The sequence below is a fragment of the Rhyacophila brunnea genome, unplaced genomic scaffold, assembly GCF_057557595.1.
Source record: "Rhyacophila brunnea isolate RB1 unplaced genomic scaffold, BYU_Rbru_1.0 scaffold_21, whole genome shotgun sequence".
NCBI classification, from domain to species: domain Eukaryota; kingdom Metazoa; phylum Arthropoda; class Insecta; order Trichoptera; family Rhyacophilidae; genus Rhyacophila; species Rhyacophila brunnea.
In genome coordinates this window covers 23,746,536-23,818,624 of record NW_028232871.1, presented here as the reverse complement: position 1 = coordinate 23,818,624, position 72,089 = coordinate 23,746,536, and the positions used below count along the sequence as shown (strand labels likewise).

Here is a 72,089-nt window from a genome sequence, read left to right as displayed (position 1 = left end):
AGGCTGCATCTTAGTTTCGGCTGCAGTCTATTTCGAAATTGTTTACCAATCAACCCAATTTTGGGTCGCGACCCATAGGTTAAGAAACGTTGTTGTAGATCGTAGACAGCTACAAACGTAACCACTTACTTACTTGAATGGTATACTTGTACGGGTCTAGGACGATTTGGCACCGGACAAATAGACGTTAGGTACTTATAGGTACTTTAAAAAAAATATTCAATATTATTATTTATACTTCAATGATTATATTATGATTTAATAGTTGGTAAGAATGTAAATATGCAGACGTAAACAATGATTTAATCGTGCATATGTTTAACTTCCAACGAAAAAAGAGTTTTTTATTTAATATAAAGCCTTAGGCATGGTAATTCTCAATCCGCGATAAAGAATACATTATCTTAAGAGTAAAATGAATTCAAACTACTAAGTAGTAGATATAAACTGATTAAAATACCTCGTCTACACGTGTCTACGACAGTGCGGCGTCCAATTGTCCGGAGGCCAGTCGTCCCATTCCCACTTGTACAGACCTACGAACTTATCTGACGAATGGATGGGGGAGCCACAGTCGAAAACTATCCGATCAAGACTCGCAACTGGACAGAATCTTACATTCGAATTACGTTTTCAAAATGGCGTCCATATGGTAGTTCGTAGTTCCATTTTTGACCGTTCTTTAGATAAGCTTGTAGGGCTGTACATTTTTTTTGCACAAGTACACGTGGATGATGATATTGACTGAACAAGTAATGTGAAAATGTCCGACACGACGAAGAACATGAAAAAAATACTAGTTCATTTCATCATAATTAGATAGGACGCACATAGCTTAGTTAGTAGACCACATTGGCGCGAATCCACTGGGCATCGTATATTTTTCAAAAAGTTTTTTCTAGTAGATATTTAACATAATATATTTATCAAATTATGTAAGATGATAATATATATTTAGATTTTAGTCTCACATTATGGATTTCCTGGTTGCGCCATATAGAACTTAGCTATGTTAAAAAAAAATATTCACTTGACAACTGATTTCCATATTATATTAAAAAATCGTTGTTATTATTTTCATTACAGTGGGCACTAGTTACCTATTTCACCCGAAACCTCACCAGTATCAAACTAGTAATTCTACAACGGCTGACTCTTATCAACGTTATCATTAAGACTCAGCTGAACAGGAACAAGGTCATTCATAGTTTAGTCAGAAATAAACCTCAGCGTTGAAAGGACGTCATTTTAATTCAGTCTAACCTCAAAAACCTCTAACCATCGGGGATTTATTTTAAGAAACGCAATAATTATTAATTACAATTCTCGGTCGAACGAACATCATTATTATTATTCCCTTCAAACATAACATGTATGCGACGTTACCTGAAACCGGCCGAACGAATACAGGGCTGTCAAAATAATATCAATCTAATTTTACGTTTTAAAGAGTTACAAATTTAAAGTTAAAAATAGCTTACTGTACAGATGGAATAATTACATACTTCCAAGCGTCAAACGGCATACAACATTCATCTAAAATAATTATGAAAAGACTAGCTGATTATGTTATGTTATTTTTGTATTGTTCTTATTTTTTTGCTTATCAAAATATTTCACATATTATCTGATGATGTGTATTTTGGATATATCGTAATATGTATCTGGTCTCATTAAAATTGCTATTAAGTTGATATAACATAGGAAAATCTGTAAATCATTAAAATGTTAATTTCGTTATAGTTTTTAATTAAACCGGTGCAATTACATATTAGATTTAAACACTGTTGTACTGTGTGACTTTTATAATATCAGATAAAACTGTAGGATGTCAGCAAAAGAGTAAACAAAACCCAGCTCATGGGATAACCGAATGGTAAGCAACTGTATATATTATATTTTCCCGCCAAATTGCACACAATTAAAAACAATTTATCATAAAAACAAGTAAGACGTCTTCGACAGCCCTGGGTGATTGATTCGATAAAGTCGGCAGTTTTTTTTGTCTTGCCTTGTCTTGTCTTTGTCTGCGATCGCTAGCTTTTAATAAAAAAAATCTATGGGTGACCACGTTAATAATCATTTTTATGAGTATAAATTATTTCTTGCATTGGCTTTTATTAATTAATAATTATTGTACCTACCAACTAAAAGTAAAGTTGCGTTACTTGTTTGTAAAAGTGTCAGACTAAATTAATTAAACTAATCGGGTAAGTAATAAAAAGTCATTAATTGAGTTAGCATTTACTTGGTAGAATTCCATTTTAAAAGGAATGAAAATATAATTAATTATATTTTCATTTCTTTTAATAAAAAGTCACTTTCTTTTATAATAAACAGACATCACTATATTATTTTTTTTTAAATATGCATTAGAATTAAACAATATGTACCTATTTTTTTTTAATAGTTATGTAATAGGTCTTACATATTCAAAATAAATACTATTCATTAATAATGTTTTTTGGATAGCACATGAAATAAAAATGTAGGTAGATATGTATTTCAACATCCTCTCGGACAATTTCAGGTTAAAACGGTATTAATATATTATTATTAAGTTTATATCGTGGCTATCCATCATATTGGTTGCAATGTTTTCCACCAAACACCTGATTAACAAATTGAATTTAGTAACATTTACGTATATTAGAAGATATCATTTTTTGGTCACCCCATATTTTATACACTTTGACAGTGTTATGATTTAAATTAAATAAGAGATCATTATTATTACTTTAGACCAAAGCATTGTCGGCGACCTTTGCATATTACCAGTAGAGCAACAATTCCGGACCACATGTAAAAAAATCATATTTTCAATTCTCAAGGGCAATTCTGTAGAGCGTCCCCTTAAGAGGACGCTCTACAGAATCGGCCTTGAGAATTGAAAATATGATTTTTTTACATGTGGTCCATAATAACTGGTCTACTAGTTAATATAAAAAGGTTGCCGCCAATGTTTGTCTCGATAAACTCCCTACAAGTGAAGCTTGTGAAGTGAAGCTATGGGGTGACCAAAAAATAGTACTTTCTAATAAAATTTATTTTCTAATAAATTTACTAATAACATTTAATGTTACTAAATTCAATATGTTTATCAGTTCTTTGGTGGGAAGTATTGCAACTGATATAATGGATATGATAACTTTTTTGATTATGTGTTGGCCACGATATAAACTTAATAATATATTAATAACTTTTTAACCTGAAATTGTCCGACAACTAAACATACGAAGGATGTTGACATACATATCAACCTACATTTTTATTTCATGTGCTATCCAAAAAACATTACTAATGAATAGTGCTTATTTGTAATGTTTAGGACCTACATATAAAAAATAATAGGTATTGTTTAATTCTAATGCATATTTTTTAAAACGTAGAATTTACTGTCTGCCTATAAAAAGAAAGTGACTTTGTATTGCCTGCGCAACTTCACTTTTATACTAGTGAAACAAGTGGTAGGTAAAGCCAATGGGCGAAATTATATATTATATTAAGAGTGCCTAAAAATAATTATTAACATACAGTCACTAGACACATTATTTTTTTATTAATCCATCGGACTGGCGGGCATATAAAAAATGACTATAAAAAATGACTGCCGCTAGAAAAAGTGTCTGACAGGGCTGCCGACGCAATTAATTATATTGTACTTTTTAAATTTAATTTATAATATATTTTATTTAAGTTTTGTGCATCTAATGCCGGGTCCACACTGGCGCAAAACAATGTCGCGCGACAACCTCGATAAATTTTACGATAATTATCATAATGGCTTAAAATTTTTTACGATAATTATCATACTTATCGTAAAATTTAACGAGGTTGCCGGCAACATGTTGCCAATTTGGACCCGGCATAATATCCACTGTAATTCACGTAGTGGCATGTACCTGTTTTTCTGGGGTCAACTAATTCAAAAAGTAAACACCCATAATAGAATTTTTCCAGTTTTGGTTGCATTATATTCCAACTCATTTCCGATATTATTAATGGAAATTTCTCGGTGTACATAGTAAACAAACCTACGAATAAAAAAAGACAGTAAGGAACACAGTGATTCATCGCAGTAAAAACTGGCAACCAAAATGGATTATATAATATATTCCATCGTATTATTTTCTCGAAATCATAAAGATACTATAATAGTATTTGAGTATCAACCTATGTTCAATTTGAATTGGGTTATAATAATAATATACCCGTAGATATATCAATAGTATGTTTACCACGATATCCACCCAAGTTATCAGTATGTACTTGCACAGGTTTGATTAAAAACTATGATGAAATTAACATTTTACAAATATTATATTATTTTGACAGCCCTGTTTTCTGATCAGCGGACACGTGCAGGTGGTGTTTATCAAATAATAATGTAAGATTGTCCACAATAATAATAATGTAGAATGTCGACAATAGTAATAATACTAATAATAATGTTTTTTTTTTAAATAAAATCTCCGATGATTAGTGATTTTTGCCAAAAGATCGATTTAAATTAACGTGCGTACAACGCCGAGGTCGATTTCATACTAAATTATATTTGAATACGGAGCTCTTCAGCTGCCCCTTAAAAGTTCGTCGACGCAATGTCTTGACTTGCAGCGGTCAAACTCTTGCATAATGGAGACATCTTGGCATGACCTCTAAGGCGGAACTGGAACTGCCGGCGTGCATATCATTATTGATTACATGTAACGTGTATTGTTTATTATAATATTGGTGTTACTTCCTAGAATCATAGACATGCATTGGTGCACTTGTGTAAAAGCCGCGTGTCAAATAAAACATCAAAATTCTTTTTGGCGCCACCTTTCTAACCTTTCTCCAATTATTTTTTTTATTCAAAACAAAATTATGAATCGTCTTACTATTGCTATTTTAATAATAATTATGGTTTTCATGATCTATAGGTAATCATTGCTCCTTCGTCTTAAACTGTCTCGTTTTGACCAGAATAGACATTCGTATGTAACTTATTGTATGTTGTCATTTTCGTTAGGTCTGCCCATATAATTATATTTAGAAATTCAAATTACAATTTCAAATACAGAACAATAATTATATCTATCTATATATATAAAAGTCGGGTTAGTTACACCATTTATAACTCAAGAACGGCTGGACCGATTTTTATAATCTTTGATTTGTTGGATTTGTCTCCGCCCGGAATAGCGGAATAACTATTAAAATATCGGATAAATCACGGGGAAAAAATTATGAAGACAATTCATTTTCTCATACATTTTGACATTTTAAATAATGAATCTCGCGCATTCGAAAATAAAAGAAAATCACAAAAAAATTAAATCCATATACAACGCCATCTCTGATACATGACAGAAAAAATAAACAAGAAACAAGCAAACAAATGAAAGGCGTTGTGTGCATTATCTATCCTTTGACAGTTGATTCAGTTCAGCCCATATATTAGTCTATGGTTCAGCCTCAGATCCCAAAAGACTTTGTTGTAGACTCCAGCGAATTTTGGAGGAAGTTGTCCTGTCTGAATCTTTTTTACTTCTTCGACAGTATAACAGACAACATTGACCAGTTTCTTTTCGATTTGCCAAAGCGATCCGTTTGCACGAACGTTGTTCTACTCTGAGATGCCACGTCATTACACTTGGAACGCTTCATCGAAGAAATGTCAGCGTCGGAAGCAAGGCGATGCGGTTCCTGATCATCCGGATATGCATTCTACTGATGCTCTTGGTCGTATTTACACAGTTCATCCGAAGAATGGCGAATGATTCAACTTGCGGTTGTTGCTGGTAAATGTTCGTGGGCCGACATCATTTGAATCACTTCGAACTGTGAAGTGTAGTGTGCCCAACATTTCGTGCTGCATGTCAAAAGCTCAATTTGATTGAAAATGATACTCATTGGGACATGACAATCGCTAAAGCATTTGTTTCTGCATCTCCAAGTCAGATACGTACATTATTTGTTATCATTATTTCGACATGCTTCCCATCGAATCCACCTGAACTGTAGAACAACTACAAGGATGACATGTCAGAAGACATTTTACATCGAATTCGTGTCATTTCAGGGAAACCCGATCTCGAGGTGAATAAGGAGATACATAACCAGGTTTTCCTTTTGATCGAAGACATGTGTTACCTCATGTGCGGCAGTTTGTTAGTCAAGTCAGGAATGCCAATGCCACATCGTGGAGTGAATTACGCTTCCAATCTAGAATTGGAACGTGAACGTGAATATGATCGAGATGCATTGAACTAATGTACCAATGTTGAACCCCCAACAGAAGGTAGTGGACGATACGTTAATGAAGGCAATTGTTGATGGAAATGGTGGCTTATTTTTCCTCGATGCGCCCAGTGGAACTGGGAAGACATTCCTCATGTCATTGATTTTGGCCACTGTTCGTGCGAGATCCGAAATTGCTGTAGCAGTTGCTTCTTCTGGGATAGCGGTCACGTTGCTAGAAGGATGCCGAACGGCTCATTCAGCGTTGAAATTGCCGGTAAACCTTCAAACGACTGAAAAACCGACATGCAATATTGCGAAACATTCAGCAATGGCCAAAGTTTTGGTAGCAAGTAAAATCATCACCTGGGATGAATGTAGAATGGCGCACAAACGCGCATTGTGAGAGATGTTTTGGAGGCGCAATGATTCTATCTGGCGATTTCCGCCAAACACTACCAGTCATTCCAAGATCCGACCGCTGCCGATGAAATAAACGCTTGCCTCAAATCATTGACTCTGTGGCGCTATGTGAAGAACCTTCAGCTGACGACAAACATGCGAGTTACATCGCTAAACGATCCATATGCCGAAGATTTCTCTAAGCAATTTCTGACTATCGGTAACGGCCGTGTTCCTGTCGACGAATCGAACGGATTGATTTCGTTTCCGCTAAATTTTTGCAATTTCGTGTCAACAATTGGTTGAGTGAACGAGCAATTCTTGTGGCAAAGAACAAAGATGTGGATCACTTAAACTTCACAATTCAAAATCAAATCGTTGGTCTACTGCATTCCTTCAAATCTATCGACTGTGTAAGTGCTCGGCCGTAGTAATTTGGCGGGCGCGGTGCGGCGGCGTCTTGCGAAACTCAAACGTATAACCGTGTGTATTATGCCCGAAAAAAGACACTGTCTACGAACATTTTACACATGGTTATACGTTTGAGTTTCGCAAGATGCCGGCGCGCCACCCCCGCGCGACCACTACGTTCTTGCACTAACAAACGAAGACGAAGCAACCAACTAGCCAACTGAATTTTTAAACTCATTGGATCTTCCTGGCTTGCCACCGCACAATTTACAACTGAAGGTTGGCTCGGTAGTCATCATGCTCCGAAATCTGAACCAACCAAAACTATGTAATCCATTTCATTTTTATTTGATTTTTGCACATTTATTGAACTTAATTCATTTTGAGTTTTCATTTTAACTTAATAAAAAAAATGAATTTAATTCAGCTAATAAGTTAACACAAGATTATTGATTCTGAGGCGGTACGAAGTTCGCCGGGTCAGCTAGTTACAATTAAATTACAATTACAATTTCAAATACAGAACATAATATTACAGTGAATGCGCCGCTTACCAAAGGTAGAGTATATGTACCTACGTTTTATAACTTTGCACTTTTTACTATACTAATTATACGCCTCTTTGCCTGATTACCTCACACAAAATTAGATCAAATGATATTCACTTGTATTGATATAATAGGTAGTAATAAGAAAATAAATAGACAATATATTATGTAAAAAATATATTTTTGGAATATATTACAATATTACATCATTTTTATCCTCCTAGAGCCTGAGTGCAAAGTTTTGAAGCATTATTAGCAACATTATTAAATTACACCGAAATCTTAGAGATGCGTTTATTTCTCAAACTGAGTACCTATAAAATATTTTCCCGAAGTACGTACATAATATTATAACAAAATTCAAAAATCAAAAATCAAAAGAGCACAATACTATTATTATGTATTATCTTCAATAATAATTATCTTTAATTGCAGTACTTATGTGATTTTAGGTAAGAGATACATTTGATATTTTTACTAGATACGTCAATCGTCAAAATCAGTCAGTGCCTATGGCTTCCACGTTCTTAAACCCGCTATTGAGAATGATGGCTATCATTAATTTGTTGACTTAATTCTTTCCGGAGCTGCTTTCTTCGTTTGTAAATATCTGGTTAAATGTTGTCACCGCACGTGATCTTCGTCTTATCGTACTATCCGCCAATGGAGATCGGCCGTCATCAGGATGATCTTCGCTTTATCATCTGCTACCCGGAACAGTTCGGTGGAGCTGTACTAGTGCCAATCACTGAGGTTCCTACACCACGGGACACGGCGTCGTCCTCTACTACGTTTACCATTGATCTTTCCTTGGATAACAAGTTGTGGGATGCTGCACTGTGGCCGAGGTACCTACCTGCTTTGGTATGTTTGTCGTATAGTGTGCCGGGGCTGTTGTCATTTAGCCCCATATCCCTTTCATCTTTACCTACTGTAGTTTTCCGGGATTTATACTACGCATGATTTCGCGACCCTTTTCCATTCGACTGAGAACGTCAACATTAAGAGGGCTCGCACATCAGAACTCGCCGCATGCGTCTTACGACGAATTCATCGATATGACGTCATCGTAAACCAAGAAACAAACGTTATCAAATGGAGCTTCGCAGATTGGCCGATGCAACTCGACGCTGCGACGATCCTGCATGCAACATGTCGCATTCTGCTACAGCCTGCATGTTGTATCTAAAAAAAGTCGACTCCGCGCAAGCGCACAGCCCGCGGCCATCGGCCATTTCTGTCTCTATCTCTGTCTACACTGTCATTGCTCGCTCATCGCTGGTCACCGCGTTTGACGTTTGTTCATACAATCAACACAATAAAAATGGCAGACGAGAGACTCTCCGATGCGGCGAATGTCGATATCGCTAGGCAGATGTGCGAGGTTTTATCAAGGAACACCGCCTGCCCGTTCTCGGAAGCTTTGATTTATGGCGGTTAGGCACACGAGGCGAGTTGTGATGTGCGAGCCGGCTAATAATCGTCACCCGGCCAGTCAGAGGAATTCTGAGGATGCGTTTATCTCGAAAGCCTCAACTCTCCGTGACATCTGGTTTAGTGTCCATACTTCCATACCATAGAAAACGGTTTAAAGAAAAATAACAGCGAACCATACACAGTCTCCTTGATCTCTCAATTCTTATTTGTACCTATTTCATGTTTTCCTTCATTAGATTGAAAGCATCTGCCTAGTGATGTCTCTTTTGGACTTTTGCCATGTGACTTTCATGTTTTTTTTATGACGACTTAAATCTCGATTGACACACCTTCTATTGTATAGCGAATTTTCTTCGAAAAATTCTTTGCTTATCTACGTTTTATTCATTAAATTGAACGTCGACTTTGGACAACGACGATCTTATCTTCATATTCAGTATGATTGTTTGAATAACAGTATAATGACAATGTGCATTATTTTTAAATATTCTTATGAAACAAATTAGGCTATATTATCGACTACATTATCATTTACTAAATTGTTTACATGTGTGACCAAATTTGTCACAGGAAAACCCTCGGAAAAATCCACCAAATGTGTATATAATGATGCACTTGTTTGTGTAGTTACTGATGAGATAATGTATCTTTGACTTTGATAAAATCAGGTGCAGACTGTAAGACGTGGGCACGTACGTATTCGATAATTATCTCGTTAGTTCGTCACACATACCTACATGCATGAAATTTTTGTAAAATTATAACGAGATAAGCATCTTTGATGGCAGAAGTTAATTGTAATCGTGATGCATATTGGTAGAATGTCTGATTCTGATGCCGTTAATCACGGCTTCGAATCCCGCGTCTGGAGATAAACTAAACTAAACAAAATAACCTATATAGAATAAAAGTAAAATACCATTCATTTTGTTCTGCAGCGTAAAAGGGAATCTACATAGTTTACCCTGCTTGGCCTGTCTGCACTTACCTATTGTGTAAAATTTCTAGATAATGACAGTTAAATAGTCTCATTATGACAATTCTTGACACATGGCACATGTCAAAATAAGTGTGGGACGAAAAATATTAAAAATCGATCGCGGTATAACGATTTCTTACTCGCCGGGGTCGCAGTGAACGGGGGGTTACCTGTATATAGATACATATTTTAAAAATACATTGAAATTGCGCAGCCTGCATTTTCTTATACTGCGCACGAGAAAATTTAATTATTGTTACCGTTATTATTTCCGCTTGCTTTTACATTGTTATAGCCATGCAGCTTTGAGCTTATCTTTGTATGCTTATCAAGTATTAAGCATGCATAATGAATGGCTGAGAATGCATTTGATAAATATTTTCTTTATCACACCATTGTTCTTATCAATCTAATCGACTGGAATACAATGTATCTTTATCGCTCATTGTTTCAAACTTCTTTCTAACGGATATTATACTTAATCAAACTGGCTTTCAAATTCAGTTTAAATTCAACTTTAAAGAACACGCATCGCATGGACTGCATTCAATTACTGTATCAAATCAGACTACTAACAAGTTATTGTCTAAAAAATAATCTGCTATAAAATATTACATAATATATTTATTAACTTCTAATAAAATCAGTTTAAATATAAAAGTGTTTACTTATATGAAAATGATCCCGCCGTTCCATAACAACATTAAGCCTATGCATCACTCGCTCGGCGTTGCTCTACTACGTCATGTTTTCTGTCAAAACTATCGAACTTCACGATTATGTGGTAGGTATGTTTATATATATCTACACTTGATTTGTAAAATACGCATTTTTAATAATAAAAAGGATTTCAAGTTATACACATTTATATTTTTATAAAAATCGATGTTTTTTAAAATAAATATAAAAAATATTAAAACTATGAATTAGTCAAAAATCGCTTAGGTGATGCTTAGAAAACTTAATAAACTTAAAATAAAAAATATTTTTCTTTTTAATGTTTTCAGATACATATTTATTAATTAATACAGTTGAAATTGTAAATTACCAAAAAAAAATCTCAAATTGCAAGCTTCGTATCCAGGGAACTCAGAAATAATGGGAACTGAAATACACAACGGGTAAGGCGATAGCAGGTAACCGACTCGAGTAAGGATGAATCCGGGTTAAACTTACACACGTGTCTAGAATACGTTTAACGTCTACTACTTAAAACTGCTCTCGGTTTATGCATTTACGCTCCTTTAATGTTGGTGTATTACACACACTATTGCACGTGCATAATGCGTGCTTCATTTTCGTAGGACACTCACACATTCAAAAGCCTGCTTCACCATGCGAAATATTGAATATAGCCTACTGGTATTATATTTATTATCTGTTCTGTGTTCGTATCTTTCCGCTAGGTGCCTCTTTAAAAACGGCTCAGTAAAGGCATCACCTTAAATCAGTATAAGCAAATTTTGACATAGGCACTTCTTTTACCAATGTCAAAAATGTATTATTGATGAGATAGAAGATGGAATGAAAGATAATAAATCATTCAGATAGACGTGTGTCTGCCGCTTAGACTTTGGTATGTTTACATGATTTTTATTTTTGCTCGAATCACTATCTATCTATAAGCAAAAAAAAAACTCGTAGACCTTGACCGGTAAATGTAGTACCTATTTCATCCTTGTGTTTTGTATATGTGTTGTGTATTATGTCAGATATCAAATACACGACGATATTCGCACTTTATTGTCGGTTAAGAGTTAAGATAAATAAAAATAAGTATTTACTTCGAGATATTGGATTTTCGGTCATGTTATCTTTGATGGCCAATTTGCATTAGTCAGTATTAGTATTTTTTGCGCTTAAAATTGGAAATTTATTACCTAAGTATCAGTGTCACGGAGACTTGAAGCTTTCGAGATGTGGCTGTATAGACGCATCCCCAAAATTCCTTGGACTGACCGGGTGACAAATGTTGAAGTTCTCAATCGAATGGGGAAAGACCGAGAGGTTCTACGAAGTACGAGGGTGGGTCAATAATTCCTTAGAAAAAAGCATTAAAACAGGTTTTATTTTTGTATTTTTTTTTTATTTCTCAACATAATTTCCTTGGAGCTCAATACACTTGGTTAGACGTTTCTCAATTTCTTTTAAACCGTCAGAAAAATAAGTTTTCGGAAGGTCCTCAAAATAAGCATTTGTCCGATCGATGACTTCTTCATTTGAAAAAAAACGTTGTCCACTTAGCCATTTTTTTAAGTTTGGGAAAAGGAAAAGTCACTGGGGGCTAAATCTGGCGAATACGGTGGGTGGTCGACCAATTCGAACTTTAATTCTTCAATTTTAGCCATTGATCGTAAACATGTGTGAACACGGGCATTGTCCTGATGAAAGAGGATTTTTTTCCTGTTTAAATGAGGCCGTTTTTCTTCAATTTTGTTTTTTAGCTGGTCCAATAAAGATGCATAATAATCCCCTGTTATTGTTTTTCCTTTTTCCAAATAGTCAACGAAAATAATTTCACGTGCATCCCAAAATACAGTAGCCATAACCTTACCAGCTGATTTAACGGTTTTCGCCTTCTTTGGACATGGTTTGCCTTCGCAATCCACTGCTTTGACTGTTCTTTCGTCTCGGGAGTATAGTGGTGTATCCATGTTTCATCTACAGTCACAAAGCGACGAAAAAATTCATCCGGATTGCGTTGCATGAGCGACAACAGGGCTTTAGAGGCCACCACCCTATTGCGTTTATTGTCGACTGTGAGCAAACGCGGCACCCATCTTGCAGAAATATTTTTCATGCCCAATTTGTCATGTAAAATAGAAATGACGCTACCTTTTGAGATCCCTGTAACCTCAATTATCTCACTCAACTTTAATCTTCGGTCACTTAACACCATATCGTGGATTTTATTGATCATTTCTGGTGTAGTCACCTCTACAGGACGTCCTGAGCGTGGTTCATCCTTTGGATGTACGACCACGTTTAAATTCATTTAACCAGTTATAAATAGTTGCAAGTGAAGGAGCAGATATGCCGTGAACTAAATCCAACTCATTTTTTATTTCCTTTGATGTTAACCCTTTTATATTAAAATGTTTAATAACAACTCTAAACTCAATTTTCTCCATTTTCCACAAGCAAATTTTTTTTTTAAATGTACGAGAAACACACAACAACCCGACCAATCTGATTGAAACTTCGCAACATACTGAATCGGTAGTGCCGCTGCATGAAAACAAACCGCTTGCAGTACTAGTCGCGCCACCTGTCGGCTTTTCTAAGGACTTATTGACCCACCCTCGTATCAAAACCAGGAAACTACAGTACCTCGGCCACATCATGAGAGGACAAAAATACAGCATTCCCCAACTTGTCATTCAAGGAAAGATCAATGGGAAGCGTAGCAGAGGACGGCGGGTTTCATGGCTTAAGAACCTCTGTGATTGGTACGAGTGCAACTCCACTGAACTGTTCCGGGTAGCAGACGACAAAGATAAGATCGCCTTGATGGTGGCCGACCTCCGCTAAGGGATGGCACAATGAGAAGAAGAAGTATCAGTGGCGAGTGATGGAGGAAGGCTGTTATGATTCGTCCTAAATAGTGCACACTAAACTTTGTTAGTCATACTTATTTGTTTTCATTGAACTAAGAATACAAATTGCAAATGGTGCTGGTTAGTTTTTTCAGTCATACTCATTTGTTTTCGTTGAATTGATGGTGTTGGTTGTTTTTTTTTTTAACCATAATCGTTAAAGAATATTCTTCTATCTATAAATATCTAAAATTGTGTATGGTTTAATGGCATAATTTTAGATATTTTATAGATAGAAGAATATTTTTTTGACGATTATCTACTATGGTTTGTATTAGGCAGGGTTGAATTGAATTTTAAAAACTAGCTTCTTCGTGTCGGGGTAGGATATCGTTTTTAACAGCTTACTGGGCAAGTCTTGAATAAAAATAGGTGTCCCATGCTTAGTATTTCACCCCACTCGCAGGTTTTGTCATTGGAGACACCCATTTCACCATGTTGTGTCGGGTGCGCCCTACCATGGCTCTCAGTCTGTTTATGGCTTTCCATGCACGGTACCCGAGACTGGCTCCGGGTGGGAGATGCTCTGCTGGCTTTACCCAATCTTCGAGACCCTCAGAGGCTAGGTCGCCTCCCATGCGGACAGTCGATTTTCTTCGGGTGGGACGGTCAGAAGTATGATTGTCGCCCTAAAGCTTTTTCTTGCTTTAAAAACTAACAAACACTATTTACACGTTGTAGTCTTAGGCATAAAGCCCAGCAAAGCGGCGCTCGGTGCGCTCTCTACGAAGTAGGCCCCCTCCCACCCGCGCATTACCCTTCACCTATGTAATAAGGGGCACAAGAAGCACAAAATAATTATTATTATCAGCGTCTCTCATAACAAAGCAATAAAAATATTATTAAATTTCTCGGGGCTTGTAATTAATATTCACGATGACATCATTCTACCAGCGAAATATCGGACACGCAAATCTAAACAATGAGTTCACTGTTATTAAATAGTCCGACGACGCTTCCAGAAGCGTGATTTTGCTTTCCGTGTTCAATGAATGGACTACGTTGTATTTTCGTTAATTCGTGCCGCTGAGAAGCCACACAACGGTGACTCATGGGGCGGGCGGTTACAATGCGTCGTCAAATCCAGTGTGCGCTGGCGTATTTGATTACGTTGTATTTTCGATGATTTACGCGCCACTTGTGAAATTTTGCGCGAGTGCCCCACTCGCTGCGTTAAGTGGGTTTTACGCCTTAGTTCAATGAAAACAAATACGTTTGACTAACAAAGCTTAGTATGCACTATTTATGTCAGATCTTAACGGCCTACCTCCACCTTCGCCACTGCTATGTATAGATCTGAGCATTTATTAGGTATTGCAAACGAATTTTGATAATATCTAGATTCTTCAAAAATCGCACTGAGAAATCTTCATCGAAATCTCAACTAGAGATAGGTTGTCATGTGAGTCAGTATGCCAACAGCTGATTGCGAATCTCGTTGGCATAATTTTGCATATTTTCCCAACAGGTTTTTTTATTTTGAGTTAAATATAAACGATAAACGTGACATACAAATTGACTCGTCACATGATCTTCTCAGTGGGCGCATTCGACAATGCTTACATTTTTTGCTGAGCACGTCCGCTTGAGACGAAGCATATGGACACATCGTAGAGGTATATTAACCAGAACTTTTAGAACCCTCAATTTTTTAAAAGGTCCTTGTATTATTTTTTTTTTTTTAATAAAACGTTAAATAATCACATTGTATCGAGATTTTGTCACTGGTGTTTTGAAGCCGCGCCGCATATACAAACTTGTCTCGGTTGCTACACGTCGAATTTGTCAATGTCATTCAGCTGACATTGATAAAACACATGTAACCTAATGTCCACAGAACAGATTAATAAATATAACTCCGATACACTACATTTTGACGTAGGGCTTTGAGTGTGTGTTGCAGCCTTCAAATACACCAATATTGAATGAGCGTCATTGCATAAACCGAGAGCAGTTGTTAGAACGAAAAACAAGCTTAGAATGACGTACTCTTGACACGTGTTTAAGTTTATGCCATATTCTTCCACACTCGAGATCGGTTGCCTGTTACTCCACACCCGTTAGGTATTTCAGTTCCCATATATGCTAATGTACCTCCGCACAAAGCGTTCACGCAACATCTTTAGTCGAAAAAAACCGTTTACTTTGACATACAACATATTTGGAAACACACAGCATGAATGTCGCCGCTACCACGCCGTAAAGAGTCCATAATGTTTTACAGCGCCTCAGTCACTTTTCAACCTAGTACGCTAGTACACACGATCGCTGCGCCACACCTGGGGGGTTGTCAGTATCAAATCACGAATGAGCAAAAATATGAAAAAAATGATGATTACCATAATAAAATGATATTTCAGGTTTTCAACAATTGGAACACCGTTCATTCGTATATTTCTAATTGACAATAATTAATGTCCCCACTATCTCAATAATTAATGTCCCCACTATCTCTGCCTTTTTTTCTTCTTAAAACACCAATACAGGATCGCTGATTCTTTGTCGGATGTACAATGTCGTTTATCCGTTTTGCCAGGAGGTTGCGTCCCGCCACTGTCGTGGCTGTGTGCGCGGGACAGACTTGCAATATTGTAGGCAGTTATGATCTATGGCAATGTTAGAGCCGTTTCACATGAGATATCTGTGTCCAGCCACCGGTGTTTCGAGTTGCCGCATTTACATGTAAATGAACGCGATACTCGTATGTCTCAGTCTGAACGCGCCCATTCATTTATGACTTATGTGTAAATGCGGCATCTCGACACACCGGTAGCTGAACACAGGTGTCCCGTGTGAAACTTTCGAGTCTACTTTCAGTGTGCATTGCACCGTTGTACTCCTGAGTGGGACACACACCTTGCAAAGATTTTCTTCATTCTTGTTGAAAGTGTACGCCATAATTGATCGCGGGCATGCCAGATTCGGCCAGTGGGCAGTAGTTTGGCACACATTGTCTAAATAATTACCTATCTTAATAATACATATTTTTATTATTTATTCAATGACGCAACACATTCTGTATTATCTGCTATACACGTATAATATTATTACGTTCATGTGTCCAATAATTCTATAACTAACGTGTCGGTGTTTTGGATAATGCACATTTTTCAATTTCTTAAACACACATAATTACCGGTTATCTGATCGTATATTTAAAAACGCTTATCCGTCAAAGGTGAGTGTTTTGACTTACTTTAGCATTAGTAAGTACCTACTAGTCTTATCAGTAAATAAATACGCGAATTATGAATGCTTGAAAGAGGAAAACATGGTAAGAATACATACCATGTTATAATCTATGACGCGATCTATGTATTGGAAATGTTATTACTTAAGGCTATAACTTCAGTTGGCTAGGTGATGCGCGGATTGTGCAAATGACGCGGGCCGAACGAAATATTATTTGTCATAAAAATCCAACATGCGTCCATTTAATGTTTTGTTTATTCTTATATTACTAATAATAATAGTATATTCATTGACATATTTTATTTTTTAAGTACATACGTAAAGTTTTTTAGTCATCTTTACACAATTTAAGAATATTTTCATCCGACGCCATGACAAAACAAATCGACGTGCGCACACCTCGACTGTCAGTCTCCGATTGGCCACGAGTGCGAAATTTCGTCGCACCTATTGTTGAAAATTATTTACCGTTTCACTGAAGTACGCTCTTAATTGATAGTAAATGGTAATATCAAATTGTTGCAGGCCATATTTATTATCCACAGTTTTTTTGCACCCCGAGTGTAAAACTACAGTTAGTGCAATTGATATTGTTTGGAGATATTAGGTAGAAAGACTGTACTTCTTGAAAAATAGAGTTTTTAAAATAAAATGACACTATATTATAAATGTCGTGTGTCTCAGGTTCGAATCATGGGTCTGGTAAATAATTACCAGTGGCGAAGACTCCATACTAGGTGATTATTTAAAGCTTACCTTAAGATAAATATTTTTTAATCGCATATTAACACATTTAAATAATAATTTGATTATTTCATATTCTACAAAAATAATTTTATTTTCCAACGACATCTGTCGTATATTTAGAGATGTATTATAAAAATATACAGAACCGTCTGCCAAAGGTTTAAAAATGCCACAGCGCCATCTTTCTTCAGCTATTGTATGTATCGGATTATTGTGCGATGAATGTCATTTTTTTTGTATGGACTTTACCTCACGCGATTCAGTCCCGTCTACCATAATGTATGCAATACGGTAGGCTCAAAAGGCGAAGCCTAAAATCTTTGCCCATAATATTATTGTCTATGACTACAGCTTTGTCCAAAATAATTAATAATAATATTATTTAAAAAAAAATCTATGGCATTCAATCATATATACATGGTAAGTAGATCGTTTTTATAAATAAAAAAATAAATTATCTAATGAATAAAATTTTCATATGTAGGTATAAAGATATAATTTAAACTCATCGCTCAATTTTATATCGTCAGTGAGCTTTCAAAATGTCATCGATTTAGTGTGTCGTTGTCATTAGTGTGTAATCATTAGTAGTAATATCGTACTATCTTCTTATTTCCCGTAAGTATACCTGACTAGTGTGCTTCTTTTCTCTGATCTCCGCAGCCTACCTCTGTCCAAAAGTCTCCCTCCGCCACCGATAAACACACATATTGTTTTTCAGTGTGTGTTTGGAGAATGGACCTAATAGGTTTATCAAGTGGCTAACATCCATTTCTCGTAAAAATAAAAATCTGTTGATACAAACTTCCTCCATGTGGAATGCCATATTATGATCTTATTAGGATCGGACATGGTTATATCGGTATTTGACTTATTGGGTACATTATATCCCTTTATTAAATTCCATATTTTTGCAAATTATATGCTGTTTTACCTTCAAATCTTCGAAAAACTTTGCACTGACTGGTTTTAGACACTTCGTTGCGTTATAATATTATTCAATTTATAGTGTAGATACATTTTTTCCATACTGCTTTGAATAATTTGTCAATTGAAATAATATTAAGTAGGTATATTAAATTAGGGAAAATTGATATTTTAAATACGGTACCATTTTCAATGGAAAAAAACGAATGCGCATCTTTACTATAATTATCTTACTATATTATCGCACATGTATTACAAAAGAGACCTAATTCAAAATTTGTCGATTTTCTGTTATCATCACCACTGGAACCACTCTAGCGCCATCTACATGTGCGTATATGCGAAAGTAAATTATTTTATTTTTTATCCCTAGATTTCACAATGTCACTTTTCCACTGGGCCATATTTGACGTTGTGTGAATTTGAACAGTGACATTTTTTTAGTTGCGTCGCTTTTCCAGTACGCATATGAGAGAAATATCTTCAAAACGTGATCTTTTTTTATTTTATTTTTGTCTCATTGTTTTGAAAATACGGAAAATCAAAGATCGAATAAAAATTAAAATGTCTCCTGAATAATTGAAAATTTTGAATTAAGTCTCTTTTCTAATACATCGCCTTTGTAGTCTTTTACCAAACATATTTCGAGTAGTTTTATGACGAGCATATGCGAATTTTCTTCCACATGCTTGTGCAAACATTAGTGTTCTCGATATTTCTATACGGAGTCGAGTCGTGGACCCTGAAGGCAAGAGAACGGAAGGCAATTGATGCCTTTGAGATGTGGTGTTGGCGCCGAGTGCTTCGCATTTCTTGGACGGAGCACAGGACGAACCAGTCAATCATCCAGAGACTGAAGATAAAGGAACGGCTCTCGACGATATGTCTGAGAAGAATTCTGCAGTTTTTTGGACATATTGTCAGGCGTGGACCGGACAACCTGGAGAGACTGGTAGTTTTGGGTAGCCTCCAGGGAAGGCGAAGCAGAGGAAGAGCGTCTGCGCGATGGAGCGACCAAGTGAAAGAGCTGACTGGGGGGGCACCATCCATTCTGCCCTGAGAGAAGCGGAAGATCGAGAAGGATGGAAAGTCTTGGTCGCTCAAAGGATGGCGAAATTTAAATGTGGCACAATCCTCAGCCATGAGTGCACGACCTAGAAGAGAAGAAGAAGAGATGCGAATTTTCGCGGAACCCGGTTGGGCATCATTGATCTAGCTAGATCTTGTGATTTTTCGATTTTTGCAGATTAAATTCATTACTGAGTGTTGCTATTGTTGCTAACCACAAAAATATTCCAGACAGGATAAAACACTTTCGCTGGTTTTGGCACTTCCCACAAAAACCACGTATTTAACAAATGTCATCCAGAATTAAAGTCTAGAGTTTATACTTTATATAGTCCTGTTAATAAGTCTCAAAATTGTTATTGTTGAGTTCTCCAAAAAAAAATCTAGAAACATTTTTTCATTATTCCTCGAGATATCTTGATCACAGGCACACAATAGGTATTTTTTATTTCGTTGCGGCTTTGTTATACTCGAACTTACAAAACTCCTCACGGCCATTTTTTTGTTTGTGGTTTGAAAGATTTAATCGTTTTGATCTCCCGCTTCACGGTGGACCCATTACTTACTCATTATGAAGTTATGTGACGGTTAACCGCGGTTTACTCCACCTTGCCACCATATCACTTCGCGTTTAGCTAGATTCACGCAGCATTATGCAATTAAGCGGTGCATTTGATTGTGGGGTGACCAAACTGTCCTGTATCTATTCGCGGTACGACATCGATGCACATAAATAAAACCTTGTAACAGACGCGCACCTGAACGCGCAAGAATGAAAAAATAATATTTAGGACTTAGATGAATGAAGTATTAGTTCTTATTCGTCAGGACTTCATGACACGGAAGATTTGGCTGTAGAACTACCATCTCAACGGGTTGGCGTCGTTTTTCTTAGGATTCTTTCGAGGTATGCCTAAAACAACAATACATCGAGAACGACACACATGGACGATCCTAATAATTATGACCGTTAGGGAGGATGAAAATTCCGGTTAACCAGAGTAAATTGGCGAAGGGCCGAATATGATGGAAGAATGTACTACAAAAGGCTTCGGATTTAACACCGACAAAAAAGAATTAAAATGTATTTATGTCGCTTACCAGTGATTACAATGTCATAATCATCAGCATCGGTCAGACCAATACTGTCCACAATATCTTCATTTTATGGCTTTGTTCCAAACTGTCCTAGACCACTGAATGGTATCCGTATATTTTATACGGGTGAAGAATGTTTTATTCTCATCTAATATCTCTAGTAGCGAAAACACGGATGAAATACAAAATCGCTAGGTTTCGGGGAACTGTTTTTCATATAAAAAAACATGTTATTATTAAAACAAAATTTTATTATTTTGAAATATAGATGGTGCATAGTTTATTTATTCAATCTTCAGAGGTTATTAATTTATAACCCATTTCAAATAAATTAACAAAAATTTGCACCATATCTCAGGACTTGTTTACACTGGCTTAGTACTAATCATTAGTACTCGCTAATCTCACTGGCATCTAAGTAGCTACTTAAAATGCTGAGTAGAGTTTACACGAGTTGGACAAATTAAAATGCATTAGTAGCACCATAGCAAATACAAATAAAATAGCGAATACACAATATTATACTCCTGCTCGTATTCTGATTTGTTTATTTGTCACTAACCATTAGTTGGGCGGTTAACACGTTGTGACAAGTTGCGTGTGCGAGTGGACTTGTGGTGGGGGACCTGAGTTACGTACGAACGATTAGTGAATGGAATGGGGTTTCTACTCATCCCATCTAAACAAGCTTTAATTAAATCATAATAAGTATATAATATAACTACATATTTTGCTTTTTGATTCACTTCGAAATTCGATCGATAATCCATACACTATTAAAATTTTCTGGAACTATTTTCTATTTAGTTTTTTTTTTAAATCAAGTTCTTCCCTTTCCCACTGTGTTGAGTATTAATTGGTTACCCTAGTAATTCCATATGCACTCTGCAATTGAAGCTCGAGCATAACTTTGCTAGTCTATAATTACGCACACTGGCTGGATAGGTAAATGGACTTCGTTGGCCACTCTCCAAAAGCTAAACGCACTTGTTTGATTCATGCGTCCGACCTTACTCATCAAACCAGTTGCATAGTTACTGGATCCATATTTTCTCTTTCCAAGGGCATGCGCAGGTATCTGCAGGTAATTATTTGTGTAGTTTCAGTCTAGTGATCCAACTGTGCGATAGCTGCATAATAGAGCTGCACCTAAAGCAGGGGTACCCGATATTGGGTCGATTGGCATATTCGCGAAATATTTTTATGGAAATAACATTCAATACGTTACTTACAAGTTACCAGATACGTCCCGTGGGGGTAGGCAGATTGAGCGTCGCTTGGGGGCGGCAGTTACTCGAAGGGCGGCAAATCGAGGGGAATCATTTGGTATATTATATAGAAATAGCTACCTAAACTGAGTACTTAATAACGTAAATATCTTTTCTTTAAAAAATCCGCTCACTGGTTGGAAACAAAATGTATCAATTAACATAAAAGGTTTAACAGGACTGTATTTTTTGTTGGGTTCGCGATGTCTAGTTTACTTCCATTGCCCTTCGACGTCCTTAGTGACCAAAAACGACACGAGCACGGATGATAAAAAATATTGTAGGCATAAACAATGGGGCGGCATTATGACGCTGCCCAAGGGTGGCATTTTGTCTAGGGACGTCACTGCAAGTTACAATAAATCATTAATGTAGATTGTGATTTGGTAAGTTTATCTTGAGACTTGTGTTCAGTGTTTCCAACAATTCACAAATATATGTCAGGTGGGGTAAGAAAATAAGCTAGATGGCAGGAAAAAATCGTGTCCGGAAATGTGTACGTATGCAGTTGGCCGTATCACAATTAATCGTGAAATGCTGTATCGGAAATAGATGGCTATACAACATTGAGATCAAATTCATGTCTAAATCGAACACTTAAACATACGTAATACAAGAAAAGACAGAAGAAAATAGGTACGCAAGAAAATCATACATACAACCGTTTCCTATAAGGATATTTATATAAAATTTCGAATGATGTAAAATTAGGTTAGCAAATTTTTGATCTCGATGCTATACGGCCATCGTTGGCTCACGGTGAACTGTGATACGGCGAACTACGTACGCAAAATTTACATAATCATATTTCAGCTATTAGGTCATCCTATCCGGGTGACAAATTTTGAAGTTCTCAATCGAATGGGGAAGGACCGAGAAGTTCTACGTAGTATCAAAACCGGAAACTACAGTACCTCGACAAAAATACAGCATTCCCCAACTTGTCATTCAAGGAAAGATCAATGGGAAGCGTAGTAGAGGACGGCGCCCCATTTCGTGGCTTAAGAACCTCCGTGATTGGTACGAGTGCAGCTCCACTGAACTGTTCCACGTAGCAGACGACAAAAATAAGATCGCCTTGATGGTGGGCGACCTCCGCTAGGGGATGGCACAGTAAGAAGAAGGGTCATCCTAACTCGGATTAATAATTATAGTTACTCGCTCCGAACCATTATCATAGTCGACCATCCTATTCTTTAGACTTTAGAGAAAGATTCACGTATTATAAAAACCGCATGCAAATACGCACAAGGCGTTGGATCGAACGTCATCTAAAGTGGTCGCAGTTATGGTTCCAGCGCATCTATTCTATACACAAGACTGCTATCGGCGGTTATCGAGGGTAGTTTATCATATGTTTGTATTGAGGTATTATAATTGTTACAATAAGTTAGCCGTTTATACAGTCAACACTGTATATCATGCTCTAAAAGTTAGCACAGCTATACTTCAGCTGAGGCATGGTCTAAAAAGATCGTGATTATGCGACGCGCGTATTGTGCAAATGACGCGTGCCGAACGAAATATAATTTGTCATAAAAATTCAACATTCGTCCATTTAATGTTATGTTTATTGTTATATTAGTAATAATAATGTAACGTTTTTTAGTCATCTTTACACGATATAAGAATATATTCCTCCGACGCCATCACAAAACAAATTAACGTGCCCACATCTCGACTGCCGCTCTCCGATTGGCGACGAGTGCGAAATTTCGTCCCACCTATTGTTGAAAATTATTTGCCGTTTCACTTATGTATGCTGATTGTAATAATTACAACTAACTTATTGTAAAAATTATAATACTTCAATACAAAAATATGAAAAGCTACCCTTGATAGCCGCCGATAGCAGTCTTGTGTATAGAATGTTCTCAAAATTCTGAAACAAATGTTGATGTTTCAAAATATTTATTGGGTTCGCTGGGTTTCGCGGTTCGATTCCGGTTCGGTTCCCTGCTCTGCTCGTTTGCATATTATTTCACCTAAATGAATTAGCTATTATTGATTACAAGTGTCTCATTAGCATGTGAATCTGTAATGCAGGTATACATGTGCTACTGGTACTATAATACGAAAGGGCATGCAAACATGCATACATTAACGTAATTATATCAGTTGCTAATGTAAAAGAAAATAGCGCCGCAGGCAATAAAAGACAGCAATTTACATTTACTCTTTACTCAGTATTATATTATCTGACTGTCAACCACAATAATTAGGTAAGATGACACGTCATGACTATTTTCCTTATCTCTATCTCAATAACCAGTTCGAAACGCTGGATTGGTGAGCTCAGAGGAGGCTTTCATCCTAGGGGCGGCAGGTTATATGAAAGTATGGTGAAGCAGGCAAGTATGGTGAAAAAGTATGGTGAGGCAGGCTGGTAATGAATTTGCGGCATAATTTCAACGTTTACATTATATTATAAGGGTACGTTATAATGACCAAGGTAAATCCTCCGTGATGCCCTGCATTTTTTTTTATCGCGTCGCTATTTCTCGTAAGTTGTTGGCTATTGTTGGCCAGCTTCATTCAGTTGTATGATAAAGCCGATTCTTTGCCCCTCTTTTTATTTAATACCTCTATGCCTTCATCCAACAGTGAATGGACCCTGATGATGATGATGATACAATGTGATTTTATGATCACGCCATTATTATTTACCTGTAGGTACCTACGACAGGTTCTTGTACCCGTCTGGATAATTGACGTGAAATTGTTATCTCAATATTGCGTGACTCGACATTTTTTTTGTACAATAATTATAAAAATAGTCAGTCGTGATCGGTCGTTCTTGTGGCCTGCTATTCGTTCCTGAAAACATATATTTTTCACGTATTGCTTCTATTTGTCATTTCAATTCGCAATCTTGACAGACATCTTGTCACTAATGACCTGTCACATGCTTTTCTTTGTCAATATTATTAATGTTACGCACAATTTGTACTGTTTTCACAAGACATGCGTTAGAGTTCGGTCTTCCCCGGGATAGAATGTACCTAAATGTCACATGTTTCAATGTTCTACGGATAGGATCGCAGACGCGTATTGAATTATTTAACAAAGGGGCTTTGGTGGGTGACACGAGTGGTAACTTGTAAGAATGTCATATATCTATACGCGATATTCTTTTTAAAGGTGACATAAGGGAAACTATAATTAAAGTATAATTAGGAATTGTAGATCGATTGCTTTAGGTTCGTCGCCCATTACGACGGCTAAACGCAACCACAAATCGCATATTGTACCAGTCTAGTTGGCCGATTCGGGGATGGTTTAGTTTTGTCATGGCAATATTATGAGGAGAATGCGAAGGTGTTTCATGCCCAATTGTAATAAATTGATACGGTATTGAGTAGTCCCAAGGTGAGGGTGAGAGACCGTCAGTGTCACAGAACAGATAATAAATATAATTCCAATAGGCAATATTCAATACACTACATTTTGATGCAGGGTTTTGAATGTGTGGAAATTAAACACACATTATGCACGTGCAATAGTGTGTGTAATAAACCAATATTAAATGACCGTCAATGCATAAACCGAGAGCAGTCGTCAGTATTTGATGTATGGCTTATTCTTGACACGTGTTTAAATTTATCCTACATTCTTCCACATTCGAGATCGGTTACCTGCTACTCCTTACCCGTTAGGTATTTCAGTTCCCATTATTTCTGAATTCCCTGGTCAGTGCTATACTTAAACGTAGACAGGTTTTTTTTAGTCTTGATAATAGTGTTACAACCGAAATAGCTATCGACTAATAAAATAACCCGTAGAATTGAATATACATAATTTATATTATCGTTTTGTAAAATGGAATTCTACCAAGTAAATGCTATTTCAATTAATATATTGAAATATAATTTACTTTACTACCGTAGAGGCTCCATAGTAATATCATTTTTAGACCGCGCATTATTATGACCAACACAGTGTGAATCTGTCTTTACAAAAAGTTGCGTCTTCTCTTCGTCTTCTCTAAGAGAAGGGATGATAAAATATAACAATTAGTCCTTCATTTGAATCCGTTACATATTTTAAAATAATTAAAAAAAAACTGTATTTGGTCTCAAGATATGCCGCAATTTCAGAACTCTATCTTCTAAGCAAAGTTGGCTTAATTAAGATATGACCGAATATATTTTTATTGATGGTTTTAACTACTTATCAGATTAAACGGTTTTATATATCTATCCAAGTATAATATTCAGTTTATTAACAGGTAAACTAGTAATAAGTTAAGTGCATGTCTAGCTGACAATTATGATATTTAGAATTCTTTTTAATTTATAAATAATTACAAGATGAAAAATTACTTTTTACATATAACGTTTTTAATTTTCTGTTGAATCATAAACTTGACTTGACTAGCCTAAACGATCAAAAAAATGTACTTGATAGAAATACTGAATAATGAAATGTCATTCCATATTGATTTCCATAGCAACTCACGTATATATTATTAATAATTTTGTTGCTAGGACCCCCCAGCAAACAATAATGGTATGGAAATAACTTTTCATACAAAACAGAATTAACTAAAAATGAATTCAATTCTATTTAAAGTTGGCTAAACGTATTTAAAAAATGCATCGGCGTCGTGTTCTAATATATTCTAAAAGTTTCAAATGTCTAGCTAGTCGGGAAGTTAGTTAAACATCCATTGCAAGATTTGTAACGGACAAATAAGAATACGACCTAAGAAAAACGTTGTAAAAAATATATATCACCTACAAAAGTTTTTATGTAAGCAAGTACCTAGACCTAGACTCTATACCAATATTGTAATTATGATTTAATAAAATAATGCCATAAAATATTTCATTGATTTATCTTTAAATGTATGTTTAAATGTTTTATTATTGGAATATTGTTTCGATTTTTCAATTGACCGGTTACTCGATACTCGGTTTCCCATTACTATTTAGTATTTACTGTGAAAGTTATAATTATCTACTAAAATAAAAACACACCAATAAAAACTTCCTTATTGAAACAAGCCTAATATTATAATAAGTCAAATGTAAAAAGTAAGTAACGAGGAAAAACCTTCATTAGGTGCATACATATACGGTCAAATAAGGAAAATTATTATTTTTATTATATTTATCTACAATATTATTATATTAGTTATTTGTTCCTTGTGTGCCATATTGGTGTTAATAAACAATTATTATCGCACAGGAAAGGACTGTGGAAGAAATGGAACCCCTGTTATATTGTGACGATACTCATTGGCGCGTTTAGTGGCGTAGAGGCCTGTCGCACTGACTTTGAGGCCCTACTATAATAAAAATAACTATAAAATTTGTATTTTTTTTAAATAGATCCATGCATTCATACAATTTATTACTATTTTATATTGTATTATGCCACATACATTTTGCACTGTAGACAGTGACATCCCGTTAAAGCAAGTAGTTAGTTAATGCAATTTGTTTGTGCTTTTTGCTTTCTTAAACAAAACGTAATTATAGTCTCCAAGTATCATTAAAACGAACATAATATTGTATTTTTAACATTTTATAAACGTGCTCTTTTCTACAATTTAAAATGTATTACATCTGTAACTTTTCCAAGTTTTATTCAGCAAACCCAGGGAACACAGAATTAATGGGAATTGAAATACCTAACTGGTGTGAAGTAACGGCGACCGATCTCGAATGTGGAAGAATGTAGGATAAACTTTAACACGTGTCAAGAATACGTCATTCCTTCATTCAATATTGGTGTATTTGAAAGTTGCAACACACACTATTGCATGCCTGTAATGTGTATTTCATTTTCGTAGGACACTCACACATTTCAAACCCTGCTTCAAAATGTAGTGTATCGGGATATATAGCCTATCTGAATTATATTTATTAATCTGTTCTGTGAAGTATGACATACCTAACAGTGATTGGACAATGCGCCATAATACATGGCAAAACTACAAAAATGCAATAATTATAGGTAAGTATATAATAAAGTAGATAACATGCAATACTTAACTAACTATGCTAAGTAATCTGAGACAATCATATTATAATATTTGAAGAAATTATTATGTCAGTTAATTTATTTTTATTTTTTGTATGTAGATATTTTTTCCACATTTATAGTATTAACCGAAGACCGGTTCTGTCTTACGAAATTTCACATTAGATGTCATAAGACGAAACCGGTCTTGTATTAAAAAATAATAAAAAATATATAATATAACTAACAGGTAATGATTACTGTATAATATAACGTTTTTCTACAACAATAATATTGATTAAAATCGTCATTTTTGTGTCCTTCAATGTTGATGATTAATAAGACTAATTTAAAATTTCTAGTTATGTCTCTCCAACGATCCCTGCTTTCCGCTGTCCTTCAATAAATTCGTCAGACCATCGTACGGGTCAGGCATATCCAACTTCAAATAGGCTATGATCTACACCTACAGTGCGACTTTCATATCGAGTCTTCTACGTCACCGCGGTCGTTTCTGGAACTAAAACCCTCCACCGCATTTACTTTCACATAAGTACACAAAAAGCATTATTTCGAATATAGAAGTATTGTGAGGAAGAAAAACAGAAAAGAAAGCTTTTAATTCCTCTCGATAGTGCCAGAGAAAATTGTATCTGCTATGACAAATCAACACTCAAAGAACACGTGACATAATAGGATCAGTGCGCAAAAACCACGTGACGTTTTCAGCGCTATCTATGACTTAAAATACTTGATAATATAGGAGTTGGTGTTTACTACCCAGTGTCCAAAACTGACTGTAAAATACAACGTCCTTCCATTGTCATTCTCCAACTTGATTAAATGAAAGTTTTATATTTGGTTGAGCACACTCTGAGGCGTTACAAATTAAACAGCACTCGTCTTTCGCCCTTACTACGAATTTTTTGATTCATTTATTAAATTAATATTCTCCTACTATACAAAGAGCCTACTGCTCGATGGCAACGAAAACTACGCCTCAGTTTAACTACTAGAAAAACAATATCTATATATTTTTTTGAAATATGAACTTAACCTGTTTAATAAGGCCACAAAATAATTCAAGAAATATAGATCACAGCTAGTTTTAATGTGTGTACCTCGGTTGAAAACCACTTTAGTATAGTATAAAAATATCACATTGTTTATCCAATAGTTTTTGCACGAAATAAGATCATTATAGTTGGAGTGGAGCCTAGTGAGAGAAAGCAACGCAAATTATAATCGAAAATAACAACCGTTGCAATAACACTAACCTTGCATAATTAATGCGCACGAAAGGTAAACGTATCTGCGCATATTCATGGTTAAATTATTCCACTATAATAGCTAGTGGCTATTCAAATTTTAATTTAAATGGTATCACTTAGACTTCCGTATTATTATGCAGATGTCTGCATCAATAGTGGATAGTTAGTAGGTACTTTTATCCGTGGATTTGATTGTTTGGCATAGGTCAATAGACGTGCACTCTTCTCAATAAATAATCAATATTAGGCCAGAGGTCGGCTATCTTTTTGCCATGAAGGGCACAGTACTGTTTTCTAAAATCGCCTACGACGCATAATATAAGTAGTAATTTTTGACCGGTATCAATAATTATTATTACCACATGTATTGGATTACTTGTAACGCATGAGAGAAAACAAACAACTAAATTTGAAAATATCTTTGGAATCGTTTATTTTAATCGGGTCGCAAAGTAAAACAATCGATACTCTCATAATATCTTTGACGGATGCTTACAGTGAGGTAATAGATCGAGTGAATAGTGTGTTATCAAAGAGATTTAAGGGTATTTGTAATTAATATGTATAGTTGTGCTGTAACGTACTGTACCATTAGGCAACATACACAATCAATAAAAAAAATAGAAACATTTTGAACGAGGAAGGATCATCAGCTAAGCGCTGCTTGAACATCTTCAGAGATGGCGTATACGGAAAAAGTCAGGAAACTCCGCCAGGATGAAACACCAGAACAAAGACAGTAAGACTGAATATAGACGTAAACGAATGAGAGAGGGGGAGAACAAATGAGAAGATGTATGAGAATATTGACATATTATTGTGGTTCGGCCATCTGGTAATATAAAATAATGTTAATAGAACTTGTTTCGATACCTTGCTTAATGGATAAAGTACTCGCCCGGCAATCGAACCCAACTCGGTCGAAGTGTTTTACCCATACTTCTATTTTTTTGCCGCAAATTGATTACCAGCCTGCCTCACCATACTTGTCTGCTTTACCATACTTTCATATAACCTGCCGCCCCTAGGAAACAATGTTGCGATGCAAATTTAGGAAATAAAGAATCCTGCTTACATACGACAATAGATCCATTTGTTCCTGTCAACAATCACTTGTATTTTTGTTTAAATTTCCCTAAAATTTCCCCATTCAGATTAAAAGTGAGGGCCCAATAAATATTATGTGTTCGTATTGCCGACCTCTGGTGTAGGCTAACTGGTAAGTATCTTGAATCAAATACTTTCCATATATAAAATTAATAATTCATGCCGGTTGTTCTCAAACTTGATCCCGTTTATGTGTAAACTCGAGTATATAATAAACAGTTTTAAAGCGGTGTCAGATGAGCGTTCATAATTTATTATTACATTAGCTCGTCTCGTTATGAGTTTGTCTGCGATCTTCTTTTTTTGTGGCATATCCGTTATCAGACGTCGGCGATGAGGTCGGCCATTTTCTCCCTTTCTTTCGCTACACCAAATATGAAGTGGTGAATTCAGACCAATCCCTGAGATTCTTGAACCATGGTGTTATTCTTCTACTAGGACCCCGCTTACCGAAGATCTTCCCTTGAATGATATGTAGAAGTTAATATCTCTTGGCATGCCGTATGATGTGGTCAAAGTACGCCAACTTCCTTGTTTTTATTTCTTTGGTCTTTTTCATTGTCGACATCACCCCGACATTTTTCGCAACTTTATTTTTTATAATATGACTGAAAATACATATTATCGTCCAACCAGTCCCTGGTGTATGTCGTAGTTACATACAACTTTCCTCGATAATTAGATTGAAACAAAAAACACTACAATCTGTCACGACAACTAGTCATCCAGAATGATTTAAGTTCGATTTATGAGTTACAGGTGAGTTAGATGGTGCCGGTTACTATTTAAAATTCAATTAAACCCTGACTAAACCAAACCATAATAGTTTAGGTATGCTATAGGCGATTAGACAAAAATAGTGCACAATATTTTAATGATATTTAAGCATACATATTACAGATGGTGCTGGTAAGTTTTCTAAAATTCATTAAGCCCTGCCTGAACCAAACCATAATCGATAAAAAATATTCTTCTATCTATAAAACATCTAAAATTATGTGTGGTTTAATGGCATAATTTAAAATATTTTATAGATAAACCAATTTTTTTAATATTATCTAATATGGTTTGGATTAGGCAGGGTTTCGTTGATTTTTAAAAACTAACAAACACTATCTACACATTGTAGTCTTAGTCCAATGAAAACAAATACGTTTGACTGACAGAGTGTAGTATGTACTATTTATGTTGGACCTTCACCCTTCGCCACTGGACAATAATAATAGTATATAATAATTCATTCATTTTTCTTTACCGTATAATTAATCTAATTAGAAACATCTAGACTAAACTATTTACGAATTATTAAACCTTGTAACAGATAGATAAGGGTTTGTAGCTTTGATTAATAAATATCTACACAAGATCAAACAAATTATTAGAATCTCTCTTCGGTTATCGTAATCGAGCTAAAAATATTTGACATGACAGTAGATATTATATAATATTATTCGTGGTTAGAAATAATTGTGCACTGGTGGTTGACAATGATGGGCAATTAATCGATTTTTAAAGTACCGGTTACTTCATTACTTACTAAGTTGTCGGTTACTTAAAATAATGGGAATTTCGTTACCTCCTTATTGTGGCTACTGGTTTTCGCATTAATTCTATTTTATTAATCTGTTCTGTGAGCAACTCGCATACTTCGGTATTGTTACATATTGCCACAATTTTTGGTGCAGTGATTTGGCTTCCACTAGTTGCAGAATAACACGTGCTATGAAAATTCGAGGTCACCGCTTTTATTTTGGTCGACTATTAAAATACTATAATTTATACAAAAAATTAAATGCCGCTTTCTCTTGTTGTTTTAATTGTGTCAGTAATTTGCTTAAACTTATTAAAAAATTAATTGTTTCTGCAATTTGAAAAAATAAATGTAAAATTAAAAAGTAATAAAATAATAATTCTTCGTGTCGTTATTCAAACAGAGCAGTGATTCCGAATCGTGGTTCGCGAGGATTCGCAGAGAGTGTTTACAGTACCTATTTTTAAACAATGGCCTATTAGATATTACAGTTTTTTTTTTTTAACAAAACTTCTCTTCTCTTATGCTTACTCATTAGCGAGCCGTAACTGTGACCTTTGCAGATATAGTAACTAGTGTGGACGCCAAATAATTAGTTTGCGACCCTAATAAATAAATATTTTGCATCCAGAGTTGGTTACAGTACACGGAACGGTTACAGTTACGGCTCGCTAATGAGTACCTGGCTTTAGAGTGCTTTCTTCTATCGAATGTTGGCGACCAAATTTCAATACAATTCTGTTTTCTGGACCAGTCGTAGCGAGATACCAAAACCATGGACTTTGAACCACTTTCAAAATGATCTTTTTTAGTGTACATAATAATAATCTGTCCTCTACTTTTAGGTCTGAATAAATCGTATCTTTATTTACGGAAAATATGCAGCTTTTTTGCCTTTGATGGTAGATTGATAGCAATAGTCTCTTGTAACCAACTCATTGATGATCAGCCCAAATTGTCATCTGACACCGATACAGCCACATCTTGAAAGTCTCCAATCTTCTGATAGTCCGTTCACTTAGCGTCCAGGTTCCACTTCGTATACTAATTCAATATACCTACCTACCCAGCATGTGCTCGTCCACAATCGGGCTTAATATGTCTCGATAAAACAAATTGGAAATATTAATTATTTTATTACATATCGCGGCCATTCTGTCAATATGTCTTATCTCATATTATGTCTGTCGAAATTGATATTTTGCGTGGATAGGTAGTCAATCGATGTCACACAACTATTGTAATTGGTCGTGGGTGCTCAATAAATCTGATGCATATCCTAAAACAGGGAAAAATATCTTATCAGAACAATCACAAATTTGCCTATCGGCATGTTAAATACATAATTGGCATGTTAAATACATAATTGAGATAGAGGTTAATTAAAAAAATACAGTGTAATTGATTAATTAAACTACACTGTAACGTCATATCACAGGATTTTGGTCTACTAGAGACCCATGGGGATGTCATGAAAATGTCACATTCAATATTATAATAATAATTTCATTGTGATTTTGACGGGTAAAAATTAACCATTCATATTTTTATTTTCGTAACAAGACGTCGTGAAAGTTGTTTTCATATTAACCACGAGGAGGCTCGCGTGACCTCGCCATATCACTTGATTCGTATTGCATCACTCACGGTCTGCCGCATGAGTGAGAGACAGAGATGATGTGAATCCGCGCGCTTTTAACTGATGCGTATTTTCCTTTTACCGTCGCGCAGTAGGCTCTTGTCGGTGAGTATGTACAATGACTGCTCAAAAGAAAACCAACACATATTTTTCACAACTTCAGTATTTCTTTGTGATGGTGAATTCAGTGACAAAATGCCGCCCCTAGGCAGCGCTAAAATGCCACCCCATTTTTATACAGTACTTTTTATCATCATCCTTTCATGACTCCAATATCTGAGAAAAATTGTGTTGTATGGATACATTACTAACAAAAAATATAAGTAAGTACCACTAAAACCTACAAAATTAAATTTAAACAAAAAACATAATATTATAAGTTAGACATTTACCCAAATCATCAGAGCTGAGGTCTTATTTGGTTGATATTTCTGACATATTTGGTTTGTACCATTCAGCAATACACAGTTTTATTATTTTCACAGCATTTTTACTATGCTATTATGTACAACGCATAAACAAAATAAGTTTAGCTATTTCTATATACACCAAATGATTATCCTCGATTTGCCGCCCTTCGAGTAACTGCCGCCCCCAAGCGACGCTCAATCTGCCTACTCCCAAGGGACGTCACTGATGGTGATATACAAAGACAATAATATGTTTGTTCAAGTTGAAGAATGGCAATAGACCACTGGGACCGGACCCGAAACCCCTCCCACCTTGTGTGCACGTCTGATCACAGCCTATTTGAAGTCAGACATGCCTGATATCAAATAAATGGTTCGCTTAGTATTTTGGCTCTCCTGTAAAGTTAATTATTTTGAAGATATTATAGGACAATTATTATTTATTTATATTTTATCGCGATATTTTACAATATTGACAGGCAAATACATATTACATATTTTTCACAATATATTATATAACAATTATCAACCAAGTGTGTACTTTGTGATCAGCTAGCTGTATATTCGTCTCCTTTTTACAATGGTTACATACAACTGTCGTCATCGACGCTGTGTTTTGATTAAAATTATCAACTATTAGTATGTTGCAGAATTATTCCGAAAACTATTATTTACTATTTGGTGACTAAACCAAATCAGTTATCACCGAATCTTTACTGGTGTTACTGATAACGTGATAGCATAGGTTATTGGTTAGTGTTGTTTACCGATTAGCGGTTTTATTTTTAAACTGATTGTTAAAAAGTACATACTTTCAGTAATGACCACAATAGCGACACCATAAAAAAATATATCTGAACATATAATTTAACTTTATTGTGTGTTATTTTTGGACGGTTTGTAGATAATAACTGAAAAAGTTATGTGTCATTCGCCTATTTATCAGTTTTCAAAGTAGACTGATAGTATTAATATACAGTATTGTACGACAGTACGATTAATTTATAACAGATTGACGGAAAGGTATAAAGAAGTATAATAGTGGTGGATAGAAAGCACAATTTAAAAAAAGATGTAAGTACCTATCTCTGATTATGTCAATTTATTTAAGAGATTTTGGGAGTGCATAAATCGAAGTTAAAATGATAAAAAAATCAACAAAGTGTCGTTTAAATAATAAATTAGTGTGTTATCCAAGAGATTTTGGTGTAATTATTATAGGGATAAAAATTAACTTAGTAGATGGCTGACCATTGATATACTATCAATGTGGCTGACACATCTTGTATGTTGAGAATTCTCGCGTCGGGCTATAATAAAGCACACGATGTTTTTAGTGAGGTGTCACAAAAAATTTGTAGTGCAGTCGAAATGTATGATGGACAAAGATATTGGACTCCTCCCAATGTCCCCAAGTCTTCAATCTCTTTGATGATGGACCAAATCTTCACACAAATTAATGAAGAATATTTTCAATATTTTGTCTTCACTGAGGTGATCTGGACTGTCGATAACTCAACCATTTTCATTACGCCCGACGTTTTTAATTTAGAATACAATTTTTAGACGTGCAACATCGAAATGTATTGTCAATCTTTGAAATAATTTAGACTTTTTGTTTATCTGAATAAACCGATTTCGTATAAAACATTATTTGTGAATCCTGAAACCACCCCTCCCTGTGCCTCCAGTGTGTAGAAGGTGGTTTGTTAGTACCTAGGTAGGTACATCACGAATTATTAGCTAATAATAAATATTTTATTATAAATTATTTATATTATCTTTGTGGATGTGGTAATAATAATTTAATGAGGCATTCTTCTTTTCTTCAGGCATATTTCACTATTTTGTTTAGGTTAACCGGATATTTATATTACCTGATCATAAACTTTAATGTACCGACATAAACATAATTACCATTCTTGTTTATGAAATCGAATATAATATTGCGAATTATTAAACCCATCCCTAATACAAAACGTCATAGATTCGGACGGCTTTTGAAAAAAGAACGCGGGTTCGAACGATGCTGGCGCCATGTTTTTTTTATGGCAACATCAATCAGTATTCGATTTACAGACACTAATTGGCGGGAAATTGGTTAGTTCTTGGCGGGCTTCGCCTTTGTTTGTCGATTTCCTATTAATGGATGCAGATAGGAATCCGTGCCATCATAACGTGTAATGAGAAAATGAAAGAGGTGTTTTCTCTTTATGCGAATGGTTATCTGTTAATCCCAAAGTTGTTGTAAATACCGACTGCTTATAGAGATGGAATCTAAATATATGAAATTTAAGTAAAATGGTCTACTGATCAAGTGAACTACGAGTGATTTCACATTGCAGTTTCATTTGAAGAGAGCTTCACACTTTGACTATGACACTGCACTATTATTTTAAGATTCGCCCAATCAGTTAATTACATACATGATTATATGTGTAGAATGTAGATATTGCCAAAATAAGCCTTGAATACGTAAATTCATAGGATTGTATAATGTACACTTTAATTTGACTTCAATTTGAAATTGCACACCTCAAAAATTGCCGTATGAGAATCTATGGAAAGATATTCGTCAATTTTATGTAGGCAGCCAAAAGTAATATTATTTTTAAGATGAATAATCAGGTAAAATACCTATAAATGCGTACATAGGTAAACAAAGCAACATACTTCAAATCAGAATGAAAGCCGTCATTTTGTTATCGGTGCTGCCAATAGAAAAAAGGACAATAATCAAGTTGTTACCAACACAAACAACACGTAAAATCGTTCGATTCGAAAATCAAACTAAAATCTAAATTCTGTATATGGAATCTATATATTATCCGAGTCCAAATTCTTTAATTAATTTAGACAAAAATATGTAGCCCTGATTCAGCATAATAATATTAACTAATTGTGTATTTTCTTCTTCTTTCAGATTGCTCAAGGACCCATCACGGAAACAGTGTAACTGACACACAACTAGTCATTCCTTTAAATATAGCATACCTGTAGACATTTTAATATATTTTATACCTTGAACTTAGATATTAGAGACTACCTAGATAGAAGTACTTAAAAAATAATTATTTCCTATTTGATTATTGTGAGATTATAGTACTTATACATTTATAATAATAATAAAATAACTAATAATATTAATATTTAATTGTGAAAAGTGATATCGAAAACTGTGCATGGTATATTTTGAGAGTGAAAATTAGAAGTGATTTTTTTTATTATTGAAAGTTAATTAATTATAATAAAACAAAATGAAGATGTTATGCGCAAGGGTGGTCCATAGGGCCATTTTACCGAGGGCAACATGCTGTGCCTCGTCATCCAGACATAGATACTCCTCAACAAAGGTAAATACTCTTAGATATTAGTAAATACTGTGTTGTTACAATGCGATCATTTTTTTTAAAATTTCTTATTGGTCGTTCCCTCGTGACTGATGATCGTGGCCACCTTGGAATTTTGTCATGTTTTAAGCGACCAAGACTTTCCACTCCTCTCGATCCTCTGCTTCTATCAGAGCAGCGCGAATGTTGCCCCCGGTCAATTCCTTCACTTGGTCACTCCAGTGCGCTGACGCTCTTCCTCTGCTTCGCCATCTCTGGAGGCTACCCAAAACCACCTGTCTCTCCAGGTTATCCGGTTCGTGCCGAACAATTTGTGCAGTCTCTGGATGATTAACTGGTCCAAGAAATACGAAGCGTTCGGCGCCATCACCAACCACATCCCGAAGGCATCAGTATGACTCGATACCGTATAAAAATATGGAGAACACAAATGTTTGCACACGCATCTTTTTTGTGGCAATTAAAATTCCCCGATCCTTCCATGGAGTGGTAAGACTTTTCATCGCATCTTCCGCAATCTATGTGCGCCTTCTTATCTCTCCACTAATAGAATACAAACTCATCCAATGTTTCTAGGTTTTGGAGTATACTTGCTGCTGGTAAAAGGTTAATCCGATCGACAACCATTAATTTGGTCTTATTCCTATATATAAGGAGGCCGTATTTACGACTTTCTTCTACTACCAGGTGTAGCTGCTCCGTGAGTTCTCTTTCACCAATAGCGATTGGCGTGGTATCATCTGCGAATCTTGAGTTGTTTATTGTCTGGCCACCAATTGTTATTCCTCCTTGCCAATGATCTATAGCTCTCCGCATTTTATGCTCCCCATATATTGAATAACTGGGGAGATAAAACACATCCCTGATGGACTCCCTTATCGGTTCGGAAACTCTCGCGCTATTTACTCTAATCTTTTTATTTATTTAAGAGAACATATATACTCGATTTCTATTGTGTAATGCATTTTTGTTAGAATAGGTATATAACATATTTTAGAAAAAAACTCTTGTCCAGACTAATTAATATACGTATGCCCGTGTATAAATTATACTATGGTTTGCCGCTATACAAATGCACGTGCACAATCATTTCTTTGAAACCCAGAACAATCTTTGGACACAAAAGGCGACGCGAGAAAGAAAAGTTTGCAAAACCACTGGACTAAAACAATCAATTATTTAAGGCGATTGGGTTGGTTTGTTCCTCTCACAAAAAAGTTTATTTCATAATAATAAACCTACTGTTAAAAGTAGTTACTAGGTATATAAAAAACTGTTTATTTAAAACGTTATAGTACTCTTTTGCACTTATTTATAAATATATATGTAATATATTAATTAGGTACGTAACTTTATAAAATAACACGACAAACAGATTAACTGAAGAGGCTAAGAGGTGTCATTGCCGAAAACTGAGGCTATTTAAATGGGAAGTCATGAATTATGATTATTATCCGCAGTCTACAAAACCATATGAATGAAAAACGTGAGTTTAATTTATTCTTCAGACTAAACTCGAGAGAATCATGATATCGTAAAGGAATTGAAAATTCAAGAACAAAGGGGAAGAAATCTTAAACAATAATGGAAAATATTGTATTAAATAAAAATATATTTTTTTGTATTATTTCAAACATTCTTTAAAACCGTAGTATTTATGGGTGACCCAATATAAATATATATAGATAACTAGACAAATACACAGTAATAGTGTATCTTCCCTTCACATCCTTTGCCTCATTACTGAAGATGGTGATCACTGAAATTACAAGCTTTGCCAACATTCTCCTCCCATCTAGTACGATCCTGCGCCGATCTTGTTGTTTCAGTTTTTGAATATACCTACATAACTGTATACATACTATAAAAAACACATTTGAAAAAATACGACGCCTGACGGGATTTGAACCCCTAGATCCACTGGTATCGCGTCAATATGCCCAGTTAGCTACGTGAAATGGTTATCAAATTGCGTTATTATTGACTATCGGTTTTTGTGTTTTAAATCATATTAATTGCCTTAATTGCTAACCAACGCTCAGTTTATGTTGATTCAGTCGTCATTAACGGTATATATTACGAAATATTCTTAAAATTTCTTAGCATAAATATAGAGCAGTCACCCGGCAAGGAAAAGACCTGTGTTTTAAATCACACTCGTTTCCAGTGACGTCCCGTGTGATATACACGTCATGCGTTCCATAGGGGCGGCACTTTGACTAGGGACGTCACTGGTCGTTTCAAGCTTTCTTATTTACAATTTTTACAAAGTTGTGAACGATATAATTACTATAATAATGTCCATTATTCACAGTGTCACCCATCAAACTGTCAAATGACAGAAATGGTATGGTGAGTCCATTCGAAATCGCCATCAATGTATTGTAATACGAAAAAATCACACCCCAATAATTATTATTCTTCTAAGCCAACCTTTTTATTTTAAACTATGTCTTACTGTTAGTGGGAAAATAAGCTGTCGTTATGGTAGTTAACCCTTTTGATTATTTCGTTTGTAGGTTGCTGGATCAGGTGTGGAGTACCGGCCGATCAGAAGTGTGCTGGTCGCAAACAGAGGAGAGATCGCTATAAGAGTTTTCCGAGCATGCACGGAGTTGGGGATCAAATCGGTGGCCATATACAGCGAACAGGACAAAATGCACATGCACAGGTACTTACACAACCCTTCATAATATTTCTTACTAACGTACTTAAGGCTGAATGCATAGTTAAACTTAGGTGGCTTTAAAAAGCTTACGCCGTCGACATCAGCGAGGTGTTTATTATTATTATAACGACTTAGTTAAGCCTAACTTAACGTCGACATCTCTGCAATGGGTTATTGAACTTAAATGCTAAGCGTTGGCTTTTATTTGGAAGTAAGAGTCAAGATTCTCTCGTTCTAAGATAATCCGAGACGCAGTGCACAAATTGACACGAAAATTGCTCCGATCAGATGAGGCATTCTCTCGCTACAGTGGTCTCAAGTATTGTAAATCGATCAAAATTAGAGGTTCACGGCGCGGCATCCCCGCCGCCTGATTAGGTAAGTGTGATAATATTATATGTGACGCATAAAATCTAAGGACCGATCTATCCAATTACATATTTAAATTAAACGTAATGCTTCTTGAAGAGTATTTGCCTGCTATTTTTATACAATGCGATATGACGTTTATTATTGTTATAGGTATTTTTTCTCTTCAAACGCGTGCCATGCAAAATTATCTCGCGTGCCATAGGTTCGCCACCCCTGTCCTAGGATTGCTCTACATTAAGTACTATTTTTAATAAACTTTTTTTTTATATTTAACGAATATTTCACAAGATTTAAGAATGTAACGTTCTTTATACTACATTTATAATTTTTAAAAAACACCTCAGAGAATTATTTAACCACTAGAAAAAATACGACACCTAGCGGGATCTAACCTGCGCCCCCGGGGATTCGCGCCATGCGCTCTAACCACTAAGCTATGTGTGTCCTATCTAATTGCGGCGAAGTTAACTAGCTATTTTTACAATTCTTACTGAAGCGCTTTCTAAATTTCATTATTGTTTGGCAGTCGGCATTTGTATTTTTACAATAATACACACTTACGACAGTGATAAATATGTTGTAATATATCTGCAGTACATTGTAACGCAAAGTAACCCGCTGCAATTTGTTCAACCACGTCTAACACACATTTTAAAGATATTTAACCGTTTGAAAATTTACCCAGGAGCCCCTAAATTCCAAAATGGCGAAAAAAATCAATTTTCTATAAACTGTTTGATTTGTAAGCCCAGGAAATATCAAGATGGCAGTCATCTTGGAATATGCCTATTCATCATGCTTTAATTCAAAAATGCACAATTCGTCGAGTTTTCCGTGCTATGCCGCCTATATTCAGTTCATTTTAAATATTATTATTTTTGTATGTATTGTAAACTTATCTTTCTTATTTTCGAAAATTCGACGTAAATTTTGTGTACTCATACAAAATATCGGTTACGTTTACAGACCCAATAATTTCTATGTATCTAAAGCCCCGTTTACATGATTCACTTTTGACGATCATCGCGAAGGAATCATCCCCAGTGACCTGTGTAAACGCATATTCATCAATGAATCATCGAATGTGATCATCCGGAATCAAAAGTGAATGAAGCTCAACTGTTACTACTTTTTGATCATTTTTTGATCACTACGGATGATTGCAAAAATGCTGCCCATGCGCACCCACACCATGCATGTGCACTGCACCCCTGAGTACTGTTGTCATATTCCCCGTGATATTATGTTGCTTTATCCAAGTTCAAGTCTATGGTTTTATCCACCAACGATTCTTTTTCCTATTCCTCTTTCTCTCGATGAAATTTCTGGATTCATATAGCAAACAATCACAAATTGTTTGAATTCCAACCTGCATCGCAATTTCACTTGACACCATTTTGGAATGAATTGAGTATTTCACTTTCGGTGAATCATGTAAACAAAATCTATTCACTGCATATGATCATTCGCGATGATCATCTGCAGTGACTCATCCAAATGAGCCTTAAAGATTACAGAAGGATTAAAAAATTCATGCTATGCATTGTAAATTTGCCTAGCACCTATTATGTTTAGAAAATGAAACCAACATAACAGTCTCCAAGGACACCTAAAATAATAGACTTATTTATTAACTTGGCCCATTATTATGCATATTGCTTGGAATTGTTTGAATGACATTATTAATAATAATTGTGAATGTCACAGCATTCACTAAACTATATCTTTTTTAATGTGAAAAAATATTACTCATTTTTTTATAATTATGAAAACAAATTTACATTGTAAATTATTTAATTATTTTTTTTTCAATGATAAAGACATCATAAATAATTTAATTATCTCTAAAATTACAGACATATTAAATGTTATTATGGGCTTTTGTTAGCTTGTGTTTTATCTGTTTTAATTTCAATAATATTTTCAATTGCAAAAATTTACTATCTTTTTATAATGTCCACAAATTAAGCCGAATTCAATGTTTAAATGTTTTGCTGTTTGTTGGGGATTGATTTCAAATTAAATTCTAGAGTGTACAATTGATGTCGGATGATTAGAGTACGCAAACTGCGCGTAATATGACATGTGAAATCCCATTTAGCACGAGTTCCCGAACTATGGGTATTTTATATGGTGTCGCCACCACAAAATAGTAAAATTAATAAAATATTGACTGCCATACACTGTCAAAATTAATTTTTATTGTGTGCCTCGAAGTGAGACCTTCTTCGAATGGAATTTCATATTTGCATTAATTTATTTTGTTTACAAACTGTATAATAATAATTTCACTTTCATCTATTGACCCATTCACTGATTTACATCCCTTTATCTCCACGAGAAGTTTTGTATTGGCTTGGTTCTTCATTCCCATGCACAATATACAAAAATTACTTGGTCTCGTAAGACCACAATCTTCTTGTTCCGGTCAGAGGTCTCAAATATGAAGATCACGTTGATGAGTGTGGAGTTGTAATAAAAAGAAATTATATATCCTTGATTTCGTTTTTTCAGACAAAAAGCAGATGAATCATATTTAGTCGGTAAAGGCCTGCCTCCAGTTGCAGCGTACCTCAGCATTCCAGAAATCATCCGAGTGGCCAAAGAGAATGATGTTGACGCTATTCATCCTGGATATGGATTCCTATCAGAAAGGTAAAATTTTCTAAAACTTGTTTTACAATCTACTCCACAGAATGTATTTTTAAAATTAAATCATTTCTTCTGTTTGGATATTTCAATAAATTTTGATTTCTGATCTGCGGAGAAAGTACAAGTTATTATGATTATGATGATCTTCCTACGAGGATTAGCCGTAAACATAATTTATAATAATATGATCTTAAAGTTTGGCATTAAATTTATCTGTCCTTATTGGACTAACAAGATTAAGGCTATACCTCAGTTGAGGCATGGTCTAAAAAGATCATGGCTAGGCGATGCGCAGATTGCGCGTCGCGGGTGCAAATGACGCATGCCGACCGAAATATAATTTGTCAAATAAATCAAACGTGTCCATTTAATGTTCTGTTTATTGTTCTATTAGTAACAATAATAATATATTCCTTGACATGTTTTCTTTTTTAAAGTAAATGGGTAACGTTTTTAGTCATCTTTACACGATTTAAGAATTAATACCCCCGTCGCCAACACGAAACAAATTGACGTATTGACACCTCGACGTTCACTCTCTGACTGCCAGCGAGTCCAAAATTTCGTCGCGCCTATAGTTGAAAATTATTTGCCGTTTCACTGAAGTATCGCCTTAATGATAGATTTTTAAATAATTTTCTGTAACTTCTTCAGGTCAGACTTTGCGCAAGCCATCATCGACGCTGGTCTACGATTCATTGGACCATCTCCGAAGGTTGTGCAGCAGATGGGAGACAAAGTGGCTGCGAGGAAAGCAGCCATAGAAGCTAGTAAGCAATACGACAATATTTCTCTGTGACATTATTTAGTGATATTTTATTATTGGCATTTCACACTAATTGTTGCTGTTTTCAGAGGTTCCAATTGTACCCGGCACCGATGGACCAGTCACAACCAAAGAGGAAGCTTTGGAGTTTTGCAAAAATCATGGATTACCTGTAATATTCAAGGTATGCATGTGTGTCTTCTATCTATTTATTGACAGTACCCAGTAAGGTCACAACTCAAGATATCACTTTTTGTTTTTCAGTTGCAATATTTATTGAGTTAACACACATATGATAATCAAATTAATTTGTTTTATTTATTATATTGTCTTTGAATACGATGAATTGCTACTCAATTCAATACAATTTTAAGACTTTTTTTTATTAAATTTTTTAACATATGTAATAATATGTAAATATATCTTTACGTAGTAATTATTTTTTCATAGGCTGCCTTTGGTGGAGGCGGCAGAGGAATGAGGGTGGTGAGAAACATGTCTGAAGTATCGGAATCCTTCGAGAGAGCTTCATCGGAGGCGAAGGCTGCTTTTGGAGACGGTTCCATGTTCATTGAGAAGTTTATTGAGAGGCCAAGACATATTGAAGTGCAATTACTCGGTAAATAAACAATAATTTACTGCTATTTTTAAGTGGGCTCTTTAACGTAACACAAGCCCAAACCAGAAAAATTCATACTGATATTGATAACATTTCGACATTTAAAATATTTTGTATCATCATAAAAAATCGCAACATTTTGATACATTTATTTTCATTGCATCTAATGAATAAAACATATTTTATGATTATTTTGATAGATATTTTATGTGAATATTAAGTAGGTCTACTTAAGTTTTTTTCTATATAAATTTGTTTATTTATCCAATCTTCAGGGTTTATTTTATAATCCATCGCAAACAAAATACCAAACGTTTGCATCCAAATATTAAAGAAATAAAAGCGTTAGGTTTTTAAGAGCTTCGGTCTACATTCAACGTGTGTTAAAAATCTGCGGCATGTTAGATACTGCCATCGTAATATTGTAAAGCATAGAAAAGGTTAATAATATTTATGTATTATTATAGCTATTTTATTTTTAATTCATTTCCAAGTGATATCAATTATATAACACATTATTTTGGGATTATTTCTATAGCATCGCGTAAGCCGATTTTCACCCTTTCCGGTTGTGACTCTCGATGGAGTATAAGGTGTTAACATCATGTAACGCATTTAATTGCAATAATTATTGTAATAATAAAAATACATAAACATGACTTCAAAAGTCTATGCTGGCATTAAAAAAATGTAGGTATTGATAACTTCAAATCAACACAAAAATTAAGATTTAAGAATCCATATTACATTGTGTATTTGATGGCAGTCTTCGCGGAGAAATTTCAATGATTTCGCAACTATCGTATGGCCTTAAGTACAAATGCAACAATGGCCCAGAGCAGAATGGGCCTCTGTTGTCATATCAATGAGACAAAAATATCATACGCAACTACGAACTTTACGCTGTGTTTCTTGCGTTCATAGATTAAGACTAGATGATTTAAAATATATAATCTGTATATAACTCAATTTTGGCTGAAAAGTGGGTTCGGTTCTATTATTTCAATGTCAATTATTGTACCTATCGAAAAATTTTAGTTTCACTACTATGTATCAGTAAAAAATACAATACATTTTGTTCACATCGGAATTGGACCGACTTATCACTTGTGAGAACTGTTTGAACGGTGTCGTAGCCGGGCTCCACTACACTACTGTTGTGCTATTGTTTACCTAAAAATTCAAATTGAATTTGAGACTGATTTGAAGTTTGGCTGAATTTAGGTGTGTTGAGTAATTAGTAGGGGACACTTTTTCTGCTAAATCAAACGCTACCATGTCACATGCGTGCCGATATAAACTAATTGCCTACGTCTGAACAATGCCAGAGCTGCCGCAATATTTAATTTGTCATTATAATTCTCAGGTGACAAGGCCGGCAACGTAGTCCACTTGTACGAGCGCGATTGTTCCGTGCAGAGACGCCACCAGAAGGTTGTTGAAATTGCACCGGCTCCTCACCTGCGGCCCGAAGTGAGGGACCGCATGACGGAGTGCGCCATCCGATTGGCGAAGCACGTTGGTTACTCTAATGCCGGAACTGTTGAGTTCTTGCTTGATGATAAAGGAGCGTTCTACTTCATCGAAGTCAATGCAAGGTTAGATATTATGTTATCAAATTATGCAATATATGCGATGGCTAGAATACAGGGCTGAGGAGGAGTGGATTGAGGAGCTGGAGCCTAAATGTATGGAATTGAAGCAAATAAACGGACCTCTGGTCATCTGATTAAGTTAACTACAATTGACTTTGCATTGCAGGTTCATTTCAAAAGAACTTCACAATTCTATCAATGCAGATATTTGAATATAAAATGTACATATAAATACTTGTGGAAAGAGACTTCCTTGTTATTTTTATGTAGGCAGCTAAAAGCCATTATACCTATGTAAAAAAATAATCACATAAAACACCCAGAAATGCATGTCAGTTATGTAAACTAAGCAATAGACGTCAAACTCGAACGCGAGCTTTCGATACCTATTTATGCATGAGAAAGGATTAAACCTACATTTTATTCTTACTTATACAATTGGATCTCTTTAATCGTCATCAATAAATATCATGAAGAAACCTACATTCCAACCTTTCCCGCTTTGTCCAGGTTACAAGTGGAACACACAGTTACTGAAGAAGTAACAGGAATCGATTTGGTGCAGTCGCAAATCAGGGTGGCCGAAGGTATGACTCTGCCTGAGCTTGGACTGACACAGGACAAGATCTCTCCGCAAGGGTTCGCCATCCAGTGCCGAGTGACTACTGAGGATCCAGCCAATGGATTCCAACCCAGTACAGGCAGGATTCAAGTCTTCAGGTAATTATATTTATAACTTCTCAATAGGTTACAGTGTTATGCAGCACGGCACACTCTGTTATGGTTGACTTTGTGAGAGTATTGTTCCAAATACGGCAGACTATTTTTGGATTTGATAGCAGCTACCATATTAGTCACCCACATAACTCAAGATTAGTGCTCCAACAGGTATATGTAAATAATATTTGTTTTCTATGTGTATAGTTCATTTGGAAGTTATCCAAGTTATATCTGGGAAATTGTAAATTGTATTGTTACTTTTTATAGCACATTTACATGTCATGGATTTATTGCGGCCATAACAAGCTATACAAGACAAGTGTAAACACGTATTATCGTGCAAGTTGCAAGACTGCATGCATGGATAAAAAAGGTTCAGCGGCTTCTGAATTTTCACGCGATAGTTGAAACTTGCACAATATCTACACATGCGGAATAGAAATTGGCAGACCGATTTTCACAACTTGTCCCGAACCTGTTAAATAGCACCACATAATGACAACAAAGCGTCTCGATTACGCTTGAAGAATGTGATTGGTGAGACAATCAGCACTTTTGCGTATTAAATCCATGCATATGTACAGGCATTATTCAGAAGCTGCTGAACTTTTTTGATCCATGCATGCAATCTTGAACCCTGCATATACAATTTCTTATTATGGCCGCGATAATACGTACTGTCAGCGGTAAATCCATGAATGTGTAAACGGGCTATTATCTTACTCATTAATTTAAAAATGACTTTCAAGTAAACTAGCTGGTTTAGGGAATAACAATAGGAATGAAATTATATTTCAACTGAATGTACACACTTTTTACATTTTCACTACTCAATTCCTCTAGTGCGATCGATCAAAATTCATCCTAATCAGCGGTTGATGCTTGGACATGCCTGCTGTAGATATACCAATGGTCAGTACACATTGTATTTTAGTTTTAAAAAACACATTTCAATAACCATTTTGTTTATTGTTACAGATCTGGTGAAGGTATGGGTATCCGATTGGACTCCGCATCTGCATTCGCTGGCGCTGTCATCTCCCCCTACTACGACTCGCTTCTTGTTAAGGTAGGTTTGCTGTGTCAAGGTATTTTATTCGAAAAATCAATATTATTGTCAATGATTGGTCTAAAGATACTTGTATTTCTCTCCATTTGCGTCAGAAATGGTTTATTACTCTGTTCTGTTTTTAAAGAACTTCTGGACTAGTTGTGTCTGTATTTGAGACAGCTTCCTCAGCGTTGTTGTTCCACTTTCTCATGCGAGACGATATATGGATCATCTACACGTTTTTTTTATTGATTTTAGGTAATCTCTCACGCCCAAGACTTGGCGGCATCTAGTGCAAAAATGAATCGTGCCCTGAGAGAGTTCCGCATCCGAGGAGTCAAAACCAATATTCCATTCCTTTTGAATGTATTAGAGAATCAAAAATTCCAAAATGGTGAGTCACAGTTTCTTATATAGAAAAAGAATTGTTTATCAAAAATTGTGCATTCCTGGTTCCGATTTTCGATAGCAATGATGTTACTTTAACCTACATTTTAATTTTACAGGATCTGTGGATACATACTTCATCGATGAACATCCTCAGCTGTTTGTGTTCAAACAATCGCAAAACAGAGCGCAGAAACTCCTCAACTATCTCGGACAGGTAAGACAGATTATTTCACTCCTCTTATGGTCTAAAATCTTCTGCTTCTCTCAGTGCAGAGTGAAGGCTGCCCCCAGTCAGCTCCTTCACTTGGTTTGGCTTAGGCAGGGTTTAATTACATCTTAAAAATCAACCAATTATATCTGCAATTTGTATTCAATGGAAACAAATACTGACAATCTTGAAGTGATCCGTGACATTGGTTTTGTAAGGAAATTTAATACCTACTTTGATTTAAAATACGAAAGCCGATTGCCAATAGTAACGTAATTTAGAAAGCGCTTCAGAGAGTATTGTAAGAACCGTTAGTTAAAATTCATCGCAATTAGATAAGATTCCTATAGCATAATGGTCAATGCACGTGGGCGCGAATCCTGAGAGACACAGGTTCGAACCTGCTGGGTGTCATTTTTTTTTAAAAAAAAAATTCTATTGGTTATATACTTCTCAGAAGTGTTTTTAAAGTATGTATGTTCGATCAAAAGAATGTTAAATATTTAAATCTTGTGAATTATTCGTTTGAATAAAAAAAATAGTTGACAAAGTTTAGTTTACACTATTTACCTAGTCTACCTCCACCCTTTACCACTGATAAGTGTGCAACACCATGGCTTAGAAATCTGATACGATATATAATGAATATTTGGGCAGATATATATGCTTCGTATTTAAATAATACATTAATTATTGTTTTGTCTTAAAGGTGTTGGTGAACGGTCCCAGCACACCTTTAGCTACGACCATCAAGCCTGCTGATATAACCCCTCACATTCCTCCAATCCCGCTGGGTAAGATTTACAAAAAATATAATATTACAAATCCAACAATATTTAAAATATTCGCAATATTTACGCTTGACTTTTTAGATTTGTCAATGCACCCTTTTGTATCTTCTGTAATACAGTATAATTGTTTCACTGTTGCACATAAATCACATATATATATTTATTTAGAAAGTCTTTGTAGATACAGTAATTGTTTGTTTATTTTTATTTATTCACAAAGTATTTATGTAAAAATGATTTTTTTTAACTTACTTCATTCCGCTCTGCCTGTTCTTCAATAAAATTGAGGTAAACCCACAAAACAGCTTTCAAATTCTCATCTCGCAACTGTAGAATTAACAAACATTTGTATCTCACTGTTTGCCTTATAAAATTATTGGGTATTAATATCTCTACAGACTGTCCTACGTAATGGTTTAATATCAGTTCTATGATTGGATACAATAATATACCGTCAATTATTTATATTGACAGTAACCACAAAAAAGGCTATAACTCGAGATATCACTTTATTTTTTTATCATAATATTTAGTGAGTTCATTAAAGTAATTGAGTTGTAAAAAAAAACTTAGCTTTTAAAAGTAATTGCACTTGATACCGATACATTGGTGGAAAGTATACTAGCTTTACCGTATCGTAATCTATTATCAGCCTCTGAACGAACCTGAAACGTCAAGAAAGGAAGTAGCTTTTAAAAGTAATTGCACTTGATACCGATACCCCCCTGCATTGGTGGAAAGTATACTAGCTTTACCGTATCGTAATCTATTATCAGCCTCTGAACGAACCTGAAACGTCAAGAAAGGAAGGAGGAAGAATATACGGTGACGACCCAAAAATCTATTACGATAACAATCAACTGTCTCAAACATTATATAGCATACCTTATGTATATTAGGCAGCCTTCACTGTCCAATGCACAAGGCATTTCCTTCCAATACCTGGGATTCTGGGTTGGATACCCGGTAAGGTCACAATGCACCTACGTGATTTTCTCAAGCCTGGATGTTTCACAACTATAATTGGTGCCCTTGTGGTCTGTTGTAGTGTTAAAAAGAGCTACGAATCATTTTGTGAACCTAAACCTAGACACTCAATAATAATAAAATATCAAAAATGTATTTTTTTTATTGATTTAACTGGCATTTTTATAGTAAAACTCCATTATAATGGTGTTGTAAATGGGTATATTATTAGCAATGCTTTGTTTAGTAGTACTTGTTTCTATCTCTAACGTAATGTTATGTTTTCTTTATGATTTTCGATTGTTATGGCATTTTTGTTATAGTAAATCTTCATTTAACCGGTAAAATTGAAATACATACTTACATTAAATTCGAATTTTAAATAAATATCCTGTGTATAATCGAAGTTATCACATTTTAAATCTTAACATTGTCTAATAACGTGATATTTTAAAATTCCTTTGAGAAAGTCCTACATCTTTGATTTTGGGCTTCGTTTAACGCTATTTTCCGAAATTTTTAAACAGGACCTCCTACATTGGAAAACCATTGGGCCGCCACACGTATGTAACATCATAACACACACAATAGCTGTGTTGAATTTCAATGAAATTTAAATTAATGCTCAATTCTTTGTCGAGCCGACACGTACCTGTCATAATAATTAATAAACTGTTTCTCACATACTAATATTATCAAAAGTGTCATCCATTGATTTTTCTTTCAGTAAATGAATCTCCAAATAAATGTCTATCAATTTTATTATTCTGTTGCTCCCTCTTCCCATTGGGCCAAGCAAGGCGAATGTATGTTGTCACCATTGTGTAGAGAGCAACATACGTATTGTGTGGCCCATGGCCAGCAAATGCGTGTCGTACTTCGACACAGTGTTGGTGTTTCAACACGCAACAAATAGCGAACATTCGTCTTCCTTAACGCATCGTGAAAAGGGAGCATCTAAGAAATAATAAGGTCCACTCAAATTTTCATGTTTTCTAATCACATAAACTACATTTAAAATTTCATAAAAATAATTGAATTTTTGAATTGTAAATTTCAGTTAACGATTATACTACTATTTACATTTAGGAATACATAGAATTCATAAATCAACGCACATTTTGATACAAATGGATCTAACTACCTTCATAAATGCATGGGTTTACAGTGACCAAAATGTCTTAACAATTTTTTACCTCTATTTTTCGTGTCATAGAAATTGAGTATGAAATAAAATATAATCGATATTATTCTACTTTTTTAATGAAACGTCTCAACCGTGATCTTCAGAAATATAAATCTCCCTGCTGTTTTAGTTACTATCTATGCGCTTCCGTTCTTTACACTATATTCAACAGTAGGAAGTTGCAATCATTTGGTTGTAGAATTTGAATTGCTATGATTTTGCTAGTCACCACACTGTATCCAATGAGGTTTGATTTTTTCGCTGCGCTAATGAAAATGTTCTTACAAATGAGAATCGTACACTGCCTACCATCAGTTCATCTTATTGCAAATCTTATTGGCTTAAAACCACTCCATACTAATCAGTCAACACCTCATTGGCTGCATACCGTTTAATACCAATAAGCTGGCCAATGAATGACTCCGAATGCTTTTCGAACTGTCAGAAAATTTGTATGCATCAAATATATGTGAATTTAGCTAAAAACCTATCCTATATAGTAAATCAACTTACTTATTTACAGAAGTATTACTATGCATATTGAAATCGATAAATTAGATAAAAATAAATGCTGTTATCTATAAAAACAATCATTTACGCTTGAAACACAAAGTTGAATTGTGGACATAGAGGTATTCGGAAATTAAGATGCCTAATTTTTCAATAATTACACCTTGTTGATGTCAAATTTCGGATGTTAATAAATTACATTTGTACTTACCTATTTTATTTCATACTCAATTTTGCAGCGACGAATAATATGTTCGAGTATTATTTTACAATAGATCACCAATAGATGCTTGTAACAAGTTTAGTTTGTTGTGTAACAATTATCGCTTATGTTCCCCTAATTATTTTGTAGACGATTAAAACTGGAGTTGGGTTTCTGTGTTTCCCCACATTGGCTGTTTTTGTTTTCCACATGTTAGACTTTTTGGTTTTTGCAGATCTGTCTCCGGAAGCGTTGCTCCGCCAGGAGATGACGGGAGAGAACACAGGTAACCTACAAATTCGACACACAACCGTATGACATATATGACGTACAATAAAAATATATTCTGAACATTTCAACCTATGAGAACGGTTAATAATTGTGACCTAATATAATAAATGTTAAAGAAAACATTCTTATTTATAGATAGGGTTTTTATATTATTATTTTGTCATTATAACCGTAATACAAATAATTGTTTTAATTACGTTTCTTCCCACTTTTTGTTAAAAATGACAAGATGTATTAATATGTCAAAATCAACCGATAGTTTTATGAGGGCTGGCAGTAGGCTGTTAAGATTCGACATATAAATAGTGCACACTAAACTTTGTCAGTCATACTTATTTGTTTTCATTGAATTGAGAAAACATATTACAGATGGTGTTGGTTGTTTTTTAAATTCCTGCCTATACCAATCCATAATCGATAAAAAATATTCTTCTATCTATAAAAGATCTAAAATTATGTATGATTTAATGGCATAATTTTAGACATTTTATAGATAAATGAATATTTTTTGACTATTATTTACTATGGCTTGAATTAGGCATGGCTTAATTGAATTTTTAAAAACTAACAAACCCTGTCTACACATTGTAGCCTTAGTTCAATGAAAACAAATACGTTCGACTGACAAAGTTTGGTGTGCACTATTTATGTCGGATGTTAACAGCCTCCTTCCCCCCTTCGCCATTGATATTATGTATTATAATGAAACCAAGCCCATTTTCATTTTCAACATTTTTAAACATCTTGCACTAATGTTACAAAAAGTACAAAAGTTTTGTAAAATAGCATTCCAATCCTGATTCTAGTAATAATGATCATGGGAATGCGGAAAGCATAGAAAATTTTTCCCATATTTAAATGAAAAAAAAAATTGGTAGTAAGTAAGTATATATCAGTGTGTTTTTATTATGATATTTTTATTGCGGACAACAATGCCAATGTAATTGACAAGACTTGAATACACATTATTAGTGTAAGTTTTGAGATACTAGCCATTTTCTTTAAAGTCATATTTCTTTAGAAAAATGAACAATTAAACTGAAATCCTGGAATTCTAGCAATTGAAATCCTGAAATTTCGGAAACAATGAATTTAAACTGAATTGCCAAATTTCGTTGTCGATAAATTTTGTATAGCTAATAAATTTACAAAATGAATTTATATTCACCACCACATATAACGATCGCTTTACGATACGTGGTGAGCTTTATCATGAATTACCACCAAATAATTGCTGAATCTCTTGAAAAGCTAATACCTAAGATCTTCAAAAGATGATGACGTATGGCTCAATAACAGGCAAAAAAAACTTGCCTAATATTCCGGACAATATGGTATTAAAAATATTTAATTATTATGTAATTGTTTTTTTGTTATATTGTGTTTAACAGCATGCATGATCACTTAGATTCATAACTGTACACGTTGGCCTACAGATCGCCAATGGATTATTAAGTCTTTTGTTTGTAATAATTACGATTAATTTTTGGTTTAATTGATAATCACTATGTACGTAGATAGTTTTGAATTTGTTTATTAGTAAGTAGTGTATTTATTTTTTGTTGTGCAGAAGCTCTTTAGCGTACCTTTTTCACTTTAAGTCTTATCAAAATTAGATTGATTTTCATTGAAATATATTTATTTGTTATTTCATTGGTAACATCTGTAGATTTAAAATATGGTTACATATGCGTAACTTGCACAAAAGCTCTTGTAGGAAGAAAAATTTACTGAAACCATCAGGCCGATTCACAAAATCAAAAAAGCATTCAAATTTAATGTAATTTTCATTGGTCAAGGAAAGAGCAACCACGAATTATACACTCCGGCGCATTTTTCCTGGCTGGAGTCAATATTATGTCACACACAATAATTTTGGAATTACCAGAGATATGAGAGTAACGATTTGTCAGTCCAATTCCAAAGAGATTATGAGAAAATCTATTGCCTTTATTACTTAAAGCAGTGAAATTTGAAACTTTCCGTACGAGAGTCGGTTTTAGAAAAGTGGTTGGGGAAGAAGTTTGAATAGGATTATTAAAAAAACCAGCGACCCAACACTATTTTATTTAGCACTACACTGAAATCAATGATCCCTGTCTGACACATGAATGTGGGACGACTCCATGGGCAGGCCATCTCTCAAGAAGGCTCAGCTTCAATAAATAAAATTGGAAAAGAATGGTCGAGATATCTAGACCATGTGATAGTCAGATTTTGTAGAAAGTGACACACAGCATTCCAGAAGCTGACACAGTTGAGGGACTTTGCGGCAAACAGAAGGGAACTCATTGGGTTATAAAGTGTGGTGGTGAATAATTATAATTATTGCAATATTTTTGATGATGCATAGAGATTCCTTTACGATAAAATGCTACTACACACATATTTATATAATTTATACAAATTAACATATCAGCAAAAAACTGATTGATTAAAGTCCCTTTTGATTTAATTTGTCTTTTGCGAATCGGTGTAATGGTGTTGCCTAATTTCCCTCTTACAAAATAAATGGTATCATAGACAATAAAATAGGTAAATTTATTTAAAGCTATCAAGTTTTAATCTGTTTTTCTTGCCTAATTTTTTTTAAATCCTTTTAATCTTGTGTAGAAGATTTTTATTATGTATGTTAAAGGCCGAGTATAGTCAGGCCGGGGCACTGAATTACGAGTTACGATGGTGGTGCTAGTTATTGATTATCTTCGAATGCAATGCGGTAATCTGTTCGCAGCGAATGAAAATTTTTGATCAAATATAATACTATTCTACAACATTCATCATTTTCTACAGTGTACCATATTGCATTTGAAGAATAAGCAACAACTAACACTGAGATCGAAATTCACAGTGTTGTGCCCTGGCCTGAATATAGACAGTCTTGATATTTATTTTATTGTACAATCAATGCAACTAATAAAATTTATCTTTACAACTGTTGTCATACAACAATAATTTAGACCGCGTTATGCATTTATAGATCATGTCACGTTTTATTGAAACTGTTAATTGGCTTTTATAATATGTGTGCAAATACTGTTTAACTGAAGTCAATCCACTCATTTTTTTTGGCTATTTAATTTAAATATTCACTAACAGTATGTTTATTCATAACTTTTTTTTATAATTCTACCGACGCTCACTGCGACTCGCTGTCATAACGCCTCTTCGTCTCCGAGCTCTGATCCATTATTCAGGCCCTCCCAGCGCACATTTCAGTTTCTTGACGCTCTTAAAGGCATCTGCAAGGCACTCAAATTTGATAGCATTCTAACGTCACATTCATTGCAGAGTTGCGAATCATTTCTCCCCCCGTTTTAACCATAATGTGGCAGATGATCAATTAACCTCCGTATTAGTTTGACATCGATTCATAACTTATAAAATGTTGATGAATGCATATCGTGGTCGATAGACCTAAAAAACCTTTGATTTGAGATCTTTTAAAACAAGTACCTACCTACTTTATTATATATATAAATTCTCCATATTTACATAAACTTAAGCACAAGATCAGATTGATAATTGAAATAATGAAGTTTACTGATATGGCGTATCTAAATGTTTAGTTTTAAGTCAGCTATTGTTACTCAAACACTAGCAACTTTTACAGGTCTATTCTAACTACGTAACGCCTTAACAACATTGTGTAACGTATGTGTACTATGGTTATCTGAATTGCTAGATAACACCTGTCAAATGAGAGTGTTCAATAGATTTTGGCTAAAACGGTACTGTACGTCCGCAATGCCACTGATTTTTGTTATTCAGCTATCAAAGCGATGGCGTATTTGTTAGGCGCCAAATGATTTGTTTGATATTTAGCCAAGAATTATGACTATCTATTTGAGCAATAAGCTGTTGCAATGAAACCATTTTGTTCATGTTAAAAATATGCTGCATAATGACACTATTGAAAATTTGCAGCCAAAAAAGCTAGTTACATCCAGTTAACGCAACCACCAGCGTTGCTGTTAACATAGTTAATGGTTACGTTGGAATAGATCTGCTGGTACCTATGTATATTTATTATCACAAATACAATATATCAATGCGATCTTTTCCTCTGTTGATAATGGCAGCTGTCGCGCCTCCTCCCGGCTACAAGCAGATTCTCAATGAAGGCGGTCCGGAGGCATTCGCCAAGGCCGTCAGAGCCAAAGGAAAGCTGCAGCTTATGGACACGACCTTCCGCGACGCTCACCAGTCCCTGTTGGCCACCCGTGTCAGAAGTCACGATCTTTTAGATGTTGCACCCTATGTCGCTCATAACTTCAGCAGTCTTTATTCTCTGGAGAACTGGGGCGGAGCTACGTTTGACGTCGCTTTGAGGTATTGCATTTTATTCGAAACTATGTTGTAGATTGTGGTATAACAATTTAAAATACAAGATATACATCTTATATAATATTCGTTATTATACTTATTATACTACTAGATAATCTTCGAGGTATCGGCATCTGTTTTTGTGAGATTGGACAACACGTCCAAACAACATAGAATCGAGTTTACATTAAGATCATGGTGTACGAACAGAATTGTGGTAATATTAAATTTATCACGGAACTTCAAACTATACTTTAAGAATGTCCGTGTTGTCTGGATCCCAGCGGACACTTTTAAATGCTGATCACATTTTTTACACATTGATCATACCAGCCGGTTACTGCGTCGGTCTGTTCTCAGTGTCGTCGACTTAAAGAGAATTAATCAACCAGCGTGCCAGTCAAGTCGATTGCTTGACCGGAAACTATGCTACACGTTTTTGTTTAGTTTCTTTTTCATTCACCAATCTTTGATGTGAATGCAAACGAAATTATTTATTCCCCAATCCGTTCCGTAACAAGATTCTATAAAACAACTATAAGTATGGTTTAGTTAAGTAAATTATCGAAATTATGGTCTCTCCTGAACATTATTGCAATTGATGAACTAAGTCAACTCTAGATGTGAACAGGTTCTGTGGGTAATTTTAGGGGTGGTTTTACAACAAAGTAAACAGACTTTGTAGTTTTGATTGGATGAAAACGGCAATTTGGTATTCCAAAATTTTACTTATTTATTGAATCTAGGTATTAATGGAATATTGAGCATTTGACTCAACCGTATAAGTCACCTTTCTCAATTCATCTTAATGCTTTGCAGATTCCTCCACGAATGTCCATGGGAACGTCTGGAGAACATGCGCCGTGAAATCCCCAACATTCCTTTCCAAATGCTGTTGAGAGGAGCCAACGCAGTTGGATACACCAACTATCCCGACAATGTGGTGCACAAGTTTTGCGAGCTTGCTGTAAGTAACATGCTAAGTTTTATATTACATTATACTTATGATTTCCTTGAGCTGCAGAATGAATACTGGTATAAAAACGTAAGAAGATCGACGAGTGAAAGAGATTTTTGAAGACGCCTCATGGTGTTCATATTATGCTCCACCTAGGAAGCGAAATTAATCTTTGAATTATTCCTCCAGGTGAAGTCAGGCATGGACATCTTCAGAGTGTTCGATTCATTAAATTATCTGCCGAATCTGATCCTGGGAATGGAGGCAGCCGGTAACGCGGGCGGAGTGGTGGAGGCGGCTATCTCTTACACGGGAGACGTGTCTGACCCCAAGAGGACCAAATACGACCTTAAATATTACATCAATATGGCTGATGAACTCGTCAAAGCAGGTATGCATTATTCATTCAGTCGAATGCCGATATTTGGCATATTACCATCTGCTACACCAGATATTCTTGATCCACAAATGAAACTCTACGACTGTGCCAAATTTTCGGCTTTCTATTTTCTTTATGGGACCTTGTAATATTTAACTAAAAAAAATCACAAATTTTATTTATTGGAATTTTCTATTCATTTACAACTTGGCTACATTCGTATACGCTATCATTTCAGGAACTCACGTCCTTTGCATCAAGGATATGGCTGGTCTTCTCAAACCCCAAGCTGCCAAGTGAGTCATTTGTTTTATGATTAAATTAAGAATTAATTGTAAATTCTAATAAAACTAAGTTTAACCGAATACAACTACACATAAAATATTAAATGAATAAATATTGACAATGGAATATTTTGAATAAATGCTATAACCACGGATAGGTTATCAAATGAAATATGGTTTAATTAGAACGAAGATGTTTAAAATAATAAAAAAATGTCATGTGATCATTAATTGTTTATACATTTGCCCTTAATCACTGTTATATAATTATAGATGAGGATTAGCAGTTAGCCATTTATGTATTGGGTGATTAAATAATAATGACTAAAATATGTCTGTAAATAAAAGAGAAATGAAAAATCTATGCGTAGACCTTCATCCAGCAGTGGATTGATTCAGTCTTATGATGATAATTTATCTGAGAAAAAGAACTTTTATTTCTCTGATATACAATGATTGTAGGGAATAGAAAACAATGATTTTATTTATCCTCCAGGCTCTTAATAAAAGCGATCCGCGACAAGCACCCCGACATCCCAATCCACGTGCACACGCATGACACATCGGGGGCGGGTGTGGCGTCTATGCTGGCGTGCGCGGAGGCAGGCGCAGACGTGGTTGATGTGGCCGTAGACTCCATGTCGGGCATGACCAGTCAACCCAGCATGGGGGCGCTCGTCGCCTCCCTTCAGGGCACCCCACTCGACACAGGTTTGATTATATTACACTTTCTTTCACTTTTTTTACAGTGAATTTTCACACTTCAATAAAAAAAAAATTAAACTGATGCAATGAGCGTGTCAACAATAACATGCGTAATTTAATTGCCATGTGGTAGGAGTGCTGCAGTAGGCGAGCGTGACGCAGAACAGTATCGTCCATCCTTGTCTCACGTGAGTCTGTGTTTTACTTGGCCTCATAATATTATCCTACCAAAACAATAGACGCTCGGCTGCTAAGTGCTCTCTAAGAGCCGTGCGGCTAATTGGTTAACAACATATACTACACAATATTGTAAATATAACGAAAATATGCATCATCACTAGATTTTGGGTAAAATATGCAATAACCGATGAGAATGGGCTAAATATGCAAATGCATATAATCCGGTCTGTATTAATCATCAATCCATAATAACAAAAATCTCTCCATTTCATCTATCACTATGCCGTGTCTATTGGAAACAATCTTTGATGATATATTTTCATTATAGACTGGCTTGAGTCATACGAACAGCCTTTCAGACACTTTCAGAATGCCTAATTATTTCCATCTTTGTCTCAATCGTATGAAGAGAATCCTTAATTTCTTTTTCTCTTGTGAAGCTTTTGCATTATCGACAAAAATTTAAATTTTATGAAATATACAAAATAGCGAATTGTACGAAAGTAGAACGTACAAAAGTCGAGGACCGCCTGTATTCGAACATAAATTTTAAATTTTGATTCTTGCAAGGACTGTCGTATATTCTCACAAAATTAAAATTTCTCTCAAAACAATCCATGTACTTTCAGGCCTAAGTCTGCAAAATGTGTCCGAATACTCTGCATATTGGGAGCAGGCGCGTACACTGTACGGGCCTTTTGAATGTGCGGCCACCATGAAGTCGGGTAATGCCGATGTGTACATTAACGAAATCCCCGGAGGACAATACACCAACTTGCAGTTCCAGGCCTTCTCTCTCGGACTCGGAGACCAGTTTGAAGACATCAAAAAGGCATACAGGTTAACAGCTTATCAATAATTATACAATATGTATCAGTTTAACGGTAATTCTCTACGTATATTATTATTGGCTTGCATATAACGTGAGATTTGGTAATGTTATTTTATTAATTAGAAAATATAAATTATTGTAGTTTCTTTTACTTCTTCTTTGTTGATGTTCATTCTTAGACACCACATGGCATCTATCTTACAATCAAAACCTTTCGCTAGTTGGTCTTTTGACATCTTGTAGCTCCTCCTTATACATCCTTATACATCCTTCAGCAGCCTTCCAGAATACCGGGATCCGGCTGGCTTGAAGAATTCGTATCCTTAGCTTGTCTGAATATTGATCATTATCTTAGATGTGATGAGAGGCTGTATGGTTCGCTCTCTTAATTTTTAAACATCTCTTTTTGAAGCTCGGTATTATGTTGCTCTGGGCCAAGTACCATGATTCTCAACTGTAAAGCAGCACTGTCAGAATGCAAGCGTTGAACATGTGGCATTTGGTTTTAACAAAGTACAGCCATGAGTCCAGGGCATTTTGCATTGAGTTAAATATTGCTTCAGCCATTCCGGTTCACATAAATGTTCAGTTTGTCGCTGATCTGTGGGATCATTGTTTGTTTTTTCATTTTGACTAGACTTTTGCTACACTAATAATAATTGTTATGCAGCCTGTCGATTGTTTCCTGGGTACCCCAATTTTTTTTTTTTAACAGCACAACTGACTCAAGATAGTAGTGTAGTAGTAGTAAAACAATGATGTTATAATAGCAGTGAAACACCTAGCTTTTGAGAAAATCGCATAAATGTATTATGACCTCATCGAAAATCGAGCTCAAAGTGCCCAAATGAAAAGCCAGTGCCTTACACATTGGACTACGGGGGCCGCCGTTACTCCCGGTCGTAACATGTTCTGTGGATTCTAATAGCTCACTTGTAAAACGTACTATGCCGCTGTCCTGACCAGTCACATGATCTTTCAAAAGAGCTGAGGAAACATGCCCATACATTCTATACGTAGTAGTCATTCTACAAAAAGACAAGCATCATTGAACACGACCAGAACTTGGTTCAGTTAATTTTTTACAGTTATTTTTATGTACGTATTCAATAATCATTGTACAAATTGTATGTTAAAATATAATCTTTTCTTTCTTTTTTAAATCACCAGGGAAGCGAACTTACTGTTGGGCGACATCATCAAAGTGACTCCATCGTCAAAGGTGGTAGGAGACATGGCTCAGTTTATGGTGCAGAACAAACTGACAGCCGACGATATCTCCGCCAAGGCGGAAGACCTTTCCTTTCCCAAGTCTGTCGTTGAATTCCTCCAAGGAGCCATTGGTACACCCCACGGAGGATTCCCAGAACCTCTCAGGTACCTAACTACACTCTAATGCAGGGTTTCCCAAACTTATTCTGCAATGGAACACTTCGCAAACCCGGAAATTTTAACGGAACACTTTTGTAGGTTATTTATTAGCACAGCTAACCGTTCTGCCGATTTTGGCTACTGTCGTTAAACTGACATGGCTTGTCAGCCGGTCAGTTAAAAACAATATACCCCATCATTTTCATGCGCACAGTATGAGAAAAGATGGTTCTCCGCCTGTACCTAGATCATGGCCCCCACATCTCGAAACGGGCCCCCAGGCTAGGATCTTTGGCGGGCCCCCTACTTATCGCTAAGGTTAAAGGCAATGTGACTGTCTACAGTCGCATATTCCAAATGGTGTTCAAGGTAAAATTAAGGGTATTTTTAGCGATTTTTTTGTATTTTTAATACACCCACTATTATGTTGATATGCATAATTATGGACATGTCAAATATCGACAATAATCAAAATTGTAAGTATGGCAAAGTGGTTTCACTTATTAGTAAATGTTAGTATGTGTGAAGTGAAACAGCGCCGCAAGCGACATTTTTTTACTATTAGTGCATGTTTGTGATGTGTGTTTATCTCACTTGGCTGGTCGATCTCTCACGCAGGGCCCCCCGTAAGCCCAGGCCCCCAGGCTAGAGGCCTGTCAGCTGTCAGATGACCTATCTAGATACTTGACGTCATAAACATCAGTGGAGATTGATCATCACTCAAGAAGATTCTTTAATTATTTTAGTTTTACTTATTTTACTTCTACTTAGTAGAAGATCTTTAAATGTGTTGCAGTCAGGGAACTCAGAAATAATGGGAACTGAAATACCCAACTGGTAAGGCTACGCAGGCAACCGATCTTGGGTAAGGATAACATTAAACGCGTGTTAATAAAACGTTATTCTAAACTTGTGCGTTGCCCTGACAACTACTGTCGGTTTTATGTTCATTTAAAATTGAAAATAGCAATCTGCTCGGTAAAAAGTTGTGGTAATGATACAAATATGAAAAATAAAACAAATAGTGCAACTACATTTCACAAGTAAGCATATTTTTATTGTTATTTTGAATATTTATGTCAATATCGTAACATGCATTAAAATTTATTTTCTGCATGGCATTTGACGTTCACGCACAAACAATGTTAAACGTTATTGACGAGTGCGACGCACACCACTGTAATGCATATAATGCGTGTATTTTGTTTGAATAATAGGGCCGCATTTCAGACAGGGAATATTAGACAATATTTATAATAATCAATTAGGGATAACTGTTTTCGTTTATCATAATGATTTATTGTTGCATATGCAATATGCATAGGTAAATGTGCATTTATTTACTGTCAATATTCATTTTAATTATAAAATAAAAAAAATAAAATCAAGTCATTAAATGTTTCAGTTATTAATTATTGCTCACCGTTAATGTAGTGTATTTAGATACCGTTTTGTCATCAAGTAAGCAATTATTTAAAATTTCTTTTTGTACCTACCCATATTTATTCGGAAGGGAAAAGATTATACATGCGACAGAATAGTCAAAAAACTTGATATTTGATTTATATGTTATATAATGATATTTTCTGTTAATATATAATTATAAATGCGATTAATGTTATGCCTATTTAGAATTACCTTTGTATGTAAATATTTATGTACTTATCTTGTTATTACTTAATCTTATATATTATGTCACGTATAAGTTTGATGAGGTTTTAATAATTATATTTAATATTTTTCATAATTATTCTGTACAATGTACAAACATAGAAATATACTTACTACAAAATACAATTAATATCCTTTTTTCAATTTCTATAAAGTATATTCCTAACTGTGTGTGAAAAGTATGTTAATTTAAAAAACGCGTTAAAACACCAATATTAGTAATATGTATTTATAATATTATATTGTTTCGTATGAAATATTTCTAATATTTAATAATATTAGATGCGGCTCTGTGTGCGCTGTGAAGGTCATTTTTTGTCCGCCCACCCTATTAACGCACACTTCTAAAATCCTGCTTCAATTTGCAGCGTTTGCAGGACCTTGGATCAGAGTTCTATTTATTTTTCTTTTCTGTGGTTGCAGTGTATAAAACCTTTCCAAATGGTCGCGGAACACCTATTCAGGTTCCCTGTACCCTGCTCTAATGAATAATCATATTTGATTATTGACCACAAATATTCTCCTACTATGTTATTATGTAGTGATACCAATTAACGCAGTAAATGCCTAGATCCCCCAATAATCTTGTAATCGACAGAATTAGGAAGAATAATATTATATCCAATTCGTATGTAATAGTTGTAACTTTTAAATGATATGATCGAGGAATGCTAGACCGGGATGCACAATAAAACACAGAATTCCACGAATCATGGCATAGTAAAGAAAGTACCGTTGATAACTTTGCGTGGCTGGAAGGATAGAGGGTAGATAGTCGGGAAGTAGCCCTTGAAACTGCCTAACCTAATTCGCCACCTTTCTTTTCGCACCAAAGTAAGCATACCAGTGGTGAAGGGTGGAGGTAGGCTTTTAATACACGCCAGAAATAGTGCACACTAAACTTTGTCAGTCATACGTTGATACCGGCCTTTCTCCGTCGAGGAGAATGGTGAAGGCCGTTTCACTAGCAGGCCAGAAGCGGGGTGGAATTGAGAGAAACGCACGTTGAGGTTGTTACTGGCAGTTTATTATATCGCTATGCAGGGTTAGTTAGTTGCAGGGTATAGGCGGTTTTTGCTGGCGGTTAGCTTGATGCTTGCTTGGGGCCGACGCGGTCTTCTTGGCTGGTTGTTTCTCGAGACTTGGAGATGCTGACTTGGCTTCGCGTCCAAGGCGAGCAGAGACGATGCTGGCTGTCCGGTGACCGATTGAAGAGACGTTTGGCGGTCGATTTTAAATAAATGCTGGCTGGTCGACGTCTGATGTAAGAGAGAGCTTTTCGCGCCCATCCAGATCCAACTGCCAGATTCGCGGCGTCCTGTTTTCGTGTCGGTCGCGAACCTCCCTGTTTTACCGACGGATTGACTAGTGGCGGCGCGAGCGGCCGTTTTCGACAGACTGCGTCTGTTTTGGCGGGAGCGCTGACGAATTTGAATTTCGGGTTTTAGAGGCGGGCTCTAATCGGCCGAGGGTTGCGAGAACCGCGAAGAGTGGACGTAGGCTGTGGTGTAAGGGAAAGTTGATGGTTCGGTCCGTCCTTTGAGGTGGTCTCCTGTGGGAGACTTCCATCTGGTATCAACGTATTTATTTTCATTGAAATAAGACTATACTAATATATACTAATTTTTCAAATTCAATTAAACCCTGCGAAACCAAGCCATAATAGATAATGGTCAAAAAATATTCGTCCATCTATAAAATATCTAAAATTATGCAATTAAATCATACATAACTTTGGATATTTTATAGATAGAATAATATTTTTTATCTATTATAGTTTAGTTTACGCAGGGTTTAATGAATTTAAAAAAATAAACCTATGATATGTGTAAATTCTTAAACCGAAAAAATAAGTTTGAATGAAAAAATGTGCACAATTTTGTCGTATCGCCCAAAATATACCAAAACTATTATGGTTTGGCATAGGCAGGGTTTAATTGATTTTCAAAAACTAACCAACACCATCTGTAAATAAATTGTAGTCTTTGTTCAATAAAAACAAATATGAATGACTAACAAAACTTAATGCGCACTATTTATGGCAGATCTTAACAGCCTACCTCCAAACTTCGCTACTGACGCATACGTAGTTTTAGTAATAACATGTAATCCAAACGTTTTGTTACTTCAATCAATATCTATGTCGTTAATATCGTGTGAAAATTAAAATATACTCAATATGTAATTTCCCTGAATCCTAACAAACCCTCAAACTTAAACTCTTCCATATCAATTATAATTTTTTTTAATTTTAAATTTATTGTTTTATGTAGATCGAAGGTGTTGAAGGATATGCCAAGAATTGACGGAAGGCCTGGTGAATTGATGCCCCCCATGGATCTTGATAAGTTAAAGAAGGACTTACAGGAAACATACCCACACGTAAGTATTAGTTTCATTTATCTTCATCTTCTAAAATAAACCTAGTAAGTAAGCCACTTTATAAGTAAACCATCTTATCGTCAAAAAAATTCATGTCAGTTACTCAGTTGTACGGCATTTCCATAGACCTTGTTGATGATATTTTCTGGCTTTCCACCGTTTCCCATAGATAAATTGAACAAGAAGGTTTTTTATTCTCTCCATACCATGTATTAACGCCAGTTCGTATCTTCGCTCTAATATTTACAAGACCCCCACAAGAACTTGACTATTGGACAGTATTATGTATCAGCAAACTGAAATAATGACTTTAATATTTTGTTTTCTTTTTTCAAAACGTCCCATGACACAATGGCATTAATCAAAAACACACTTATACAAGGATGCCCATTTAAATATTTTCTTATTTTTAATCAAAGATTTAATCAATGGATGCCTTTTTTGATTAATTTTGTTTCCGATATAATCACTTGGTTAGTTAATAGACAACACTGTCCATTTTATAATATGAGGCTCTACGCACAAGTGCAGCTATAAATACCTCTCCATACCACATGTGTACCTCCGCTGCTGGACCAAAGGGTGTGCGTTACTCATGCATTACCCCACCTGACATCGTCGTGTCTAAACTGTTTCTGCATTAAAATATCAAACCGTAATGTCGAGCTGTCTTGCTGCTAAGGGATAGCCTTAATATTTGTTACTATATTATTATTTGTATGTTTAAATAAGTTTTGCTTTCCAGATCTCCGATCGTGATGTGATGTCGACGGCATTATACCCTCAAGTGACAGGGGAATTCCTAAGGTTCCGAGAAGAGTATGGACCCGTCGACAAACTCAACACACGAGTATTCCTTGTAGGCCCGAAGGTAATTTTAAGCTAAACATAAAAAAATATGTGCGATCAATAAAACAACCGATTCTTTCAACAAAGAGATTAGTCAGATATATTATATATACGGTTAATTAAAATAATTATAGGACATTCATACAACTTTACCAATTTTATCTTTTCTTTCTATAATAGTATTTTTGTGATTTGTGGCTTACTGTATTTTTTTTTTGTTTTTACAGATTGGGGAAGAATTTGAAGTGAAACTTGAGAAGGGAAAGACAATCGGCATTAAAACTTTGGCCATGGCTGACGACTTGACTGCGGCTGGACTGCGGGAAGTGTTCTTCGAACTCAATGGCCAGCTTAGATCAGTTTTCATCCGGGATGAAAACGCTAGCAAGGTTCGCAAAGACTTCATTGTATTCTTCTAATAACTATCGCCTATTCACAATAGATAAGTTTTGATTGTTATTTCTACACGTGTCCGGAAATTTGTACGTATGCAGTTGGCCGTATCACACTTCACCGTGAAATGTTGTATCGGAAATATATGGTTGTGTATTAAAGACTGTCCAACCTCTTTGGGTCTTATAGTACTGAGATAAAATTCATGTCTAAATAAAACACGGTTCTTGTCGGATTACAGGAAGCCAGCGGCAAACAAATTTTGAAAAGAGCCGATATACTGGATTATTTGTTAGGTTAGGTTTTCATAAGCTAAATTCGGCTATGAAAATGCTCCAAGAACAATGCGTCATTTTTTCATCTCACTGCTATAGAGATGACCGTATAGTATATGGTCATATCTTTCCGATAGGAAAGCTCATGGCGAACTGTGCTACAGTGAAATATTATACGCACAATTTACATGCAACCGTTTCTACACATTGGATAAACTGTAAAATATTGGATGTACAATTTGTAATATATCTGATATCAGGTCTTGAGTTTTAAATAGTTGTTACATTCAAATGCGTACCTTAATCCTTACAGCGCGAACGCCACAGCTGTTGTGTCCTGATTAGGGGGCCATTAGATATAATTAGCATGTTATTTAAATGTGGTAATTAAAAAGTAATTAAATTCTCCGCAGTGAATCGGTTAATACCATGCAGCATTTGTACTTCCCGACTAATGTTACATAATATTGAATCACTTCTAATTGAAAGAAGATTCAATTGGCTCTAATGGTAAATTACTGTAGTTTAATTTAAAATTTTGATCCATGATTTAATGAATAAATTTTCTTCTTCAGGAAATGCACATCCATCCTAAAGCAGTGAAAGGAAACAAGAATCAAGTCGGAGCACCGATGCCAGGAACTGTTATTGGTGAGTTATCTTATTATTCTATTTTTCTGGTGCTACAGCCGCCAACTCCATTAACTGGTCAACTGTCAATGTCATGATGTATTAGAATCAAAACTGTCAAAAATTATTCACCGTGACGTCATCGTAGATAGGTATGTGAGTAAGTATTTGTAAAAATCTGCGCAGTATAAATACCTACTACCTCTAGTAGATCAACCCTGATCCCGGAGAGAACACTGACTCCCTCAAACAGTCTACTTGCAATATTGTGTATTAACACTCGGAGCAATCCATATACCTACAGTGCGGAGATATCTTATCTGACGCAAGGCAATCAATCTTTGAAAATGAATCAGGCCACTCATTACATGTATGATCTGAACCAGTAGTTCTGAACCTTTTTACACCTGCAGCCCACTAAAAATAGGAAAAACTGTTTGCGGACCGCTAACTCAGAAATAAAAAATTTCATTATAACATCAAATACACAATGCACAAACACTTGAAGGTACATGGGTTTTGAAGATTTTATTGGAATTTTAAGCATAGATATTTGGACGCCAAAAATTCGCGGACCACCAGTTGAGAAACACTGATCTAAACCACCCATACACTAATTGCTTATATTCATTAATAAACTTATTGTAATTTGTTGAATTTTATTTCCAACCAATTTTATGTTTGTAATTTCAGAGGTGAAAGTGAAAGAAGGACAGAAAGTAGAGAAGGGAACACCGCTAGCCGTGATCTCCGCCATGAAGATGGAGATGGTGGTCCAGGCGCCAATTGCCGGAGTCATCAAGTCCGTCGAGATCAGCAACGGACTCAAGTTGGAAGGAGAGGATTTGATCTGCATCATTGAATAGACTTTAACAATGTGATACTGATAATAATTATGTAACGACCAGGGTTCTGAATTGAAACAAATATTAATTGAGAGGGAGAGAACACAAAGGAAACAACTGGTATTTTTTCCCGTTGTGTTCTCGCCTTCTATATGAAAGTAAAGACATATTATTTTATTTATTCATAATAATGTATTTTTAAAAAAAACTATCGTTCTCTCTATGTGATTGTAGTATTTTTAAATTTCTTTTAATAAAATTATTGATACGTTGTTACTGTGTCTTTTATAAATTATAACTAAACCAATTCAAAATGCTCAATTGGAAACAATGATTTTATTTCATAACTGATGTTTAAAGTCTCGGATCTCTTTCAATACTTTACCTACTGCAAGTATGCTGTATGAATGCGCCTAGCTCCTTCCACTCATCTCGGTTCCTAGTTCTTCGCTGCCATGTATATATACCGAATTTTAAGAGTTTATCGATCCAGCCTGTTTAAGAGTGTCCCTGTGGTGGTCGGTAAGTAAGGTACCACTCTATGAAGTCATTGATGTCTCCACCTAATTGCCATTTAATTTGCTCGGCGACCTCTATCACATTGTGTACTAATCCAATAGCTTCTTTTGCGGTCTGTTTTTATCCATACCTCGTTGTGCAACACGTAATTTTTTGATTACTCTTTCATTAAGGGCTCATGACGCATCGCACATTGGTTGCGACACTTTACTTTACTTTACTTTTGAACATACTATTCAGGCCCCCTCCAATGATATAATATTTCAATCTAGTTTTCGGTAAATATTCGTAGTCATTTCAATACAAAGTTTATTGTTTTCTTCTTAGTTGGATAAAAATCATAAATAAACAACAAGGCAACATTGTCAATTTATGAACCTCGCAGCTACTTTCAAATTATGCGACCGCAAAAAAATATGATTCAGTTATAAAAATGCGGAACACATCGCATATCGAATTTATTGTTTATGGTAAACTATCATATTTATCTAAACATGCCAAGTGACATGTGCATTCGTAATACTTGGTTACTGTATCAAGCCATGTGTTGGCGGAAGCAGTAGGTAAAGTTTTAATATGAAATCTATGCATTTTTCAATGTACGAATATTTAAACAATTTTAATATAATATGCAGTGTAAAGTAGTTTCCTGTCTTCTTATTAATTCATGATGAATTTTCAGCTAAGCTGTCACCTGTCTATGATTTCGTTCAATGTTTGTATATAATAAGATAATTTATAATTTTTAAAAGTCATGAAGTGCCTATGTTAATTATTTTTATATATTAATGCCTATCTAAATGTTATTTCTTAAAGTATGTAGATGAGAGTAAAATAGATACTTAATTTTATAGTAGGTTAAGTAAAACACTTCCCACTATGACACTTCCATGATTAATTTTATTTAAAAATTATATACTTAATTAGAATGAGATTATGTTTTAGTCTTGCAAGTTTGTAAAATTATCTATGGTCATTTTAATATGTATTTACATATTGTAATAATTAAAATGTTAATTTGGTCAATCTGTGGCAAAACAATAATTAATATTGAATCTGTATTGAAACGATATAAGTACTTATAATGTTAATTGTTTTCATCAATTCCTTCCAAAGAAAATGCTGGTTCAAGGGTCCCTTTTTATTGCTAATACTATTTTTTAATACTAGAAATTATAATGAAATATAGTTTTTTTTTTCGATTTAGTTGTAATAAGAATGTTCCTACGAACACGGAAAACTTACAAATAATGGAATAAAGACATTAAATATAAACCGCATTTAAAATGCTAAACTGTTTGCATGTTTTTAATCTATAACTGTCTCTTTAAACTAAGTTATAAGTATGTACTTATTGAAAGGTGCTTGTGACGTAATGTAAATTCCGTTACTTAAAATAAAATACTTAACTCATGCTGTGTTTTCCTCTAGCTAGATAATAATAATGTTATACAAGTTGCCCGGTACATATTGTTAATTATCATAGTTAGGCATATTTTGTTTTATACATTTATATTTATGGGAAATAAACTATTGTTAAAAAAAATGTGTTTTTTTGTACCTACTTCTAAGATCCACTCAAATACCAGAGTAGAGAAGGCTCGTAGAACATGTCATATTAAAATCAACTGTATAATGTCACATGTTAAAAGTTTTGAAAATCATTTGTTGTTAGAATGAATCTACATATTTTTCTGGAGCTTATAAATTACCTTTATAGCGCCTGTACACGTGCATAGATTTACTGACAGCAATAGTGCGTATTTTAAACTATCGTAACAATAACTACAGTTTATATGTAAAAGTACTGACTGTCTCTCCCATCACATTCTTGAAGAGTGAGCGAGCCACGATTTTGTCATTTTTATGGTACTATTTGACAGTAAGTGAAAATCGGTTAACCTCAAAGTTCGTTTGTAGTTTGTTTTTTTGCCACTATCATTCAACTGTCCCATGAAAATTCAGAAGCTTCCAAACTTTTTTAATTCATGCATGCAATCTTGAAACTGCAGCAGTAAATCCATGGACGTGTAACGGGGTATTATATTTGAGACCATTAAAATTTTAGTCTCCGATATAGAGCCTAAAGGTATAAAATCGATTAAAAAAAAATCTCTTGTCTACTGATTAAGTTAGCTAGATGTAAATGACTGCACTGTAGGTTCATTTAAAGAGAATTACACTTGTGTACTATGATATTCTACTGCAATTTCAGATTCACCCAATTAATTAGTTACCTACATACATGATTCTACATCATGTAGATATTGTCGAAATAAGGCTTGAATACATAAATTCATAGAATTGGATAGTATACAATTAAATTCGACTTCAATTTAACATTTTACACATCTCACATATTAAAAAATAAAATATGGCTATCTGAAAAGATACTCCCTTGTCAATTTTATGTAGACCACCAAAACTAATACATTGACCATTATTTTTGAGAACAAAATACTGAGCAATGTGTAAATGTAAATAAAGCAACACACTTCAAACCAGAACACGAGCCGCCATTTTGTTTGTGGTGGTGCCAATAGAAGAAGAAAATAATGAATTTGTTACCAATACAACCACATGTCCTTAAAATTATGGAACCTACATAACAGTGGTGAGGGGTGGAGGTAGGCTGTTAAGATTCAACATAAATAGTGCGCACTAAACTTTGTCAGTCATACTTATTTGTTTTCATTAAACTAAGAGTACAATTTTCAGATGGTGCTGGTTAGTTTTTAAAATTCAATTAAACCCAGCCTAAACCAAACCCTACGCTATGGGCGATCCAACAAAAATAGTGACCACTCTTTCAGTCACACTTATTTGTTTTCGTTGAATTAAGAATACATATTGATGGCATTGATTAGTTTTTTTTTAATTCATTAAGCCCTGCACTCCAAACCATAATCAATAAAAAATATATGTTTATCTTTAAAATATCCAAATGATATTATTATATGGTTTAATGGCATAATTTTATATATTTTATAGATACCTAGATGAATATTTTTTGACTATTATATTATAATACGGCTTGGATTAAGCAGTTTAAATGCATTTTAAAAACTAACAAACACTGTCTACACATTGTAGTCTTAGTTCAATGAAAACAAATATGTATGACTGATAATATTTAGTGTGCTCTATTTATGACGGATTTGAACAGCCTACCTTCACCTTTTGCCACCGCTACATATTATGTAATATAATAAATTATTAATCTATTTTTTATTCAACGAATAATTCACAAGACTTGAAAATGTAACATTCTTTATTGAATATACATAGTGTGAAAACATCTCAAAAACTTACCTATTTAAAAAAAATGAC

General features: G+C 35.0%; 1 protein-coding gene across 1 annotated transcript; it reads left to right on the top strand.

The window, feature by feature from the left end:
• Positions 1 to 36,947: 36,947 nt before the first annotated feature.
• Positions 36,948 to 70,291, top strand: PCB (Pyruvate carboxylase). Its single transcript, XM_085948714.1, has 25 exons — positions 36,948 to 37,176; positions 39,693 to 39,844; positions 42,728 to 42,868; positions 43,520 to 43,635; positions 43,721 to 43,815; positions 44,082 to 44,250; positions 45,617 to 45,848; positions 46,356 to 46,565; positions 47,544 to 47,634; positions 47,875 to 48,010; positions 48,123 to 48,220; positions 48,924 to 49,008; positions 52,105 to 52,155; positions 56,243 to 56,492; positions 57,306 to 57,453; positions 57,634 to 57,835; positions 58,062 to 58,119; positions 58,604 to 58,818; positions 59,622 to 59,832; positions 60,995 to 61,201; positions 65,140 to 65,248; positions 65,994 to 66,119; positions 66,325 to 66,486; positions 67,341 to 67,416; positions 68,089 to 70,291. Exons 1-25 carry the CDS (start codon positions 37,081 to 37,083, stop codon positions 68,259 to 68,261), a joined length of 3,609 nt encoding a protein of 1,202 aa, XP_085804840.1. The 5' UTR covers positions 36,948 to 37,080; the 3' UTR covers positions 68,262 to 70,291.
• The last annotated feature ends 1,798 nt before the right edge of the window (positions 70,292 to 72,089 follow it).

Coding starts and splice junctions, on each gene's coding strand:
- PCB (XM_085948714.1), top strand. CDS start 37,081: ATGAAGATGTTATGCGCAAGGGTGGTCCATAGGGCCATTTTACCGAGG. Junction 44,251..45,616: donor TATTGAAGTGCAATTACTCG/GTAAATAAACAA, acceptor TATAATTCTCAG/GTGACAAGGCCGGCAACGTA. Junction 67,417..68,088: donor GATGCCAGGAACTGTTATTG/GTGAGTTATCTT, acceptor TTGTAATTTCAG/AGGTGAAAGTGAAAGAAGGA.